Below are 72089 nucleotides of genomic sequence, written 5' to 3'. Positions count from 1 at the left end.
CAGTCCGCCATCCTCCCTGACCTTTGACCTAGCACGTTTTTGCTACCTGTGGCAGCCGTCCGCGGAGCAGGTATCCAGGAAAACTAGTCGATAATAAACGATCAGCCAATAGGCGCAAAAGTCAAGCCCACTTGTTGTGTGCCCACCTTATTACTAAATTAGGCAGAGCACTCTGAATTGAATCAGGACATAAAGCACGGTCTTTATGTTGCTTTATTGAACACTGTCCATCTTACAACTAGCCACTTAACGGGGCTTCCTTCGGACAACCACATCCGGTTCAAAGGTCATCACATTAAGACATAGCCATATCAATACATGACACCCCCCTTTTCCTTAGATTCAAACTTTAGTTGTAATAACTTTGATGTCTTTTTTTCCCCCAACATTGAACATTCTTCTTGTCTTACTTTCTAACAATTATATAATCTAAATGTCTCACCACACATGTACCTTTCTTTTTTCAATATATACATGTCGAAATACACATATGAACTTGAAACTTGCCAAATGTAAGTTACCTCTTCACCTTAACATATTATAGTTCATTTCACCACAAAATCACGAAACCTCTCGGGTATCTTTTTAGCCCTCTGTGATCTACTTGGTCTCTCTGGCCCCTGGGAGCCCTCTTGTGGTGTTGGAGTGAAGGTGTCAGTCTTTGTGGGTGTTTCACCTTCCTCCCTTTCAGGTATTGTGTCATAGTGTCCTTCTCTGGTCTCATTTGTCTCGTATTTCTTCACATGTGTGGTATTCCGGTGATAGCGAGCTCCTGTTGGTGATTCAATAATGACTTGGTTTCCAGTTCTGCTTACAACTTTGTGTGGTGTTGCGTTGAATGGTGTTGTAAACTTGTCCACTTTGTCTTGTTGAACCAGCACTGTGTCTTCCTATTTTTATTTATTTTTTATTTTTATTTTATTTATTTTTATTTTTATTTTATTTTTCTGAAATTACACACGTTACTAACGTGTGTAATTTCAGAAAAATAGCTCTACCATTGACCAATCTCACCTGTCCTAAGGTTATTTTTCTCACCTCCTATCACTTCCTGTTCCAACACATGGTTGTGTTTTTGTGTAGCTTATCTGGATAGCCGAAATAACTAAAAACTTATAGATAACTTCTTATTTCATAGTTTAATCTTCACTTGCTTCATCCGAAGCACACTCTCTTGTATTCACTCCCTGTATTTTTAGGAATTTGCTACCTTAGCTTAGCTAAGCCAAATAACACAGACCAATTAGTTAAACTACATGAATGTCTCAAAGCCATAAAGACCTGGATGACCTCTAATTTCTGCTTTTAAATTCAGATAAAACTGAGGTTATTGTACTCGGCCCTTAAAATCTTAGAAATATGGCATCTAACCAGATTCTTACTCTGGATGGCGTTACCTTGGCCTCCAGTAACACTGTGAGGAACCTTGGAGTGATTTTTGACGAGGACATGTCCTTCAATGCACATATTAAACAACTATGTAAGACTGCTTTCCTCGATTTGAGCAACATCTCTAAAATTAGAAATATCCTGTCTCAGAGTGAAGCTGCAGTTATTACTTCCAGGTTGGACTACTGTAATTCATTATTATCAGGATGTCCTAAAAACTCCCTGAAAAGCCTTGTAGTACCATATCACCCTATTAGAGCACTTCACTCTCACACTGCAGGCTTACTTGTTGTTCCTAGAGTATTTAGAAGTAGAATACGAGGGACAGCCTTCAATTTTCAGGCCCCTCTTCTGTGGAACCAGCTTCCTGTTTGGACAGACACTATCTCTACTTTTAAGATTAGGCTTAAAACTTTCCAAAATATATAATTAGGGCTGGACCAGGTGACCCTGAATCCTTCCTTAGTTATGCTGCAATGCGGTGGGCTGCTGGGGGATTCCCATGATGCACTGAGTATTTCTTCTTCAGTCACCTTTCTCACTCACTATGTGTTAACAGACCTCTCTGCACTGAATCATACTTGTTATTAATCTGTCTCTCTTCCACAGCATGTCTTTATCCTGTCTTCCTTCTCTCACCCCAACCGGTCCCAGCAGATGGCCCCGCCCCTCCCTGAGCCTGGTTCTGCTGGAGGTTTCTTCCTGTTAAAAGGGAGTTTTTCCTTCCCACTGTCGCCAAAGTGTTTGCTCAACAGAAAGGCAGTTGTTAGAGGGTGAATGGCAGGAACACTGTGTCTGCTGCCTCTTCTCTTGCCTCTGTGTATCAGTGAGTATTCAACAACAGTTTCTATATTTAACTGCAGGTTCTTACTGCATAATTCTGTCTGTATAATATGAAAATGATTCAATGCATCGAGTTATGCCAAACCTCACAGAAACTGTGCACGCTGGGTATTCTGAATTGCTGCTCGGCACATATATGCAGACCACAGTCAGAGCCTTACCCTCTGCAGCTTGAAGTCACACAGAGGTAACCCACTCGCTCTCTGTCAGCACGCAGTCGCAGACTCGTGAGCGAGGTTTTTTTTTTCTTTTGTTTTGCTCTTCTACTCTTAAGAGCTCCATTAGCCACACAGAGGGCACAATATGTTCTGTATTGCTTCTCAAAGTTAGCATTGGTTAGTGATCATGGCCTGTTTTAGGTTTATAAATCATTGGTTTACACCACATTCCTCTGAATTAATGTCACAAATTGACAAACTGACAGTGAGATACAGTGAAGTGTGTAGAACATGTAATTCAAATCAGAGCACGAGCAGAACAAGAGCATGAAGCTGAGATCAAACTTCATTTGCTTCCATCTATAAGGTGCAGGTCACTGAGGTCTTCTGACAGAAACCTGCTGGTGGTTCCTCGTTCTAGGCTGAAAACCAAAAGAGACTAAGTGTGTCTTCAAGGCTGTTGGCTGATAATCTATGGAATGCACTAATATTACATTTGATCTCTGCGGTCTGAACATTTGAAAGAGCAGCTCTACTTATTTGTACAGGCTTAATTTTAGGTAGTGGATATTATTATTGTCTTTTAATGTTTGTATTTATTTTTATTGATTATTATTGTGAAGCACTTTCTCTATAGAAATATTTTACCTTCATTTCCCTTCTGTAACTTTATGAAAGCCAAAAGCAAAAAGAGACGATAAGTAACTTTGCATAAATGTGTGGAGCTTTGCAGCTTTGCAGTTCATAAAGCTTCATAATGACACTATGTGACTATGCAGTGTCCAATATTCAAACTGAAATGCAGTCATTAGAGAGTGAATGGCAGCAACACTATGTGTGGTGCCCTTTTCTCTTTTCTCTGTATCAGCGAGTGCTCAGCTACAGTATCTATATTTAATGGCTCTGGTCCTCACTGTGTGTTTCTGCCTTACTTCTGAGAGCAGATATTTTACAGGTACAAAGAAAAACTGGCAGTGACCTGGTGGGCGGGGGATTCCTCTTTCAGGTGTGACGGCGAACACAGAGGTCGCTCTGCAAAAGAGAGTCATTGGAGGTGATGAATGTGAGCGACAGTATCATGTACAGCTCAGAGCAGTTTATCCACATGGACCTTCCAGCTTGTGTGGAGGCTCTTTGATCAGCGACCGCTGGATTCTGCAGCTCACCGTCTGAAGCCAGGAGGGTGAGGAGATCAGAGCAGCAACTAAAACTTGTTAACCCAAGGAATGTCTAGTAGCCATGTTTTTGCTATTCAGTAAAAAGTAAAATACATTCAGACAAGATGAGAAATAAAATATGGTGACCATCAGTAATCATGTTTTATGTTTGCTGTGCACATGCAGGACCATGTTTGCAAATCTAAGTGTGCATCAAGGGGGTCCGGAACAAGAAGTGCAGATAACAGCAGAAGCTGAGATCTATACAGACAAAGACACCAGCACAGGCAGAGTTCATGACATCATGCTGCTGCAGCTACTAGCAGCTCTGATGTCCATCCTATAAAACTACCTGACTGTGAGTTGTGGATGTTTCTGCTTCAGGTTCATGTGTTCTGACAGATACTGACACGTCGTGCTAACTTCAGTTTTAGATTCAAATGATACTTTGATGTTCCTGTGGCTCAAAGTTTCTTGCTTTGAAGTTTTTTTTCTTAAAGTTTCTTCTTGACCTGAGCTCTGTGCTGTGAAGTGAGTTCAGCATATGTAGAATATATTTCCTTTATCTTATCCCAACAGTGGGAATCAGGATAAGTACTCACAGGAAGCTGCTTATCAATTGAAAGCCCTGGTTATCAAGTTAACTAATGGATGTGGATAAACTATACTGGCAATGCAGGTTTTAAAAAGGAAGATAAAACTGTAATATTAGAAAAATATGAAGGGTTTAAATGCATAATACAGACTGAAAGTAACAGCTGCTGCAGAAAAACCAGTGTTGTGTGTGTGTGTGTGTGTGTGTGTGTGTGTGTGTGTGTGTGTGTGTGTGAGTGGAAAATTGCTTAGTAGTAAAAGCACTATATGAATGTGCAAGAACTTCAGATGCTTTGTTCAATAAGACTATCAGGAGGGACTATGCGCTTACCTGCTGCTCCTTGGCAGGTAGCTCCATGCCCTCCTGGGTTTTAATTGCACCTTAGAACACACATGCATCAACACTACAATGAGCGGGTGGAGGGAGGTTTGGAGTCTTCTCCCACCCCCGTTCTCTGCGGCCTGCTGGAGCGGGAGGGCTAGGAGAAGTTGGCCGTCCGACTGCGGTCTGGGGTGTGGGGCCTCCCTGCTGCTACGGAGTCGGGGAGGTCTGCCTCTCCCCACCGCAGGGAAAAGGGTAACACCACCTGGGTCTGGGTGCAATTCCCCCCTCCAGGGGCAAGGGTACCTAGACCCGGTTTGTAGAGTACGCTTGGGGAGTGTGATCGTGTGTAGAGCGTCTCTTTATGTCTGTCTCCACGTTGGTTGAGTGTGGAGTAAGTGCACATGAGAGCATGAGGGTGGGAATGGATGTTTGTGTCTGTGTGTGCCTGTATGTCTGTGTCTATATGTCAGGTTGGGTATCAGACGCCACCTCTCTGGGGACACCTCAGGTCCTCCAAGATTTGGAGGCCTATCTCCACCCACCACCACTTCCCCTGCCGGTGGCGGACTCCCTCAGGTGTCGGTGCGTTGGTGGTTCTTTGTGTCTGGGGGTGGGCGTCCGGGTACACACCGGCTCACTCCTTGGCGGCCGCTTATCGGGGCCTGGAGCCTGGGGCTCGCTCGGGCCCCTTCGGAGGTGGGGTGCCCCCGGCCTCTCGGCCTGGGGCTCGGTCACTCAGGCGCAGCTGGGGGCCGGCGGAGCTCATGGGCGCGTCACTGCAACTCCCCCTGGCTTCTGCTCCGCGGCTGCTGAGTGAACCCTCATCTGGGACTCTCCTCAGCTCTTACTGGGACAGTGGCGCGGCTGCCCCTCTGTTGGTCTGCCATGGTCTCTTGTGTTCTGGGGGCCTCTGGATGTCTGGAGTTTTGACCTCCTCCATACCCGCTTCACACCCTGGAGGACGGGGCTGTGGCCCCCCCACACTCCCTAGCAGATCGTTACATGGAGAAACCTTTGGAATACAAGCGCGCTGATCCACACAGGTATGTACACGGGTGTTCACTGCTCGTAGACCCAAATTACACCTTTCTTGGCCGCTACTTCGAAGCACATCTGTCCTGCGTGCTGCACAACAACATTGAATATTTAGTATTTACTGCTGTTTACACTTAGCTAGATTAATGCGATGGTGTTGTGTTTAGTATGTTGCTTTGTTTTTTTTTTGTTTTTTTGCTTGTTTTCTATTCTTCTCTCAACAGGTGATCCAGGAGATTTTTACTTTTTTTTCTCCCCCCCTTTCTCACTGTCCCTCTCCCCTTCTGTTTCTCCTTTCCTTCCTCTTTCTTTCTTCCTTTCCTATCCCTCACTCATGTCTGTCCCGTCTGTAAAATCTGAAAATAAAATATAATAAATAATAAAAACAAAGATCGACCAAATGGACCAATACGGCAATGCCACGATGATCCATTTGGCAAAGTAAATCCATTGGGTATCCTTGTTGGTCTTCAGACAACAATTCTGATGGTTAAAGAACCAAATGGGACAGGCAAAAAAAAAAAAAAAAAAAAGACAGCAAAAATCCTGACTGACATCACGACCTATCATTACACAGGAGAATCTGATGGATGGATAATTAAGTATTTCATTTAATTAATGTTTGAAAGACAGTTTCAGCTTTTATTCTGTCAGCTGCAAACTTTCTGCTGTTTATTAGTTTAAGAGAAAATAAAACTTAATATAACAACAGAATTTAAACATAGGCTGCAAACTGAAAAATGTCTACGAAAAAATGCTATTGAAGAATTTTAGCCCCTCCCACTGTCCATGTAGTACAGTAGGAGGGTCTAAAGTTGAAAGTTTCAAGGGATCTTCCAGGAATGGTGATGCTGCTTTTCTGGACAAATGATCTCTAAGCTTGAACTTAACCAGAGGGATATAGTACAAAGAAAATTCAACAAGGCTTGGCTTACTTTGCGTTAGCTGGCTTGAGAAAACGTAAAACACCAGTCAGTGTCACGCTGCCGGGTATATCAACTTCTCTTTTAAGCTGTGCTTTCTGCTTCACGCTCCGTGCCCACGCATGTAACAAGGGCTGCTACAAGGCCCTTTAAAACAGGAAGTAGCATGTGCTGCAGTGAGCTTGAATGGTGTCCCAATGCGCTGAGCAAGCACAGTGCAAGCATGCTAGCCAGGTGTGGTGCGTGATGATAAAGTGGTGACTAAAACTCTATAAAGGACATAACTAATATAACAGCAGGTCAGGGTTACTCTTACAATTTTCTCTGGTAAGAAGTCAAAATCCTTCATATAGAACTCTGAAGTTACCTGGAGAGATGAGATCCTGCTTCATAGTACAGGCCTCAGGGCAACATTTCAAAGTTAACGTGCAAAACAATCAATATATGTATTTGTATGTAACTGACAAAAAAAGGAGAGAAAAGCGTCCAAACACTTCTTGTGTCATTCCAGAGTTGAGGTCGCAGGTTATGGTGCCACCACTGGATTAGCTAATGAGAAAAGAAGTAAGATGATTTTTAACAAATTTGTTGTATTAAGAAAAAAGAAAACAAACCATCCAAACTGTTACTTTATTAGTAAAGAGATGTTGCAGATATTTGTACTGAAATTGTATTTTTCTTCATTTCTAATGTGTTCAAAGCAAAAACAAGCTTTTCCTGTGAGCTCAGACCATTTTATTTCTTTCTGCTGCATTTCTGCATAAAATACAAATCTGCATCATTTTCTAAAAAAGTGCTTTAAGCTGAACTAATTGTCCCTTTATTTCTAGAACCTGGTGAATCACCCTCTCTTCACTGTGCAGAGACTGAGGTTGTCAGCTGTACAGAGCTCAATGATATTTTACAGAAATAATTCCCCGAGGTCCACCGAGTCAGGAGCTATCAGCACTGGTTCTGTGGACAAAGTCCTGGGAAAGATATATGTCGAGTGAGTTTGCATGATCCCTCAGCTCACAGCTGCATTTATTAAACATTCAAAATACAGAAAGATTTTATAAAACTGGGAAACTGTATTTCTGTCTTGCAGGGAGACTCTGGTGGAGGAGTGGTTCATAATGGCAGGATTTATGGGGTCTCTTCTTTTGTGGGAGATCCAGACTTTGTATGCAGAGCACCGGCTGCCTTCATGGACCTCTGTGATCCTGAGTATGCAGATTGGATCAGGAAAACTATCAACCCATAAAAAGCTGTGAGGTGTGGATAACTGTAAACAAGCTGAAATAAATAATCTTTTAGAGTTTAGCTTTGGTTTCTTTTATTCTCTTTGATATAAGCAGTAGAGGATTTCAGAATTTCTGTGTTATTTGCCAAAAGACGTTTTTTCAGCTGCACCCACACACAGTTTCTTTAGATAACTTCAACTGCAGAAAGTAAAAACTCCGCATTAAGTTTCAAATGCAGTTTTAAAGATAATGATAATATGGTGGCCCTGAAGAAAACACCCGTCAATAGAAAAAGCTGCAAAATCCTGCAAAATGTAACAGAAGTTGAATAAAACACAACGGAAATAGAAAAAAATGCAACAGGGCTGAAAAACTGAACAAACAAACAAAAAACAAACACAAATTACAACAGAAATAATAACAACGATATAAAAAAAAAAAAAGTAGAACAAAAACTCAGTTGTGCTCCTAACTGATCTCCTGAGTTTGGCTGTATTCCTGGACTTTGCCCTTTAGTTACTCTTCAGTCTCTTTGACACACAGGCTGCCAAATTTGAAATAACATTTTTAGTTTTGGAAAAAGAAGAGCGTGTCTAGCAAATTCTTGCACATCCTTGTTCTTAAATAGCACTTTTCTACTCAAGCACTCAAAGTACTTTATACACCTCATTCACCCATTCATACAAGCACTTTTCTGTACCTAAGTTCTTTCTATCTAACATTCATACTCTGATGGACACATGAAAGAGCAGTTTGGGATTCAGTATCGTGTCCAAGGATACTTTGAGATACAGATCAGATCAGGCTGCGATCGAACCTCCAACCTTCTGATCGGTACTAATTGGACGTTTGCTGCTGCACATGTAGCATCACAGCTTAGAAGATGGTGGTGTGGAAATGTGTTTCCCATTAACAATTGACTAAGAAACTCTTAGTCAAGGGTTAACGTCACTAATGTCAGTATTTTCACTGATCTTCATTAGATTAGATCAACATTGTTCCTTAATCCTGAGCTGTACAGGAAAATAGATTTCTGATACACATGTACATAAACAAATAAAGAGAGATGTTTCCCACCTGCTGAGAAGACAACAAATGCATAACCTGATTACCACCATCTCACATCCTCTGATTTCTGGCACCTATAAGTGAGATTGATTTCACTGTCCTGCTGTCTTGGCCTTTAGGAGAACACAGTGAGACAGATGAAGCTTGCACCAGATGGTGGAAACACATTGATCGTGGTCTTAGACACAGCATCCACACTCTGTACATGATAGTGTGTGTATGGTGCTGTTTGCAGGAACTTGATGAGGCTTTGCTTAAGTGGAAATCCACTGATGTTCAAGCCCCAGGGAAGTGGGCGGGGGGATAGGACCTCTGGGGCCCTCTTCCTGATGGAGCCCTACCTGACTCCTTTCACTGCTAAAGCAAGAATGGTGCCACAACTCATTGAAACAATACTTCATTTCATCAGAATCTTCAAATGATTCTGTTAAAAACAACCGCCCAGTGTACTTGCATGGCAAACATCGTGATTAGATATTCAAGAAGAGCCTCTTAAAGATGAAGGTCTGTGTCTCTTGACCTAAACACATAATCCAGTTAAATCTGATTTATGTTCATTAATGCCCCTCACACTGTAACTTAAAGTAATAAATCGGTCACTGATTAATTACAGAAGTACGTCTGTGAGCATAAAGATGTAAGCCTTGGACCATCAGGATAAAATGTGGTTGGGAAACTTAACAAGCTTTGATAAAACTTCATCAGTAGCTCAAGCAAGACCTCAAAACCTTCGATCACCACGGGTGGTTAGCAGACTGTGGTTGTACCATGCAGCCTAACAACATGCAGTAAATTGCAGGTTAAAGCAGTCTGCTTACACATTGTTAAACGAGGGAAGGGAACTAATGTGGCTGTCACATTACCCTTTTGTCCCATTTCATCCCAGGACTTGATTCAATTGCTGCTCACTTTCTACAATACTTAAAACTGATCAGTAGGACCTGAAACTGCAAACATTCAAACATTCAGGCCAACAATCAGTTGGTGAACATATTAATCTACTACAATTAGCAAAAATGAATAAATAAACAGAAGAAAGTTAGAGTGATATCAGAGTCATGCAAGTTTTTGACCAGCAGGTTAAACTCATGCAAATTAGCTTCATCCAGGCTCATGAAAACACTGTCCTGCTTATAAACAGCAGATCATTTGTGTCAGTGTCAGGATGGTTTATATTTGAGCTTTTAGTTCACACAGAACAATTTTTATTAATTGTTTTTAGCGATTACGAAAGTCTGTGAATCCCCAAATTGTTCAGTTGTTCTCTTTGCTCCCCATGAGGTCACTTTCACCATGTGACAAAAACAACACCCCACTCTACACACTCGGGCCACCAGCAACTTTCTAAATCCTCAATAAAAAGCTGACAGGTTGCAATGATGTTCCAAAGAACTTATTAAGAAAACAACTAAATACACAGAAAATTTTATGAAAATTGGTTTATTTTATATCTCATAGTTTTAAATGATGCAATAAAAATATGTACAAAACATCACAAACTGTAATATTTTACAAATGCTTACGTCCTGCTGATGCAATGGAGACATCTTCCAGTGACAGTCTTCATCAGTGTGAGTGTGAGGAGGATCCTAAACCCACCAACACAGAAGTGCATGTTCACAACTCCCTCTGTGCAGGCGGGGTCAGGACCCTCCTCACCCTGGGTGAGGAGGGTTGGTGCTGTGGCCAGTCAGGTATGAAGTGCTGAGAGTGGATCTTTGGTCCTCTGTGCAGCTCTGTCCACTCTCAGCTGCCCTGCAAAGCAATAACACAAGAAAGACGTCATTTTAACACAAAACAGCATTTTCATTGTTGGTAGCTGCAGTATGTTGTTAAAAAGCAATTTTAAACCCAACGTATACACATGAAAAATATAAATAAAGCTAAACCTACAGTGCTTCTGACATAGGATGATGATTTATACCAACTATTGGAAGAATTTTGTCTTCAATACAGTTTGTTGTCAATGTGAGGTGATAACTTACATAGTTGGAACACAGCACCACTCTCCCGTTTTTCACTTGGTCATCCATCCTTCTCATCGGGTTGGTTGGGGTAAGGCTGTCTTCTGGGTGGGGTGTTTGCTCCATCTTGGACGTAACTGGAAGTAATAACAACTAAAAAACTACCTTTAATTCACAATGTAATATTAATATTAATGTCACATATCAACAAAAAAAGCAATACATTTCACATGTGCGAGTCACATGTTCATATATCTGTAAAAACAAAGTTTAAAAACACATTCTAACATAAACTAATCAGAGTCACTGTCATCCATGGAAAGGCTAAAAGGCCTCTCCCAGAAACGTCTGACTCCAAAACTACCTGAGGATGTTGAAGGGGCATCAAACTGGTCACTCACCTTGCACCTCTTTGCACTTACCTCTTCGGTGCAGATGTCTTCTCTGCTTCTCTTTTCTGAGGAAGGAGCAGCAGAGAGATCAGCTGAGGAAGAAGCAGCAGAGGGAGCAGCTGAGGGAGGAGCAGCTGAGGAAGAAGCAGCAGAGGGAGCAGCTGAGGAAGAAGCAGCAGAGGGAGCAGCTGAAGAAGGAGCAGCAGAGGGAGCAGCTGAGGAAGGAGCAGCAGAGGGAGCAGCTGAAGAAGGAGCAGCAGAGGGAGCAGCTGAGGAAGGAGCAGCAGAGGGAGCAGCAGAGAGAGCAACTGAGGAAGGAGCAGCTGAGGAAGAAGCAGCAGAGGGAGCAGCTGAGGAAGGAGCAGCAGAGGGAGCAGCTGAGGGAGGAGCAGCAGAGGGAGCAGCAGAGGGAGCAGCAGAGGGAGCAGCTGAGGGAGCAGCTGAGGGAGGAGCAGCTGGCGGATCACCAACTGGGGCAACAACTCGAGGGAAGAGTGGGGCATTGGCCTGGCCGAAAGGCGGCATGGGGATGGGGGCAGCACCTGGAGCAATAGGACGTTGCCAATCGTGCCAAAACGGCTCTGGAGGGTGCTCCCGGATGAGAGGGGAATCATCTCTCTCATCCATGGTGTCATACCCAGAGTCATCGCTAAGCCAATCCCCCCACTCTTCTGAGTCGTTCCAGTCAGATGAATTGTCAGTCTGTTCACTAAACTCTTCATCGTCTACAGGTAGGTAGGGGGGGTACTCACCATACTCACCTTGCTGTTCACCGACATCAGCATCTGGTGCTTCATCAGAAGAGGGTGAGGGTGAGAGAGGGATAAAATACTCACCATACTCACCTTGCTGTTCACCGACATCAGCATCTGCTGCTTCATCAGAAGAGGGTGAGGGTGAGAGAGGGATAAAATACTCACCATACTCACCTTCGCTGATACGCTGGGTATCAGTGTCCTGAGCTTCACCAGAAGAGGTGGTGCTCTGGAGACTGTCATCCAGGATCCTGATGACTTCAGGAAGGCCTTCTTCTGCAGGGCGTTCAACCACATAGTCAAGACGCCCTGTGAGGAAACAATTTTTAAAATAACATTAGGAATGTAATAGACACCCAGTGTTAAAGCAACAGACCTACATCTGTTAGTTTGAGCAGAGGATGAGAGAAAAGCATTTTATGTCAGACTGAATGACACTTCTACTTGTTCAATCTTTAAGTGAAGTTTTTTAATAGAAGACCACCAAACCTCCACCAAGGCAGCTCACTCTGTGTACTTTTAAGGTGACACTATATTGACACTATATATGACACTGTATTTTGTGTACATTCAATTTGTTTTATTTGTTCCTTGTAAGCCTTTATGCAAACACTATGTTGGAGTAGGTAATGGATAATAGGTATTGATTTGTAAATAGCCGGACATGAGTAACTTATTATATAAATATACTACAGTACATTTATAACTAACCATGCAGCTCATTCTCCTGTTTTATTTACAATTCACGATGTCACACATTTTGAAAAAAGCTCATAGGTTAAATATGTGGATGCAAACCATAATGTAACATTTAGACCACATGTACCAATTGCATGTCCTATATATATATATATATATATATATATATATATATATATATATATATATATATATACATATATATATATACATATATATATATATATACATATATATATATACATATATATATATATATATATATATATATATATATACATATATATATATACATATATATATATATATATATATATATATATATATATATATATATATATATATATATATATATATATATATTTTTTTTTTTTTTTTAAATAAAAACAACCTTCTTGGCAAGAGTTGGCAAGAATTGCACACACAAAGCTCTGCAGGTATGTCTGAAAATGATGGTCAAGTGAAAAACAAACAAACAAACAAGCAAACAAACAAACAAACAAACAGAAACTCTTAACCCAGAATCCACATTTTTAGAAATGTGCACAAGGACTGTATCTGCCATAAGGACAGATACATCTAATCTGTGGTAAACATGCTATCCCTGTGTAAATATCCCTGTGTACAATATCTCTCTCTGCTATCTAATAAGGTTAAAAGCATTACCGTAACAGAAGATAGGTCTTAATGCCATTATTACTACTGTTTTCATATTCTTTTGATATTATTTTATTTGTATTTTTTTATCTTTGTGTTTTGCAGCAGAGAAAAAATATAGTTTATGTCAATAAAGCCTTTGATCCGGAGAAGAAAAGGATGTCAGGAGGGGACCTGGATCTGTGTGTTTACGCCTGCGTGTTCTGAGGCCATGACATCTTGAAGATGCCGTTACCACAGAAACTGATTTTTGGGCATTTTACAAATTTTAGTCCATTAAGCTATTTTTAACCATTTCATTTTAAAGAAAAGTGTCAAATTTGAAGCCTTCAAATCAAAGTAACACCTTTTTTCATATTCATACACCAGTCGTTAATAATTTCTACACCTCTCCCGGAAAATTTAAAACATACAAACAATTTACGGGAAACAATCTTGAATACACATATTTGATCACGTTAAAACTTGATATTCACACTGGAACTTGTTAAATTATTACAGTAATTTACATTTAAAGAAATTTTCAAACGTACCTGCAGCGAAGTCCAGGTGACAGTCGGGGAGTCCGGGTCCACGGCGAGCCATCTTCAAACTTGAAAAACAAAAACAAGTACAAACGATCCACAGATGAAGTACTTGTTATGCGTTCAAGTTATATCCGCTTTTAGTAAAATGGTTTGCAAAACTTAGCTTTCCACAGGCTGAGGTTGGAGCAGGTCGAAACAAGTCCACGAGCAAGTGTAAACGGACGTTTGGAACCTTGTGAAGCATTTATATACCCTCGGCGGCCATGGTTACGGTTGTCAACGTGTACAGGTGCACGTGATAGAAGTATAGGAATGGAGCTCACCACAGTGTAATTACAGTTAATTTATGGTCATTTACTGTCAGGGTGGAAGTAATGAATTACAAATACTCACGTTACTGTAATTAAGTAGATTTTTTTGGGTACTTGTACTTTTATGAGTAATTTTTCAAGTGTGTAATTTTACTCATACTTGAGTACAACTTACACCATGTAATCTACTGAGTACTACTGAGTACGCCCACAATTTGAATTAATATTCAAACCTTTCGTCTGCATTTTTTGCAGCCAATAAGGCCGTGCAATCCCGACCGGCCAATTTAAGACATAAGCAAAGATAAACTCTGCTGCAGCAGCAGGCACAGGTGTCTGGAGGTGCTACATGGTGGAGTACAAACTACTTTATAGACGGAAGATTTGGAGACAAAGAAGCCAAAATGGAGACAGAGGACAACACTGTCAACCATGAAAACGACGTAGAAAAGACGGAGGACGCGTGCCCGTGGCCATACCTGGAGGAATTTTTCATGTGCAGAGGGAGAAAAGGAGACAGCGTCCAGATGCAGTGCAAACTTTGTTTGACCTCTACAGTCATTTCAGCTTACAAGACTTCAGCGTCTAATCTTAAAAAAACACATTGAGGTAAGAGGTTTTACAACTATACGTGTACAATATTGCCTTCTTATTTTTCATGTGTGTTAAGGTTATTAGTTTGGCTAAGATATTGTCACCGCCATTGGTTAGCCTGATATTAAAATAAGACGGAGCTAGCTAATGTGCGTGTGTGTGCATAATTGAGCTAAATTCGTAGGAATGTTTTAGCTTATTATTTGGATAACCACCGTCATTACAATAAATTAAATTTGTAGTCATTTAAAACTCACAGGCCTACAATCAGCTGGCCTATATAAAAAACAAAAACAAAATTTGAACACAGTGCTGAGCTGCATCTCAAATTAATCTTCCAGCTCTCAGCTGACATGTATCAGAGCCCGATGGATCAGTTGATCAGGATCATTGGCCTGATATAGGTCTATCATAGTGACGTGGCTCTTAATCAGTAGGGTTATATGTTTCCCAATATGATTTTTTTTTTTAAAGAACATAATGTGGATTGTTTTTATTTGTTAGCTGTATGGGCAGCATTTTTGTGTATGTGATCCCTTTTCTTAAATTACATTTGCTATATACACATATTTTGCTCTCTTAGTATTTTTAGAACCTGACTAATACTGAAAACTTTAGGGTGATACTGATAAAAAAGGAGTTAAAAATTTAGATACTGATACATTGGTCGATACTCTTTTTACAGATAGTATACAGATTACAGAACTTAGAATGTATACAGAAATTCATGTTTTTTGCAATGATCGTTCAAAATTGGTTTACATTTGTAAATAAATACAGCAATATATCTGCAAGATTTGACCAAATTCACCACTCTTTTATACTATGCTAAACAATCAAAGATTAGCTCATGTCTAGTTGAATGATGTTTTAAAAATGTGTTTTCCTGTAGTGTTAATCACAGTGATGTTATGAAGTAATGTATGAACCTGACGTATGATAATATTTATCTCTACAGAGGAAACATCCATCGAAGATTGAGCAGTACAATATCACTGTGGCATCAACATCTCGTCAGCGAAAGACCACAGCCACACCAAACAAGCTCTCAGCAAATACACAAGCCAAGTTACCAGACCTGATGTTGAGAGCTGCAAACAAACATGTTCCACAAGCAACTGTTGACATGCTTGTCATCAATTTCACATGTGAGGGTCTACAGCCATTTGCAGTGCTAGAACAGCCATCTTTCAAAGAATTGGTTACCACATTACAACCTCAAGCCAAAGTCATCTCCAGACCCACTGTCCGTGCCAGAATCTGTGAAGCTGCTGATCACATGAAGATGACTTTGGTTGCAGCATTGGATAAAGTCAAATTGGTTGCTACCACTACTGATTGTTGGTCAGCTCATCAGAAAAATTACCTTGGAGTCACATGCCATTGGAGGAAGAGTCCCTGGAAAGAAGATCTGCAGCACCAGCATGCAAAAGATTGAGAGGGTCTCACACATTTGACATGCTTGCTGGTGCGCTTGATGATATCCATTGCCAATACAAGATTAGAGGCAAAGTTGTAAGAACCACAACTGATAGTGGATCCAACTTTGTCAAGGCCTTCCACATGTTTGGGGCACAAAATGATGCAGATGAAGCTGAAGATGAAGCAGACCCAGAAACTATTGACCTGACTGACCATATTGACTACCATGAGGCAAGTGCAATTCTTGATGAAGACTCTGGTTTGGAGTATCAACTCCCGCCTCATCAGCGATGTGCATGTCACCTGCTAAACCTTGTGGCAACATCTGATGCTGCCCTAGCAGAGAGCATGAATGAAACCTACAAGAGGCTCTCCCGTGCAAGCTTTGCAAAATGCCAGGCCATTTGGAACAAAACTCATTTGGCTAATGAAGTGGTAGAGGACAAGTGTGAACTACAGATCATTCGTCCCAATGCAACACAATGGAATTCAACCTACCTTGCCATTGAAAGGATAATACGCATCATTGATGAGAAGGGGGAAAATGCCATCAGGAGCATTTGTGAGGAGTTCAAGGTGAAAATGTGAGTAAAATTGGACACCTACCAATATGGTTGCAAATTTTGTGAATTTTCCTTAATGGATGGTTAAAAACGTGAGCAGACTCTTAATATTAAATCAGAAGATCCCTATTATAGTCATGGTGGGTTTTGTTGTTGTGTCTTACAGGTTGAGTCCTGCAGAAGTTGCATTCCTTAGGGAGTACTGTACCACCATGAAGCCACTGGTGAAAGCTTCAAACATTCTTCAGTCTGAGTCCACTTCCTTTATGGGATGGCTCCTGCCAGTAATCCAACAACTACTGTCCAAACTTAGCAGGCTGGAGACATCAAGCAAGACATGTGTGCCACTCATCAGGGTGATCCGAAGGGCCAGCTCTGTTCTAGGATGCCCTCTGGACCCAGTGGAGGTGGTGAGTGACAGGAGAATGGCGGCTAAGCTGTCATCCCTGTTGGACAACGTCTCCCACCCCATGCAGCAGACTGTGACAGCACTGAGCAGCTCCTTCAGTGGGAGACTGCGGCACCCACGGTGTGGGACGGAGAGATTTCGCAGGTCTTTCCTCCCCACTGCTGTCAGACTCCACAACAAAGACTTTAACTGAACAAACACACACATCCACACATGTGCAATAACACTAAGTGCAATAATCTTTTCTGGCATCGTTGTATTTTACTCAGTTGTATATAGCATTCGTATTCTATTTTTATCTTATTGTATATTTTTATTCTATTTTATTCTACTGTATATAGTATATTATTTTATTCTATTCTGTACAGCTGTGTACTGTATTTATTCTTATTGTATTCTAATTTTTGCGTCATAACTTTTGCACTGTCCACTTCCTGCTGTGACAAAACAAATTTCCCACATGTGGGACTAATAAAGGTTGTGGGAAAAACGTTTCGTCACTCATCCAATTGACTTCTTCAGTCTCAGCTGACTGCAGGTTTCCCCAATCTTATAAACAGTGCATGTATATGGTTACCTGCACCCTTGCAAAACTTTGCTAGACCCGTCCCTGCACAGTTACCAGCTGTCAGTAGAAAAGGATCCTGATGTTATTTGTCTCTTAGAAACAGTTCATAACTTCCCTTCAACTCATCCATGTCACCTAAAAGGTAAACCTGTTTCTCCATCACCTGTTCAGCTCTGATGATTCAGTAAGGACATCTCCTGGTTTCATCTTCACGTTTCCCTCTCACCACATATCCAAACCGATATCATGACCAGCAGCTGTTACAGCTGTGGCTCCAGCCAACATCAGATCAACTAAACCTGGGACTCTGGAAACACATTTCTAGGGATAGAAAAGTTAATGTAGATCGTTTCAGGAGATAAATACGAAATAATCGATTTGGTGATTATACTAATATAGTAAGAAAATAATGCATGAAAAAAAGATTTTTTATCTATACACTTAAGCAACGACCAGAGTCTTAGAATTGCGCTTTCACCAGGTTTTACTTGACTGAACAACAGAACTTCTCTGTCTCCTTTATAAGGGGTCACATCCTGAGTTACACAATGAGTCTTTCAAATGTGTGCGATAACCCACTGCATGTGTAGTCGTGCTGAGACCGCGTGGTCTTACTTTTATTACCCCTTGATTCAGCTGTGACCTGCTTATCAAGTCTTTTTACAAGTACATCATAATTATCTGCTCTGTGCAGACATAAGTTGAGCAATGGTTTAACAAACTTTCCCTTAAACTGAATTGTCTTAGAACTTAGTGCATTATTATTTGCATTTCTACAATATGATATTTGTTTAATAATTGATTAATTTAGTGCATAAAATAGTTGATAAATAAAATGTCAAATATCTAATCTAAGGGAGTGTCTTTGACACATGCTGACTGCATTCTTCTTATAACCAGAACAGGAAGTGAGATCAGAGGAGAACAAGAGTGAGCAGTTTGGTGAAAGGAACAGGAAGGATGAAGAAGAGGTGAACATCCACACAGTTTAAAAGGAGACATCATGGCACAATAAGAGCACAAGCTCTAAGATGAAGACTGGTAATGATTAAAAACTGCACTAAATAGTATCATTCTGTGACTTCACACTTTAGGTAGTGCATAACATTTACCACTTTATATTAATTTTACTATATGTTTAAATAAATAAAAACAAATAACTTTAAAAGGTGCTGTTATTGAGTGAAAACTCAAAAGACTTCAGGGCTGGGGAGGAAAAGGGAGAAAGATGGAGGAACACAGCACACATAAGAAACAGGTAAGAGTGGACATGAAGTCAAAGTCAGCGACATGTCCGATAATAAAGACCTTCCACCTGGCTACATACAGTGGGGCAAAAAAGTATTTAGTCAGCCACCGATTGTGCAAGTTCCCCCACCTAAAATGATGACAGAGGTCAGTAATTTGCACCAGAGGTACACTTCAACTGTGAGAGACAGAATGTGAAAAAAAAATCCATGAATTCACATGGTAGGATTTGTAAAGAATTTATTCGTAAATCAGGGTGGAAAATAAGTATTTGGTCACCTCAAACATGGAAAATCTCTGGCTCTCACAGACCTGTAACGTCTTCTGTAAGACGCGTTTCTGTCCCCCAGTGAAACTGGTTCACCCGAAAGATAAAACGCCAAAACACAGACTTAACAATGTGGTGTATGCTGTACAGTGCAGCGAGGAATGCCCAGACCTCTACATTGGAGAGACCAAACAGCCACTTCACAAGTGCATGGCACAACACAGAAGAGCCACCTCCACAGGACAAGACTCAGCAGTCCATCTGCATCTTAAGGATAAAGGACACTCTTTCGAGGATGCCAATGTTCACATTTTGGACAGAGAGGACAGATGGTTTGAAAGAGGAGTGAAAGAAGCCATCTATGTCCACTGTGAGCGACAATCTTTGAACAGAGGCGGGGGTTACGACACCAACTCTCTGCCATCTATAATCCAGTTTCGAGTTCCCTCCCCAGACGCCTTAACGCCCACTCACATCCTGGGCCATCTGATCTCAGGAATTCGCATGATAAGGTGGGGCCAGGTTTCACAATGAACTCACCCGAAACTCTGGCTGATTGGGACCCACACCCAGTTTCACACCTTGGCTCAGGCGATTAGAGGATCATCAGGGGGTCCTTTTGTCCCTCTGTGGGGGGGATACTCCCACTAGGTCTATATCTGGGACTCTCCACCATTTGACCTTAGAACTGAAGAAGCTTCTCGGATGAGAGGTGAAACGTCTTCAAGTAACTTACAGTTTTTTACAGACGCTAGGACACATTTCTCAATACTTAGGTCACATTTGCAAAACTCCTCACACAGTGAGCACAACAGAAGTCTATGTGGGCTAAACTGAGGACCAGTTATCATTGTTTTGGCACAAAATGCATTCAATGACTACATCTCTCAAATTTCATGAATTATCTTCTCACTCAGACACAACAACTGCCAAAAACCTTTGTACGTGCAGGACATTTTGCATGTGCTTACATACTGTTTTCAAAACTGTTAAACTTATGGCCAAAACAAGTTCAAGACTTCCTGGACTGACAGAGCAGATGTAACAGAGGCTGGTAAGGATTCATGTGATCCCATTTTTGTGTATTTTTACATTTGAACACATGCTTAAGTGAGTATTTCACCTAATACATTGTAAGTTATTGATGGTCTGTCCTGAATACTAAACAATCCTTTTTGAGAATTTGCCGTTTTTAAATTTGTGTTCAGGAATAATCACTGAAATTTAAATAACAAAATTGTGTTATCTACTTGCAATTACAGCCTTGACATACATCAAACAACATCTTGAAACGACAGAGCATGAGAGTGAGGATCAGCAAAGAGAGTCATCTGATGAAGATGAATTCTTCTCCAGACCAATCTCCAGAAGGCTGCAAAGTGCAGTTGAGCTTGATGGTTACCTTGCTTGTGCCACAGACACCATGGAGCTGCTGCACTCCTTCTCAGGTATCAAAAACCTCTCTCTTAAACTGAACACAGCTCTGCCTGCTTCTGCTGCGTGTGAACGACTTTTTAGCTGTGCTGGTCTACTCTTCACAGCCAAACCAAGTTGGATTGCCTCTGTTAATTTAGAAAACCAGCTCTTGCTGAAACTGAACAAAAGGTTCAAGTGTGACAGAAATGCTAAGAGTTTAAGACACTCACCTGCCTGTTGTTCAGTGTATGGGGAAAAGTTTAAATGGTTCTACGCATGTTCAGAAACATATTTGTCATTGTTTTAACAAACAAAATTCCTTCTTTTATATCTACATTTATTTACAAAACAAGTTACCTTTCTATACCTTGTTCATCTGAGAAATGTGCTTTGAACATAAATATTTATACTGGTGAATCGAGTTGAATGCCTGCTATTGACGACAGAATAAAACATCAGTCTGTTAAAAAGTAATTAATACTCTGAGTAGTTTTTGAGAAGAGTACTTTGTACTTTTACTCAAGTATTTTTTAACACCAGTACCTTTTACTTGTAATTGAGTACAATTTAAGCAGTGTAACAGTACTTGTACTTGAGTACAAATTTTGAGTACAGCAGGTGGATGAGGGAAAGGGGAGGAAGGAGGAGGAGAGACCCGTGGTGGCCGCTGGACCGGCCGCGCTTCGTATTGAAAAGGAACCCGATTTGTCCCGGACTTCAGCTTGAATGAAAAACAAATACACAAAGCTGGAGTTCTTCTGTGTCTTTACGTGGCCAGCTGCCTCTTCTTCTCCCATTCTCTCTCCCTCTCTCTCCTGTTGCTACTTAAATCATGAAACTGATCAATGATCAGCTGATCGCTTTTCTCTTGGAGATACTATCTAGCTCATGCTTACGGAGCCCCTCTGATGACATCCTCCAAAAAATAAATAGATTGTGGCGACAAAATACTACTTCCTGCCCTCTAAATAGTATAAGTGCCCACGAAATACTTATTTGTGGCCACAAAATACTATTTCGAGGGCACGAAATAACGTGCGCACGAAATGCTAATTTGTGGGCACGAATTGGGTATAACGTGGCAACGAATTACGCATTTGTGGCAACAAATAGATGACGTGCGCACATCATATTGATACATTGGACAGCTGTGTAGAGACATAAGCATAAGAGTAGGCTAAACCTGTACAACATGGCCAGAGACAGTATGATTGAGTTTTATTTTTGTCATGGTCTGCGTGGCAGACCTTGGGTGTGTGGGGAAGGAGGACCCAAAATGCGTTTATTTACAGTGGAGTAAACAATACACAATAATAGGTCTAGGTCCCTCAGACCCAGATCCCTGACAATTTTAGGCTGGGAATGAGCTACACATGCATTTTGAAAAGCCTGGCACTGAAAGGAACCATTATTATGGAGAGACAGTTAAACAGGATATTAAGAGCCCAGTTGCATTGCAGACGTAAGTACGACCCGGACGTTGGGATAGATTCTATTGTCAACCAACTGCAAGGGCCTGGGAAGGATCACGGTTATTGGTCAAGTGTTTCGTGCTCACAAATAAGCATTTCGTGCGCACGTTATACCCATTTCGTGGCCACGAAGTAGTATTTTGTGGCCACAATTTATTTATTTTTTGGACCATGTCATCAGAGGGGCTCCGTACATGCTAATATCACATCTTCACATTTTTTTTTAGAGGTAACAATAACTTTGCATTCTCGCTACTCACCATGCTCTAAAACAGGTATATGTTAGTAATGACAACATTTAACAAATGTTTTTAAAATTCTAGCCGTGCTAATTAGCCTTAGGATTGGTTGAGGTCTGTGAAAGCCTTTGGAACAAAATCAGTCTTGTAAAGCTCACTATTTTCCAGCTGAGCCTATAGCACATTTGTTAAAGTCAGTCCGGATTGTACAGCTTCTAATCAGAAACAATTAAAGTTTGTTTCTTTTTTTCTGCTCATCAATCTTTTTCTGTAACCAGGATACCTGGAAAGTCTTAAATAACTCATGTTAAAATGTTGCAGTGCTGTAGAGTGGGGTCATGTTAACAATCCATTCAAACTTGTGGTCTTCAAGGTCAACTTTATGATTTATTGGTTGAAAATTGACAAAAAGCTTTAGAACTTAGAAACTATCATTCCTACAACTGTGCTGTGTATATGTCACAACATATAGCAGGAACCTATAAAGGTAACTGACCTTTGACCTCTCCTCTAAGAAGGTACATGTAATGTCCACAGTGATTAGACATACTTAATAAAACAGTGTGGGGCACAGAGTATTGTTGTGCATCAGTGTGGAACATGTCAGTAACACTGAGGGTTACACACACTTTGCCAGGTACACCTGTTCACCTGCTCGTTAAACACAAATGTCTAGTGAACCAATCAGACGTCAGCAAATTAAAGTATTTAAGCATACAGACATGTTCATGATGACCTGCTGAAGGTCAAAGCAAGTATCAGAATGGGGGAAAGAGATTGCGTGGTTGTTGGTGCCAGATGGGCTGGTCTGAGTATTTCAGAAACTGCTCATCCAATGAGCTCACAAAATTACCTCCACAGTTTACAGACTGTAGTGGCAATCCAACCAGCAAAAGGCCACCTGAGGGAATTTGAAGTATTTCCAACTCATCCTGGTGATGAGGTCAAACACAACCAGTACTTTTAACATTTTATCAATTATTTACCAATTTAAAAAACAACTTGTGGTAACTTATTTTTTAATTTTGCTGCAGACAAGTTGAATGAATGCTTACTGGATCTAGAACACCATTTAGATCATAACAGCTCCTGATCAGGATGAATTTCATTTTCAAATCAAATTTCATGTCGCAGTTTCACAATTTTGTAACATATTATTTCAAAGCTTGCTTATGGGCTTGTTTTGGAGCAGACCAACAGTCAGGCTCGTCTTCACCCTTACTGTCAGACTCTGAATTGATGGTTCTGCTATATCTCACCTGGCTGAGTGGGGACACATGTACTAAACGTTAGAGTTCCCACTGCAGGAGCTTGGGTTTGAGTCTGCCCTCGACCGTTTCCTGTGTGCCATACCGCCTCACTCTCTCCCCACCTTCCTGCCTCATGTTCTGAAATCTCTTCCTCTCCATCATCTTTGAGTTTCTTTGAGTGGAGCTTCTTTTGCAGCTGTGACAAAATATAGAACGGTTTCTGCAACCAGGGGAGTAAAATGTGCTGCAGTGTGAGGGCGCACAGGTGTAGGTGTGGAATTTTACATATAAATATTATAGTTTACTTCATGCACAAGAAATGTAAACATTTAATCTAACCCACTTTTCATCAACTACATAACCTTTATTGGAGAGTACATTCATAAATTGTGTGTATCACACACACAAACACACATCCACTAAACTCTCTCGTTTTATATCTCTCCCTCTCTCTGGTGAATGATGGAAGTTTGGTGGACTGTGTGGTTTGTCTGGCTGAAAGTTGTGTTTTTTTTATGTGTGGCGTGTTGTGAGGCTGATGATGAGTTAGTGTAATTGTGTATGGTGTTGTTAGTGTAGTTTATGTGGCGTTAGTGGTTTTTCCTGGATGCAGAGCAGGTCAGTATGCCGTGGACTTTTACACCACCATGTTAGGGATGGAGTAAAGTAACAAAGCTTGCGTGGAGAAGCTGCTGCAGGGGCTTCCTCAGCTGAGCTCTGAGGACAGAGCTGTATGAGAACCTTCAGCAAAGGTGAGCTGGTGAAAAAATATGGTGTAACAGGTTTGTTGGTGGTCATATAGAGACTTTTTTTTTTTAGGAAAAGAAGAGTCTCGGAGGTTGCCATGGAGACGGTCTGTGTCAGACTGTCTAAACCAAAAATGGATGCTGTACATACACTGATAAATGTCATTTCTGGAGTGGCCAGATTGAAATCCAGAGAAAACCATGCTAGAGGTGAAAGGTCAAACATTGGTCATCATGTTGAGATTTTTTTAATACCACAGACTGACAAAGAAAAGTGAAATTTGTGAATTTTAAAGGTGCAAGATGTGCTGTGTTCAGTCGCAGGGCCTTGCCTTTTATTTCATTTGTCTTTGGTTTTTATTTGTGCTCTTGTAATTATTTTGTGATAAAACTTTTTCTATTTTGAGATCAAGATTCAAGTGGAAATCTTTGTGTGTCTGTCTCTCTCCCTTGGTTTCTGTAGAGGTACAGTGTGGGGGCGCCTGGATAAATGTTAAACAGAAGCTAGATGTAGTGTTCCTCCACTGTCCATTAAGGATATGAGGAAAAGAAATGGTCAAGAACAAAGTGTATGGTGTATTTATAAAAGAAAATGGCTTTTAAATTGTATACCAAAACCACCACCAGAAAGTCAACTACAACTTGTTACATAATCATCATGACTGTTGTATCAGTTTAACAGTTTATGGGTTGACTTCTTTCAGTTCATTCACTGTTTACATCATGAAGGAAAAAGAAGGCAACAGGCTGAGAAATGAAGCTGTTGTGTGTCTTTGTGGCCACACGGGGGCAGTGCTGCATAAATAGTAGAATCTCTTCCTGGACACTTTTTCTAGACCTTTTTAAATGACTAATAAAGACAACAACAAAATGAATTACATCAGGATCTGATATGGTTTTGTTTTTTTGTTGAGCTTTATATATTTCAGAATGCCTAGAGTTTGTTTGTTTCCCATGTTTTGTGATACAGAACATCTCCTCTCAGACGGCTGTTGTCTCATAATGGGTCATTACCTGGTCTGATGGGGTGTTTGTTCCATTTATAAATCAAGCGATTGATTTGTAAAATGAGAGATGGCCTCTGACCTGCTGACTGGTGTCTGATCTTCTCTGCTCCCCTCAAATTTGACAACTACTCAGCTAATGTGATGGTGGACAGGAAGTCACTAAACCTGGGACTCTGGAAACACATTTCTAGGGATAGAAAAGTTAATGTAGATCGTTTCAGGAGATAAATACGAAATGATCGATTTGGTGATTATACTAATATAGTAAGAAAATAATGCATGAAAAAAAGATTTTTTATCTATACACTTAAGCAACGACCAGAGTCTTAGAATTGCGCTTTCACCAGGTTTTACTTGACTGAACAACAGAACTTCTCTGTCTCCTTTATAAGGGGTCACATCCTGAGTTACACAATGAGCCTTTCAAATGTGTGCGATAACCCACTGCATGTGTAGTCGTGCTGAGACCGCGTGGTCTTATTTTTATTACCCCTTGATTCAGCTGTGACCTGCTTATCAAGTCTTTTTACAAGTACATCATAATTATCTGCTCTGTGCAGACATAAGTTGAGCAATGGTTTAACAAACTTTCCCATCAAAAACATGAAGGTTTAGCTTTAAGCTTATTTGTCCAAACAACAAAGGATAAACTGCCAGCACCTGGACTGAAACAGAACATAGTAGTGTTGGATGTAAGTAAAGGAAATACAAGTATAACTGTGACTATGGAACAAATCTCCTTCAATGTTAAACCTTAATGTTAACCTGATTGTGTTTATTAGAAAAATCAGCCATTACAGTGTCTGTGATTGCTTCACATAGTTAACTCTGGTTGTCTGTGGGTTTGTGTCAAACTTGGAGTGAACAAAAGCATGAAAACTGTGGAAGATGCAGACTGTGAAAGTCTAGTTTATTTCATGAATACAATTATTTTTTACAGTCGCTAGAACAAAGTAGCGTACATTCATAATAAAGTAAATACCACAACACAACATGGACAGTAAGAAGTAAACTGAATTGTCTTAGAACTTATTATATTCTTTAAGCTTAAAAGCAACACCCAGGATTAGACTGTTTGTGTTTTAAGCCTTTTATTCAAAGCTAGTATGTGTCAACACTTCTTTCTGCCAGCAGCATTATTGAAGTGACACTTTAACGACACTTTACCTGCTGATGCTTCACATCACAATCTTTATGACGAAAAAGCTCAGATGTCTGTGCTGTCACTTGTTATGAAAATGGACAGAACCTGGGCTCAGGCTTCCTCTTCTTCTTTCCTTCCTCTTTAATAATAACCATAGATCAGTAAAACAGCCATATTTTTAAACAAATGATTGTGATGAAGAGATTTTTTTTTCCAGTGTGCATGAACTCAAAATCTTTTAAGTTTAAATCTTTTTTGTTTACCAACAACTGGGCAAATCCAAACTTGATGTACCAGGTCAACTCAGCTCCTGCCTTGACCTCCCCTCTGCTGAGCGTACACACACACACACACACACACACACACACACACACACACACACACACACACACACACACACACACACACACACACACACACAGAGAGTATCATCATAAATGCCATGATATCTTTCTTGTTCAAATAGTTTATTCACTTAACAAAGAGGTAGCTCGGAAACTCAGTAAGAAGGAGGAAAAATAGTTTAAGGACACTTTCTCAAATAAAGAGGATTTCATCATCTTTCTGTACATAATGGGGCGATCGTGGCTCAAGAGTTGGGAGTTTGCCTTGTAACTGGAAGGTTGCTGGTTCGAGCCCCGGCTTGTACAGTCTCGGTCGTTGTGTCCTTGGGCAAGATACTTCCCCCGTTGCCTACTGGTGGCGCCAGTGTCCGGCAGCCTCGCCTCTGTCAGTGCGCCCCTGGGTGGCTGTGGCTACAATGTACATGTACATGATAATTATTAGTTTGGTTAAATTCATCATTCAGATCACAGACTAAACAACAAGTACAGTAGGTCTTCCACTCCGCAATTAAAAATAGCAACACTCATGTAAGGCTTTATTCTCCATAGAGTCAACATTAAGCAACATTAAATAACGGATCTTTCATCTGAAAAAATTACAGTTTGTATAAATTTACACTGAAGACCAAAATACACACACATACATAAAACCCATAAATCACTTAAACCTATTAAAACACATGGAAAATTACCTCATTTGTTGTGCTATTCAAAGATGTGTATGTGTGTGTATTCAGGCCAAGTCATAAAGAAAACAATAGAGGTCAATATACTTTATGTTCTACAGTCGCTGCAGATTAATGAAATATAGTGGAAACCTGAAGATCCTAGGTATAGTAGTTTGTGGGAAATAAATACAGTGAAGTGACCATTTAGCTCTTGTGGCATGAAACTGCTTAGTGCATTATTATTTGCTTTTCTACAATATGATATTTGTTTAATAATTGATTAATTTAGTGCATAAAATAGTTGATAAATAAAATGTTAAATATCTAATCATCATATCAAAAATCATATATTTGGAGGGAGTGTCTTTGACACATGCTGACTGCATTCTTCTTATAACCAGAACAGGAAGTGAGATCAGAGGAGAACAAGAGTGAGCAGTTTGGTGAAAGGAACAGGAAGGATGAAGAAGAGGTGAACATCCACACAGTTTAAAAGGAGACATCATGGCACAATAAGAGCACAAGCTCTAAGATGAAGACTGGTAATGATTAAAAACTGCACTAAATAGTATCATTCTGTGACTTCACACTTTAGGTAGTGCATAACATTTACCACTTTATATTAATTTTACTATATGTTTAAATGAATAAAAACAAATAACTTTAAAAGGTGCTGTTATTGAGTGAAAACTCAAAAGACTTCAGGGCTGTTGTAAGCCCTGTATGCTTCAAGATCCTAGCAACACCCTCGCCAGCAGCAGCAAACTGATATTACATATGCCCACATTCATCTATGGTGATCGCTCATAACTAAGCAGGGTGCTATGCTCTTATCAAACGATGCTCTTAAAATAATTATTACAAGAATATATTTTTCGTTATTGTTTTAGTTGAATATAAAATGTTTGTGTGTGATTGTCAGTACAAAGAGGAAGCGCGGACAGAGAGACTGGAACTAACAGAGATCAGGTGGATTTTTCACACAATCTACATGCATTAAATGGATGCGTTGTGTGCTTTTCAGTAGCACTCTGCTATTAATGTGAATAATAGCATTTAGCAGCATTCACATCACTGTAAACTTGAACAGGATGAATGCTACTATACTGATGTGACAGACTACAAATCTGTTCTCCACTCTCTGAATTGGTGTACACGAGTCTCTGTGCTGAGTCTGCTCAACAAAGTGTTTGGGTTTGCATGAATTCAAAAGCTGTCATTTAAAACCAGCTCTATTACCAGTTTGCTTCTTGTGCAGGTGGAGTCGCAGGGGGATTTTGAACTGTCTGTATTGTATAATGGTACTTTAAATACTTGATGATTTGGTGGACTGGCCTCTATGTGGTTAAGAGACTGAAACAATGCCGTGCAGGTTTCTCCTCTGATCTGCTTTTTCTTAAACTGTTTTTGAAATTTACTGGTCAACATGACTGTGCCATTGCATCGGGTTTTAAAGTAAAGTGACCACCGTAAAGCTGATGTATTATATTAAAATCTGTTATTCTTAGACACTGCTGTAGGTCATCCAAAAATTACATTTCTTTTGAAGGCAACACTAAAAGCATGACATTAAGACTGAGCTGAGCCCTCCTAAAGGTTTGATGCTGGAGTCGCCCCTGATTGAGTGCTTCTCACACATTTATGATTTTGAACAATTTACAGAAAATAATATCAACAGTAAGTACTTTTAAAGATTGAACATATAATAATAGTTGCTAAATTCATGCAAGTCAAATAACTGATTGATCAACTACAGAAACAAAATTGTACTTCATGTGTTTCACGAGCACAAATCTTCATCTGTAAAAAAACAACTAAAGATGTCAGATAATTGTAGTAAGATAAGATAACCTTTATTAGTCCCACACGTGGGAAGTTAAATGTACCAATTTCCACTTAGAAGCAGCGGAGAAGAAGCCACAAATGTGATGGAAAGACCGATGTAATGCCTCTATCACCCCTGTCCTTGCCGACCTGCATTGGCTTCCCGTTAAGTATCGCATTCAATTCAAAATCCTGCTGCTCACCTTCCGAATTATTAACGATATAGCTCCAAGCTACCTCATTGAGCTCCTTAGACATACACCCCTACGGTGTAATTTTACATGTAGTTGTTTTTTTACTGTGTAATAATATTCAGCATTGCTATCAATACATTATTCAAATAATGCTTCTCTGTGCAAAATGGGATTAAAAACATAAACTGTGGGATACTGTTATTCTGTGATGTGAACCGGGGGAACAAATCGTGGCAGGATCAGCCTGATATTTTTTGTATCGCACTCTAACTTTACTGTATAAAGAGCTAACATCTCCAAAATGTCAGGAGTAGTTAGTCATTACAACAAGTGTTTGTGAACTAAAAATCAAGAATGTGGGACACTGTTTGTCCGTGATTTGAACAGCCCAGCGCTGCTCCCGACGAAGGGAAAACCAATTCTGCAGGGGAGACCTACCTCAGCACTTGTGCAGGTGAAGCCAAAGGGAAGATATGCTTCACCATATTTTCTCATCTTTGGCTTAGAATAAAGTTGGTTTGGAAACATATTCAGCGATGCTTCATCTCCTGCTTTGCGTTTGTGTAGAATAACCGCTGTTTTATTTCAATGAAGATGATTTACAGAGAATGTGCTGTTTTGACTCTTCATCCTGACTTGCAGATCGAACAAACAGATTTCACATGAAGAAAAAGAAGAACAAAAAACAAAGAGTCACTCTCACAGAAGAAGTTGGCATTGAGAAAATGTTTGTTCTCATTGCAGAAGGTTTTGCTGAGTCATCACCCAAATGTACTCAAATATTATACATGCCAACAAATAATGAGAAATGCAATAAAGGTTGTAAATAAGTTCACAATTTGTTTTGATGACTTCCACTGCTGTTTTATAACTAAGCCAGAGTGGACACTAGTATGGATCACCAGGTTCAGCATGTGATCCATATGCTTTCAAAATGTGTTACTTGCATTATTTTATGTTAGCATTAATTAGAATGTATTTATGGTATGTTATGGCTTCACCTTGCCGAGCAATATTTGTAGGATTAGATGATAATTTAGAATTCCACATTATACATCAGAATATCATCAGAATGGTAGTGTGCAAATAAACAGCTGAGTTACAATTGTTCTGTAATGTTGGATAAGGATGAATAATTAAAGGTCACAGTGCTGTAAGATCCATCATATGTATTTTCACAAAACCAAACAAGTTGCACAATAAAGGTGTATTCATACACACACAACTTGTGATCTTCTTTGCTAGAAGACAGTAAATAAATTTTCTGTATTTACCTTTAAGATGAAAAGAAAAATAATAGGAAACTATTGTTTTCCAATAATAATATTAATTTAGAACTCTCTGATGTGAGAGATCTATCATCAGCTAATTGGAGATCCACTAGTCTTACTTGCCCAGTGGAATCCAGATCAGTCTGTGTCACAGCCACAATGCTGACTAAACACTTTACTTTACTTTGCACCTTCCTTATTTGATAAGCAACAACAATTGAGTCACTGAAGGTTAAAGGGTGGTTTTGTCTGCTGCTACCTTCCTGTTACAGTCCATGCCCGTCTAGTCTTTTAGGTGAGGGATTTCAACAAGAGCTGAAAAAATCTAAATGTTTGCTGTGTGAAATGTTTATGACTCTGAGTGATTTGATGAAGATGAAGAAACAAGGTTGTTGATATTCTTATCATGTAATGATCACTTATATCAGTGGTTCCCAAACTTTACAAGAAAATCTTTGCCCCCACAGCACAAAAACATTCTCCAACAATTTCACACCTCAAACCTTTTGTAAACAGTAAAACAAGTAATGTAAACTGCAATAACAGGTTGCAATAAAATAAACTACTACCTCTTTTAAATAACAGAAAAATAAACCATCTTCATGGTGTAATTATTAGAGATGGCACGATACCACTTTTTTATGTCCGATACCGATACCGATATCATAAATTTGGATATCTGCCGATACCGATATGAATCCGATATAGTGTTTTTTAATCAACAAAACTGTTTTTTAAATATCTTGCTGCATTTTGTATAAGTTCATACTCAAGTTTAAAACAACAACTACACTAAAGCTATTCTGTTATACCTGTATGCAAAAAAAAATATTTCATAGTTCAGCAATACTGATCAATCTAATAAACTTAAACCTACACCATCCTCCCTATTCTGGTATTTTAAAGAGTACTTAGCATAAATATTAAGCAACCTAACTAATAGGGTTCCAACTCCCAGCAACAACAAAAATAAAAAAATAAAAAATAGGGAACCACCCCTCATGCTCCACCTCATGATGCTTAATCGACGTAATCAACCTTAATTTGATGCAGTGTGAAAAAAAATGCACAGAAATCAATTATTTTTCAAGAAATATTAAATAGATTCAACATCTTTCTTCAACAAAATTGCAGACTGCACAGATGGTACCTTCCCAAAGGAAAAAGTACTATAGCTTACTAGGGTATATATATTAGACTTAATAGTCACTATATACAGTAATTGACTTCTATTCATTTTACATCAAATTAAAACTTTGGGTGTCAGATAATTATTTATTAAAAGCTAGACATTTTAAATGAGAATAAGAAAGAAAAGTATGTCTTTGTGCCCCCTTTTCCCTGTTAATGCCCTATCAGCCCCCCTGGCTAAACTTTGCTAGATCCGCCCCTGCACAGTTACCAGCGTCAGCTACGTAGAAAAAGATCCTGGTGTAGAAAGTAATATTAAATACATTCTAACAACAGCTGATCAAGCTTAAACGTGCTGCTGTTGTTCAGCCGCTGGTTTCCTCTTTCTGGTGCAAAGTGGGCCAAAAACAAACTAGAGAGACGGACTCGCGACAGAAAAGCCGATCAGCTGATCGTTAAGCAGTTTCATGATTGAAGTAGCAGCAGGAGAGGCAGTCGCTCCATATATCGCTTGTTAAGCTTAACGCAGGAATGCTTTACATTCAGAGATGGACTTACACACTTGCTTTACTTCTCTCGGGATAACTTTGTCGGAGATGAAATGCTGGGTTGCTAGCGAAGCTCCAAATGCTATCCAGACCACCGACAGGTCCCGCATGCCACAGCCGCTCTATCACGTGATGCATACTGCTCCGACGTGCTAACGTTCTGAGGTGAGTTACGGCGTGTTGCAAGTTTTGTGAGGTGCTTTCGTGATATTTAATGGATCGGATTACATTTTTTATTTTTCTCCGATATCCGATCCAGTAATTTAGGTCAGTATCGGACCGATACCGATACGTAATATCGGATCGGTCCATCTCTAGAAGCTACTAAGGACACAGGGAAAACGAGGTAAGTCAACTTGAAGATAAAAAACTAAGGCGACCTATTCTAGCATGGGTTAGAATAGTTGTGAATGCTGCTCTTAAATACTACTTGCTGATTATCCCAGATCATGGACAGGTGAGTTGCCAGGTGGACTGATGAGGGCTCCGCCCACAGGTGGAACCACAGCCAAAACATGGAGAAACACAGCCACTCACCGGCCTATGACAGATAATGTTATATGGCAGGCGTGTCGAACTCCAGGCCTCGAGGGCCGGTGTCCAGCAAGTTTTAGATAACACCCTGGGTCAACACACCTGAATCAAATGATGATTTACCAGGCTTCTGGAGAACTGCAAGACACGTTAAGGAGGTAATTTAGCCGTTTAAATCAGCTGTGTTGGATCAAGGATACATCTAAAACCTGCAGGACACCGGACCTTGAGGCCTGGAGTTTGACACCTGTGTTATATGGAGATTCTAAATATCACATTATAGTTAGGTATAGTTTGCATTCAAAAATCATGACACATTAGATGTCTGCTGTAACTTTGTTCTCCTCTGGATATCAGACATCAGCTCCTCTTTACTCTGTTCTGACATTCTTTTAGTGGTAAACTAGACATCTGTCCATTCTTATGTGAATGATCTCTGAATAATTACAGAATATTTCCTCTTTCTAAAAACATCTTCTCACTTCTGTGTAATGTGTCTGTACTTTAGTTCTTGGTATTCTTTCTCCCCTGATATCACCTTCTTCAATCTGTAAGATAAACAGCAGATGTTCTCAAGCTCGCTGTAAACAAGAGGAACTAAAATACAACATTAACACAGAAATCCAAATCACCATGTATGTATATATACTACACTGACAAAACTATTCACCCACCCATCCAAATCATTGAATTGAGTTACAGTCTCTTGCATGTACACACGTGTATAACATCAAGCACTTAAGCATTCACACTGCTTCTACAAACATCTGTGACAGAATGGGTCGCTCTCAGGAGCTCAGTGAAATCCAGCATGATACTGAGATGCCATTATATTGACTCACTACTAAATATTCCACAGTCAACTGTTAGTGGTATTATAACAAAGTGGAAGTGACTTAGAATGAACGCAACTCAACCGCGAAGTGGTTGAACACATGAAATCACAGAGTGGGGTCAGAGGATGCTGCTGGTGTGCATAGTGTGCAAAGGTCAACAACTTTCAATAGAGACAATCACTACAGACCTCCAAACTTCATGTGGCCTTCAGATTAGCTCAAGAACAGTTGCAGAGAGCTTCATTGAATGTGGGCTTCCATGGCTGAGCAGCTGCATTCACGACTCACATCACCAAGTGAAATACAAAATGTTGGATGCGGTGGTGTTAAGCACACTGACGCTGGACTCTAAAGAAGTGCAGATGTATTGTCTGGAGCAATGAGTCACGCTTCTCCGTTTGACAACCGATGGATAAGTCTGAGTTTCGTGGATGCCAGAGGAATGGTACTTTTCTAAATGAATTATCCCAAATGTCCCAAGAGTTTGAATTTCTTTGTTTTATAATATTTGTTTGACACAAATCATTTTGACTTTTTTCCAGTTTCTTTGGATTAATTCTTTTTTATATATATCTTTTGGGGCCTTTGTCAGTTGAAAGTGGAAAGACAGCCAGGACAGAGAGCAGGAAGAAGAAACACAGCAAAGGGCCCAGGGCAGATTCAGTACCAAGCTTCTGCAATAGCAATAGCTTTACAGCATATGTATCACATACTGAACCTGGTGATCTATACTAGTGTCCACTCTGGCTTAGTTATAACATGGCAGCAGAAGTTATCAAAACAATTTGTGAACTTATTTACAGCCTTTATTGCATTTCTCATTATTTGTTGGCATGTGTAAATATTTTTGTACATTTGGGTGATGACTAAGCAAAACTTATGATGTGGACAAACATTTGCTCAATGCCAACTTCTTCTGTGAGAGTGACTCCTTGTTCTTTGTTCTTCTTTTTCTTCATCTGAAATCTGTTTGTTCAATCTGCAAGTCAGGATGAAAAGTCAAAACAGCACATTCTCTGTAAGTCATCTTCACTAAAGTGCTAGCTAACTAGCTATCCAGCTTAATTATCCTGATCAGTGTGTGTAAAATTTGATCTGCTTGGGATCAAGAACTGGATCAGCACATTTCTCCAACCCCCCCCCCAAAAAAATAAAACAATAAAAAAACATATATATATATATAAAATATCACTTCCTCAACAGTCTCTACTGTGTGTGGGATTTGTTCACAATTTCTTTTCTTGACTTTACTCACTGAAAACACTTTTATGGAGGCACACGTGTGTGAGGTCAAGGCAACACAACACGACAGAACACTGCTTTCAATAGTGTCTACAACAGTGTACAACAACAGCTAAAATTTAATATGTAGATCTATCTATCTAGCTGTCCCTGTATGTTAAGCTAAATGATTTTACTCCCTTTGCCTTTCCCTGTCTGATGCTTGGGGATAAATAAAGTTTCTGTCACCTGCAGGTGTGGGTCCTTTGGGACGTCTTAGTCAAACTGCAACTTTAAAGTTTTAAAACTGGCAAAAAGAAAGAGAACTGGCTTTTCAAATTTGGTCTGTGTCACAGCCACACTGCAGACTTTTATTACAAAACTTCTCTCACAATCAAAACTCAGTGAGAAAATTTCCAAGTCTGTAGAATAAGACATGCAAAATAATAAGCTCACAGAACAGTTTGGAATGTAATCTGCTTTCCCCAAATCACAGATCACAGATATGTGATTGCACATATGCGATCGCACAATGGGGTGCTTATGTGTACATGTTGAATGAATGATGAATGACACCATATATGGTGTATTATTTATAGGGTATTTATTATTATTATTATTATTATTATTATTATTATTATTATTATTATTATTATAGTGTCGTTATCAGGATAATTTAACAAACTTTTGCAGTTATTGAACTTATGATGTTTCTTTAACAAATATAGATAGATAAATAGAATAGATCTCGCAAGTCAACATCCACAGCATGCATTTTTACAAAGACATTATAACATTAATGCCGACAGCGAGAGGTCACAACCTTGCAGGAGGACAAAGTATTCATTTTGTGTATCAACTTTTTATCAAGCTGATAAATACCTGACGGTTACAAATGGACCAAAAATTAGTTAACGTTCCAGGGAATCTGCTTCCTATAATTCAAGGATTTGGATCCAGCTAGCATCCAGGCCACATCGCTGTCTTCACCCACATTTCCTATTATAAAACTGACAGGAGGTAAATGTGGTCATAGAATGTCTTTTCCAAGCCACACATATGCATAGATTCAGATAAACATGCAGTACAATGGGGTGCTCGTGTGCATGACTCATGTAGCACCAAGAAACCGATTAGATGTAACAACAGGAGAATGTGCAGCACCCACTGTACAAAAGTGCACATATAGAGTGTCCTTTTAGAAAAGTACACATGACTTTTGAATGAATTTATGCTGACATACATGCCACAGTCTGACACAAAGAATATTAGCAACAATTTCCTTCTCTTCCTACAAAGTGTGCAGCATTAAAGTTCAAAATGAATAAATAAGTAAATTAATGAATAAAATATCCCAAAATAGTCCCGCAAACAGAAGTGAATAAAAATCTTTAAAAGCTAACAAACAACTCTAATAATTTTTGTTTTCACAGGCAGTGAAAGAATCAGAGAGAGAGAAGTGTCATGAGAAATAGACGGTTTGTTACCAGGTGTTCAACCTGTTCACTCCCTGTTCACTCCCTCATCACCTCGTTTTTGTCTCTCTGTCGTCGACTACTGTTTATGAACGTTATTACAATGAGGTAAATTTAATCAACTTTAGCGAGGAAGGTGACAAACTGTCTCTGCTTGCCTCTGTTTGATAAGCCAACAGCAGTAGAGGCTATTTTACTAATGAAATGCAGAAAGTTTTACAGTAAAGTAGCTCCTGCAAGTAAAACACAGCAGAGCCAACAAGCACAATTTTCATCATAAAAATACACTTAACACCATCTTTCTGTTTATTGAAGGGGCACAGTATCCTTACATGTTATTTAGTGGTTCTAGTTACACTTGTAAAGAAACATTGTGCACAGACATACTTGCCTTTCTATCCTCAACATAACACACATCCTGTCCTGTAACCCTAACCCAAGGAACCCAAGTGGAAAGACAATATGTTAGTCTGATATGTTTATACTATAGGTAAAACTGCACTGATCTTAGGAACCTGTACTAGTTTCTAAGAGCATGTTAGCAATATAACACCATGTTAAAAAAATGATGAACAGTTGCATCATCCTTTGGCCTTTCAGCAGCCCTTATCACTCCTAAAAGTGGTAGAGCAAGACAGAGAGCAATTAACAAGCTACGCAAGCTTTTTATGTGTTTTGCTCTTGGAAACTATGGTGAGTTACTAAAATTGATAAGCTAGCAGGAAAACCTATGCTAACTTTACACGTGGTAACTACTGCAACAGTGTGAACCCTGTAATGTCTAAAAAAAAAAAAGCGAAAACCAGTTGGAGTACTTGACCTGTGTGTGAAATGGAGTGTTATGTTTTATTTTATTGTCTATTTGATTAAGCACCTTCACAAATGCACCAAAATAATGCAAGATGCACTTTTCTTTTAGTTGTTATTCAGTGCCTTTTCGGGACATTGTCATTTCAGTTATAAGTTATTTCATATGAATAAGTTGTTTAAAACTAATTAAGTTACAAAAATTTCATGATTTGATTACACATGCCTTAAAAAGGGATCTATAAATATATTTGATTGTAATGCTGCAAAGCAATACGAATTCATAGAAACTGAAAAGATGTTAAAACAACAGTGTACTTGATTTTGAAAACTTTATGAGATTTCATTTTATTTAGAAACAACTGTAAGAACTATTTTGTTCATTGCTCTGTACTGTATGGGTAGACTGGATTTTTGTGATCCTGGATCTGATCTTATTTACATTGGTTTATCACACCATTGTAAAGTTGTAATAAACCTGTTCAGTTCTCTCAAATTTATTTTACTCCTATTGAATCTAGTCTCTCTATATATAGACTATAATAATATAATATAATATAATATAATATAATATAATATAATATAATATAATATAATATAATATAATATAAATCTGACTGATGTCTGCACTCATGTCCATTTGAAATCTAGCTTGTAGAGCACGATTCATGGTTTAATGTTTGTAACATGTAAAAAAAAATTCACAATTAAAATCTGAACATTTCTAATGTTTATAATATTTATGGGGAACAAATTTCACATGACATAACAAAACTACAGTAAATTTTCAATGGATCTCTCTGTGGAGCCCAAACCGGTCATGCTGAACGATGTTAGAGGCAGCATATTCTCCAGACTCTTTCATGTCTGTCACATGTGCTCAGGATGAACCTGCTCTATCTGTGAAAAAGCAGAGGATGCCAGTACTGGACCTGTCAACTCTCCTATTCTATGACAAATGCTAATCAGGCTCCACGGTGCCAGACAGTGAGCACAGGGCACATCAGAAGACTGGGCCCTCAGGCCACCCTCATGAAGTCTGTTTCTGATTGTTTGGTCAGAGAACTTCACACCAGTGACCAGCTGGAGTTCATTTTGTAAGATTCTGTTGGGACTCCTGTTCTTCCTTGTACAAAGGAGGAAACTGTACTGGTCCTGATGGGTTAAGGACCTTTTATGACCCTGTCCATAGAAGGCATCAACACGTGTCTTCTGGCAGTGGCACGTGTTGATGTTCCATCCTGGAGGAGTCCTACATGCTGTATATTTACATTACACAGTGTTCTTCAGGATCTGCAGCCCGGGAAAATACACTGAACTGTAACAGTGAAACTCTGCTGCTAGCATGACATGGGGCAGGATAGGCAATCAGATGTAAGTCTAGACACAGCAATGCTCAGTAGCTAGTGGATCTGAGAGCAGACCACAGCAACCTCCTTAAGCACGGTCCAATAACCATTACAGTGGCAAGAAAGGGTCTCCAGTATGAAGAGTTGGATAGCACCAGGCCCCGATATAGTTCATGCCTACTGGCTGAAGAAGCTGACTGCACTCCATGAGTGTCTGGCAGCAGCACAAATGAACCAGCTGCTAGTCAATGAGAGACACCTGGAATGGCTAACTGAAGGCCGGACAGTCCTGATCCTCAAGGAACCCCAGAAGGGACCGGCCCCATTCAACTACCGACCAATAACCTGCCTCAGCACCACATTGAAGCTCCTGTTAGGAATCATAGCGGCTAAGATGAACAGGCACATGGGTCAATGCCTGAGTGGGGCACAGAAATAGATTACTTTACTCCTAAATTTCCTAACAGTGATTCCACTGGTGCATCCAAGTTTAATGAGAATGTTTGTTTGGCAGCATGGTGGCACGGTGGTCAGCACCGTTGCCAGCAAGAAAGCCCTGAGTTTGAATCTGTGTGTGCATGCTCTCCCCGTGTTTGCGTGGGTTCTCTTCACGTACTCAGCATCTAAAGAATGCAGGCAGTGGGGTTAGCTTAATTGATGATTCTCACTTGCCCATACGTGTGAATGGTTGTTTCTTTGTGTTAGGCCTTTGATAGACTATCCATGGTCTAACCCGCCTCTCGCCCTATGATAGCTGGGATAGGCTCCAGACCCGCCCCCCTCAACTCTGATAAAGTGGAAGAGAATGGAAGCAATGCTCATTTATCTTTTGCTTTTTAAAAACTTTACCAGACATTTTGGCGTTCAACATCCATCATATTTATTTTAACAAAACAAAATTTTAATAATTCTTTTAGCGAAACTAACAAGTTGCACATTAAAGATGTATTCACATATTTGGATACATATGTTGAAAAAATATATATTAATATATATATATATTAAAAAAAGAAACTTATCTTATTTATGTCTGGAGTGTTTGAGAGAAAAATACTAATTAATGACATGCAACACGTAAAAAAAAGATAAAGTCATATTTAAAATTTGCATGAAGAATGTCCCAACCAATGGGGTTTTGTGATAAAATTATGCTCTGTGATTGGTGGCTTCATGGCCACCAGCACAGTGAGAACAGGCTTAAAAGGTCCCAGCACAGCATTCACTGCAAGCTGAATGACAGCAATGGCTCATCTGAAGCTTCTTCTTCTTCTGTGTGTTGGTGAGTGAAATATTGCACTTATTTCTCAGGTTGCGACAAATTCTGTGTTACTAAAGGATTATTTAGGTTTTCACTAAACCACCAGATACTGTTTTTGTTCTTCTTTGTCTCTGCTTTGATATCAGTTATTATACATTTGTCAGAATGTTACAGTATCAGGAACACTGTCTCTACAGTATGATTGTACTTTTTCTTCTTTTCATCAATTTGCAGACACATTTCTGCAAGTATAATAGCTAGAAAGAATATGTTGTTCTTCAGATGGAAGAAACAACCAGTTGTGAGTAAATTATTTTCTTTTTCAGGCATCACAGTCAGCACAGGAGTAGATTTGCACAAAAGGATCTATGGAGGCCACAAGTGTCCAGACACTGAGTGTCAGTATCACGTGAAACTAAAGGCAACCAATGCAACACATGAAAGTCTCTGTGGTGGCTCACTGATCCATGAACGGTGGATTCTGACTGCAGCCCACTGCTGGATAGATGAACCTGGATGGTGAATAAATAACAGTTTGACTTAAAATTGTGTTTTATAAGAATTTAAAAATAAAGATAGCATTTCTTATGCTCATGTTCACTAATTACAGTCACTAACACCCATTTCTCCTTGTGCAGGGATATGTATGCAATTTTAGGAATTCATCCAAGTCCATGGTGGACAAAGTTATTACCATTTTTAAAAAAACAAAAAAACGTGAAAGTCACAAGTGGACCAGTGTTTGTGGGCACAAATACGATTGATGACATCATGCTACTGGAAATTCCTCCACAACCAGGCAGGAAAACCGTTGCCTTACCGGACTGTGCAAATCCTCCCAACATGTAAGTTGTGCGCTTACCTAATAAGTCTGAATCCTTTCTGACTTTTCCACTTTTTTATTTTTATTTATTTGTATTATGATATTTCTTTATTCACAATGTTGAATATAAATGAAACTTGTATGTTTTGGATACTTACTAAAACAATATATGAAAGTGGCCACTTTCATGAGTAAACCATATCAGCCTTATATGATTCACTATATGAAGTAGGCCAAATCTGCTAGTCTTTTATAAGTTTTCTCTATTGCTTTTCCATATGGGACAGCTCAATCAACACAATATCACAGTAAAAACTTACATTACACTAAAGAAGGAGTTTAAACATAAACAACAGCAATGACAAACTCCCTCAGCAAGCATAATGTTTTTGTGGGATTGCACCACTATTCAATAACAAGTACAATCCTTCCAACTTTTCTTTATGTCAGGGCTCTGTGGCAGGCCTGAGGTGCCTCAGGCAGGGATGAGGACCCAAAATACAGGACTCATAGAGAATGAATGGCAAACTCAAAGAACCTCAGCTTTATTGCTGGCATGAAACAAAACATAAACCAAACTGAGAATGGTATGACAAGAACACATAGGCAATTCTGAGGATACAACACAACAGCGAGCAAAGGAAAACACAGGGCTTATATACACAGAGGCGTAATCAGGGAATGGGAAACAGGAGGGAGACGCAGCTGGGAGAAATCAGGGGTAACGAGTAGGGATGGGTATTGATAAGATTTTCACGATTCTGATTCCATTTTCGATTCTGTTTAACGATTCGATTCTTTATCAATTCTTTTTAAAAAAGGAGAACACTAAAGTCGAATAGCTTAGAACTTTGTTTTATATCTTCTCTTTGAACAAGATAGAAATTTAGGAGTAACATGGCCTTACAAACCCAACAGTGAGATCTTAAGAGATCCACAGCCTACGGCTCTTCAGTGGGGTGTCACAGGGTCCCCAGGAAAAAACATTGTAAATGTAAAATAATAAAACAAATATTCTTCTGTAGCAATAACAAAGTATAACATAAATTATTCTGTAGCAATTACACAAGAATATCCAGTAATGTCCCTGCCTACAATTAAACACACTCACTTACCAAAAATCGGGGGCATCTGCTGGCAAATGGGTGCAAGCCTTTGACCACAAACTTAGTCACTGCTCGGTGACATTCGTCTATCCTGGCCTGAAAGGAGACGCTACCGGTAGACTGCAGCGAGAACTGCCAGCATCTGAGCCAGACTCTGTCTGTCTCTCTCATCATGGTCACCTAAATGCACAGTAATGGCAGGTTTTGTAATAAGGCAGATCGCGCTAACATAATATGCGCTGTTAGTTGATTATTTACCTGCCGCATTAACGGGAGAGGACGTGCAAACGTTACCGCTGCTGCTGGGCTGAGATTCACGAGTCTGGAGCGGAATTAAAGAAGCGACATTCATTTAAGGTTATCGTGTGTCTTGTGAGCAAATGCTTTTGCATATTCGTAGTGTTTCCTCCCTTAAATGAAATATCTACTTTGCAAGTTGCCCCGTTGTCATCCGTTCTCGTAAAGTATAACCAAACTTTTGAGCGTTTGAGCCACCATGTTTCCTGCCAGGTAAATGATGCTCCGCAACGTGGTGATGTCATTCGGGGCGACTGGAATCGATAAGGGAATTGTTTGCAAAAATGGCAAACAAGTCCAAGGAATTGAAACAGTGGGAACCGGTTCTCAACAAGAACCAGTTTTCGATACCCATCCCTAGTAACGAGACAGGGGGAAGCAAAACTGAATACACTGACATAAGACATGGACCTCCAAAGTAAAACAGGAAACAATCCACAAAGGCGCAGATTTGACACTGAACTAAACCTACACAAAGTACGAGGGCACAAGACATAAAACCTAAGAACAAAACCCTAAACCAGAATAAACTGAAACATGGAATTAAAACAAGACAATCAGAAGACATAAAAACCATAATACATAAAAATATAACAAACTGCAAATGCTGGGTCAAAATGACCCAGAACCGTGACACGTTATACTGTACACATTAACATCATTAACAACATTAAAAATAGTATTTCTGTGTCTTTTAGACAGTGAATTTCATTCAACAAGTGGAATATGAAACATGAATGAATATAAAATAGGACCATTTAAGAAAAATAATATAATATAGTAATAATAAACATACTAATACCAGTTTAAAATAAATGATTATCATTTTCATTCATTCCCTCTAAAGAGAAAATCTCCGTCCCAATCACACAACTTCAATAACATTTCTGTATTTTTAGCATATTATTATGATGTACTGGGTTGGCAGCCTTTTCAGAATTTAGTCTCCCTCTTCTGGGCGACTGGCTTCAGAGTGGTGGACAGTGAAGCAAGGTTAATCTGTTAGTGATGCACGCTGAGCCTAATTTCTAAGTTTTCAGTGTTTCAGGTGGCTCTCTTGTTACCTGGTAAGATCACCATGGAAATATGCTCCTGTTGAGATTATGTTCAGAGTTTTTGTGTAAAATGAGCAGGAAGCATCAAATTTTCATTAGTTATTTAATTTATAGTATGCTTTAAACATGACATAGATTGTCTGCTGAACTAATAAGTTTTATATAAGCAACTTGTTAAGACATACATTACTAACACCATCAGTTTAGGAGCAAACAGGTTTGGTTTGAATCTGCTCTGCTTCACACTGCTGGAAATACAGCTAATAGAACACAGATTAGAAAATGTATCAGTTACATTTGTAAACTATTTATCAGCTGTTCAATCTATAAAATTTCAATTTGATCTGGAGCCAAAATAAAGTGACTTCCTGGCCTTCTTTATTAAGCTATGGGCATTGAAAACAGTGAGTGACCTGTTTTAAATGTACGCCGTTTAAAGTTTCAGATCTCCAATTTGTGGCTGTCATGTTAGATTAAAAACAGCAGCACCAATAGCACAGTGATGATCAAATCATAATGTTTCTGCAACTTTTCTTTGATTTGCAACACCAGCGTTGTATTTTGCTGTTATATATTTTTATATTATTTATAGCACACACACACACACACAACCATCTCTAGGGTATACAGAAAGTGGCATGAAAAAGTAAAATATCCAGTGAGTCGCAGTTTTCTGGATGAAAATGCTTCGTCAGTGCCAGATATCAGAATGGCCAGCCTGCTTTGAGTTGATGGGAAGGCAACATCTCGAACACTTAAAATAAAATCGCAGGAAGGTTAAGAGCCTCTGTAACCACATGTATCTTTGTTTTGTTTTTTTAAACACCATCTAATATGCTTAACACAACTTAACACATTAGACATAAAGACATAACTCAAAGCAACACTGTAGCAAGATCTGCAACATCTCTTCAACTTTTATTTTGAGTGTATTTTTACATTTTGAGTAGATGTTTGCTGGGTTTCTGCTGACGTCAACCCATTTTTGCGATCATACTAATTTGCCCTGTCTGACTAATGCTGACAGTCTATGGCTGAGAGGATTGCGCCTAATTCATGGATTCTGCATTGCTTGAGAACTGTTTGCTCATCAAGATGACCAAATCCCAAGACTGTAAAAAAACAGCTCTCAATTTGTTCATTCTTGTGTTATAAGCAGACCTTGACTAAAAAAAATTGTATCTTGTGTAAATCTTTTTTACACACACAAAAATTCTCATCTATAGATGCACAAACATAAAATTTTCAGATATTTTGGTTTATAAGGTTACAACACTCAGTTCACAACTACACATTTGCTTTACAAGTACAAAGTATTTATGACCACAGTTTGAGCCCATACAAAAGGAGCCAAGCCATGAGGCAGTAGCAGGTAAATGACAGTGTGTTGTTAATGCAGCAGAAAGTGTCAGAATTTTCCTTGTGAATCAAACATGTTTATAAGCTTCTTAGTAAAGCTGTGTGGAAGCGACTTGATGACCAGAAAAAAAACATAGTATAGATCATTTTGAGAATAAAGTTGAAATTTTGAGATTTATTAATTTATTTGATGTTTAAAACACATGGATGGACCTGAAATTAATTGATTATTATTTATTGGTCTGTTTCTAGAGGAGACGTCGTTCAGGTTGCAGGACTTGGTGGGTATAGGGTAAATGCGACAGGCCACACACGTAAGAAAGTTTTTTGATGAATTATTTCACAGTTTATGCTAGACTTTATTTTGGTTTCTGTGTCTGTTTTACAGTTACATTCACGTTTTATTTGACTACTGTAATATAAACAAAGATTTTAAATTTTATAGTAGATATACTGTATGCCAGGTTCCTTGTTTAAAAATCATTTGGAAACATCCAGAAAAAAGACAAAACATCAATTTCCTCAAGATTTTAGTTTTTGAAAGGTTATGAATGACTTTTGTTCTTTGGCTTTTTTCTCTAGTCGATGACCAACCACCTCATCTCCAGTGTGCAGACATGCATGTTGTTGACTGTGAGCCTACCAGAAACGATCCATGTGATTCAGATGTGCCGTATGACAACAGGCTGTGTCTGGAAGAACCTAATGTAGATATACGTGAGGTAAGTTGACTGCTAACATCACTGTATATCATCTCTGTATGTTTTAGATCTTTTGGAAGAAACTTGAACACAAACTATATTTTTCTCTCTCAGGGTGATTCTGGTGGTGGAGTGATTTACAACAACATGATTTATGGTGTAATCAGTTCTGGTTATGAACGTGCCTGTACTGGACCAGCTGTTACTGTGAATGTCTGTCCTTACATGAAATGGATAAACCAGATAATTTATCCAAAAAGTAATGGAAAATAACTGAATGAAAATAACATCCAGAATAAACAATCATCTCTACATGAAACTTGTGTGCTGTGTGTTGTTTCTGCTCTAGAATATCTTCATGTTAACTGCAAATTGTGAACCTTTTTGTTTGGTCTAAATTATTGTGTTAGATTTGCAGGTTGTGTGTGTTTGAATGTGGTGTCAGGTGTGTAGCAGCTCATCCTGTTGTTGAGAAACTCTCAGACTCACACTGTGAAGATGCAGAAAGGCTTTCTGATCAGACAATCCACCAATCAGCTGCAGGGCCTGAACATGATAAACTTCATAAATCTGAGTTGATTGTTGAGGCTGAAAATGTTTACGTGGAGGCTGTTGGCTCATTGGTGGCAGATAAACTTTTCTTTTAATCACTTCACTATACAGGGCATTAAAATAAATACAGTAACTATCAAAATAAGTTTTGTTGATAAAATGCATTTTTTGAAACTGTCCATTGTTTTGTCCGAACTCTAATCACACAACCCCCACCCCCAAAACAGAACATAAATAAAATAAAATTATAGTACATATGAACATATGTATTTTATATCTCATAATACATTGTTTCCATCTTATCTTCAGTCCTGCATTTTTATACTTCTAAGACCAAAGTGAAAACTAATCTTTTAATATTCACAAAGCTCATGGACACTATTACTCAAACCAGATGTCGCTGTTACACAAAACTATTTCACTCTAATGCTTCTCACGTAAACACTGTCATAACTATTCTCATAACCAATAAACTGAGAATGTGTTTCACCTCATCAAAGCTCTATAACATATAGTTTTTAAAAAAATATATATTTATATTGCCTACTATCACTGGAGGTTTTTATTTTTAGACCTGTAGAACATTAAAAGAAAATTAATATGAGAATAGATTTCAGGATTTCATCATGATTCATTTTCCATATTAGGCAGCACGTTCAAATTTCCTGGGAAGTAGTGAAAACATTTCAAAGTAGATATCATTAAATGCTAATTAAAACGTCTTTTAAATTGCATCAATATTTTCCTACTGAGCAGTAAAAGCACACAGAGCTCTTTTAACGTGAAGCAGCAAAGTGATGTTTAAATATTGTTTATTATTACAATAAGAGACTAAATTAACTCGTTTTGAACTCTTCCGTTTTCTCTTTCAATGCTGCTGTTTGTTTCCTCCTCCACTTGTAACGTCAGGGAATGTGCATAGCGCCCTCTGCTGTGTGTTTGAGAGCACTGCACGGCATGGTCATTAAATTAAACTGTGCGGAGGTATAACATGAGCAAAGGAAGCTCATGAAGTGAAGACGTTTCTTGGATAAGAAGTTAAACATCATCCAGAACCTTAAAGAAGTAAAGTCGCTTTCTTTCCAGGCTCCTTAGACAACCATGACCTGGATGACTGAGAACCTACAAACACACATGAGCAGCAGTTTATTTAATGTGGACCTGAGCAGTGCCCAAACCAACAACCAAACAATTTTTATTGAACCCCACTTCAGCCAATCAGCAGTCTTTATCTGTTTCAGCATCAAACACAAACCACACCTTGAAGAGAGGTGACAAATCCACAAACACCTTCAAATGTAAACACACATCACACATGATGAACATGGATCCTAACATAGTTGATACTTTTTTTTGTAAAGCCTGATACTAAATGTGTGCAGGCCACCTGAACTGCTTTGTCTCGAGTGCCGCCCACTGGGTTGGTCACTAGAACTGTGTGTTGCCATCACTGGAGCCGTGGTTGGTCTTTTAGATTATTTAGACTGGGACTGTTTTTTGTTGATTAGGCGGCATGGTGTCCTGACGGCTGCCTCTGTTGTTTTTTTCCCAGGAGGAGGAGAGTGGAGCACAGGTGGACAGCAGCCGAAGCAGCAAAGAGCACGGAGTTTTGGGTGAAGACATGACACAGGAGTCGAGGGAGCTCACTGGATTGTTGTGTTGTCTTATTTACTCCACTGTAAATAAAGAGCACTCTCCATCGCACGAGTCCTGCTTTTGGGTCCTCCTTCCCCACTTCACAAAGACTGAAACTAATTATACAGGTAATAATAAAGGAACCAAAAGTTCACATCTATAGCTTTAAATTTGGACAAATCTGTCAACACAACCATCAAGAATAGAATAAAATACAAACAAACACTAAAACTAATGAAAAATTACACATGATATATGAACTGTGGAAACTAACTGAACAATAAAACTCAGAATAAACAAATTCAAACATTATATGAAAGGTATAAACTGATTTGCATCTTATTGATTTGCAGGCTCACTTTGCTCCAGGACTTGACGACTGGCCCAACCCGTACAGTCTTTGTCTCTTAATACTGAATGTTGAAAACTGATACTCATGGACACCTTATTTCAGCCTCTTTACTTTGCATAAGAGACCCAAAGCTTTACATCAACATGATGTTGTCTAGTGGACCAGCACGTCCATTACATGTTTTGCCGTTATTGCTGTTTGTTACGAGTTCAAATATTGAGGGTGAGCACAAAACAATAATGGTCCAGAAGAGCTTCGGTCAAACAATGATTTTAATGAACACGTGCGTGGGGAGATGAACACTGCCCACAGACAGCATCGATCTCCGCCCAATGATACACAAGCAGTTGTTTTATACCATCAGGGTTTACTTTTATGACGCCCCCTCATGCGTCAAGCAGATACAACACAGGCATAAGTTTCAAAACCACAAATGTTCTGTTGACGACTTTGGACACATTTAAAAGGACATCTTCTCCGTCTGGAGGCCAGGTGCTTCCTATTAATCTTCTAACTCTCGCTTATCTCCTGGAACAAACTGTCCCTTAGGCAGACACAATTTTGCAGTCACAAGCTTTTGCAAACTATTATTTGAACTCTTACACCAACAACGCCGTTAAACTCGCCCTCCCAGAAGCCATTGTCCTCGTGGGTCTCTCTGCTCAGGATGGGGATGATGGCGCCTTCTGGGAACGACAGCTCATCTTCCGTTTGTCCCGCGTAGTCGTACAAAGCCTTTGCGAATGAAACTGCAACACAAACAGTGGCAACGAGGGTATTAAACAAAGCAGGAAATCAAAACTCCGATATTATCTGGTGGAGGCGGATCTCACTCCTCGAGTCTCCGTTGACGGAGCCGGTTGGGAGTTCGGTTTCAGGTTCGGTGGAGTTGCTGGAGGACTGGGATCGGGCGTCCAGCGCGGCCAGCGACTGCAGCATGCTCAGCAGGCTGTTGGAGGAGGGCAGCTGCAGGTATTTCTCCGGGACGTAGCCCACCTGTCCGCTACGGTTTCTGGCCTGGAAACACAGACAATGCACACAGACGATGACAACAGCCAAAAATGTTTCAACAGGAAAACTCCTAATGAGAAAAAATAAAGTCAGATGTAAAGAGTAGGGCTGTAACAATATCACTGCATCGTCGCCAGAATTTAATAACAGCCACAAAGAGAATAATAGGAGAGCTTTTGTTCTCTCTTCCTGAATTAACGAGAAATCTAAAATCCTAAACAAGCCTCTGCTGAATTCATGAAGCTTGATTTCATGAACACCGGTGGCCTCCCCTGCCGCTGCTTACTTATTTTCATTCAGATTGAAAACACTCAGAGGTATTGGGATCTCTGTTGGGGCATGCTGTGGGGAATCACAGCACTAAAACAGATCTATATAAATGATATTGCTCACATTTTTATGTATGATTATATTCATTAAAATAAATACCCCATTAAAACACTATATCTGTATATGAAAAGATAATCACCTAAGTAAATACACATAAAATATTGGCTCAACACGTGGAACATTTGCACAATGGCTCACAGGAAAGCCAGACTTACACAATAAACAAAAGTAAAACAGCAACAATGCACAATGTTCCTTCAGGGAAATGATCTGAAAACAACCACACACAAAGTACACAATGACTACACACCAGCAGCTCTGCAGAGGCGTTTATAAAAGAATGACTTCACACAATGATGGGAGCATCCACAGCTGACATTTCTACATTTAAGTAGACACCACTGACCACCCGAAAAATGTCCTCAAAGACTTCTCAAATTTTCTCCCAAAGGTCCAGGAGCAACTTTGTAACAGTCTGTGACAAACAAAGTGAAAATGATAACTAAGTAGCTGGGAGATCATCAAATTAACATTTTATATCCATGACCAGGTCACTCCGCAGATCTCAAACTGATCAAGAGTCCACGAACCGCTGTTAAAAAGCAGAAGCTGACAAACTGTGATCAAACCGGAGCGCTGCTGAGGCAGGATTGGATCACCATCAATCAGGATTTGGTCCAGATTTTCAGTAGCTGCACTTAAGGTATGAATTTAAAAACTGCCTCATTCATGAATTATTGCATTCACAAACTTGGGTGCCATGCCCGCCCACCTGCCTGCCCGGCTGGGTGACGAGAATCTCCCATCAGCCCTTTACGGCTGCAGGGCCAAAAAAGAAGCAGAGAACTGTGTATTTGTACATTTTTTGATTTGTCTGTATGTTCAGCAGAGCTTCTACCACCCAGGCCAACCTGACCTGCCTCAATGCACCGCAGGCATTTTAGTTGAATTATTCTAATTCCTGAAGCCACATCAGTTCAACTGATCCCAGAGAAACACTAAAACGTCCAGTAGATAGTCTGTACCGGTGCGAGGTCTTATAAAAACTGAAACTAAATGTTTGTCAAACAGTCTAAGAGCCAGAGAGTGAACTAATACACAAAACAACCAAGCCTCAAACATGAGAGTGCATCTGCTACATAACTGTGTTTGTGTTATTTTTGTACCTTGACCCAGTCCTCCATGTCGCCATCATCGATGACCTCCAAGATTTCCTGCTCCTCGATGGTCAGCTCGTCTGGCTGAGAAGCCTGCAGACAGACAAACACGTTCATTCAAATTAAAGCTGCGATGTAACAGTTTAACCATCTTCATTTCACCCGTGATGTATATTTTTCAAATACCGCCACACTGGTGAACGGACAAAAATGCTCACTGTGGCTTCAATAACATCAGCCAGAACACTGAAGAAAACACTGAGACCATGCCTGCATTTATACCACACTTTACTCAGGACTCAGGTAATATAAAACAACTAATACTCCAAAGCAGCACAAAACTCAGACTTAAACTAGAATTTCTGTACAAATTCAAAGAGCAGGTGTTTTAAACCTGGACACAGAATCATTAGTGCCACAAAGTTTGGGAAAGTAAATCTAAATGGGGGTTAAACACGACTGGAACTGATTAAAAACAGCCAAAACAAAAAGTGGCTTCACTTCAAAGTCAGAATTATAACTGGTATCCCAGTATTCGCTGCCTGTCTGTTGTCAGACGCATTTGTGTGACCATAAATACCACTTAAGTGGGAAAAGGAACTTCTGGTCATCTCTGCTTGGACTGCTGACTCAAGTGTCAAAAAATGATTTGATAGAGGAACTTGTATTGGAAAAAAGAGGAGCAGGGTATTGATCCCTGTTGATTTACCCGTCAGTCTACAGTCATACCTTTACCTATGACTAAAATCTGACACAAATGAGCATCTTCTGAAGGATGTCACCAGTCCTTCACCTGGTGACATGTTAAAGATCCACGTCCAATCCAAATATTTAATTAAAAGTGGAGGTTGTGCATTTATTTAGGAAGATAAACAGTCTGATAAAGTCGGAACAAACACGAGCTGGAAATAGTCCCACGGTGAGGAAATGAGACGACACATCTGTAAATAAAAACTAAAAATGGGAAATAATCTAAGTTCCTGTGCAGGGCAAGGAGTACAGTACAAAGTTCACTGTTCTGCCTTCAGGCTCATAGTTCAGACTAACAAAGATAAAGACCAATCACGCAGGACTTATTATGTTTCCTGCTTTGACTTCTTACCCAGACTGTTCCATAATGTGTGTGCAGCACTTTTGTGATTAAAATCTATTTAAATTAGTTGTTTATTTCAGTGCAGACAGATTATTGACACTCAAACAATGGAGCTACTTTGTCTGTTACTTACAATTTTTTAGAAAATTAGAACATTTTTTCCTGCTTGTGTATCAATTTAGAGGAAAGGTCATCACCCAGCTTCTCAAGCTTCATACTCCAGTGATCATGAATGTCTAAAAAAAAAAAAAATCTTTTCTGCATCTGGTATTGTTGAGATGTTTAACTCTGGACCAAAAAGGTGGATCTGCTCTGCCTAAAGCCGCTTTGAGCATCAAGGTCCTGAGCCGAGTCCAGTCCGGGCTTTTGTGGCCACGGCCAGCTCAGCTTTCAGGATGCCCGTGAGCTGCTTGTTCCACTCGTCTGATTTTGTATTGATTGTTGTCTAAACAAATTAATCTGTCATCTGTTGAGCTTTGTTCCACTTCTCAACAATCTCCTCTGATCTGCGTTCATTACAGCATTTTACCTGATATTTTATGCATTTAATAATGAATAAAAAGAGAAAAACATCAGTATTTACCGTACTGCTTGCTGGAACGCCATGTTCTTCTGCACAAACAGCTGCTGGTGAAACTCCTGCAGAACCTGCATGCGTTTCAAGGGAACAGACAAAAATATACATATATACTTATTTAAGGTTTATCACAAGCTTACAAATCAGCCCATGTCTAAACCTGCATAATTAACACTTAGTAAAGCCTTTAGGGTTCAGGCTTGCTCCCTATTTAGTTTTAATTTCTTGCCCACATTTATTTCTATTTAAAATTAACTTTGAAAAAAAAAAAAGACCTCCAGCTGAATGAATTGTGGCCAGTGATCCGTGTAGCTTTGGGCCACATTTATAATTTTTTATTTTCCATTACTCTGTCAGTTTATTTCTGTTGTATTAAGTTATGTGATTTGCTTATAAAATGAACCCAAATCAGCTTTTTATTATTTTAAACAAGTCAAATAAAAGAAAACGCCAATAACAATTAAGAGAATGACCATAAAGCCGTTTCTGGTTACTATCAGCTGATCTGAATGCTGATGACCACTCTGGTGTTTGTGGTCACAGCCTGACATTAAAAACGTATCACAGGCTCGAGTTCACCGCCTGCCTATTTTCACAGACTATTTTTAACTCTCCAGCTGCTGAAAGCTTAAAGAGACAGTTAACAAATTACATAACATATCACTGTAAGTAACACAGGTGAAGGTACAAACAGTTTTAATTCTAATTTCAGGTTTTTTCTAAAGCCAGCTAAAGCAGCCGGGGACTGGACCACAACCTGGACCACAAAGCTCTCTGCCCACCCGAGGGAGGACGAAGTACCTGTGTGGATATTTTAAGCTGAACTCATGGGGCACAGCTATTAGCTGTTCTGGAAAACAAAGAAACCTCCCCAGTACTGGTCCCAGGCTAGTAACTTTGGTCTTTTGAATTGTACTTAAGTTTGGCCCCTCATCAAGAACCAGTTGCCTTGGGGAGACCATACCAGGGGACAGCATAGCTTCTCCTCCTCAACTGCGATCATTCACAGAAAGGAAAGGAGCCAGTGTAGGTGGTTTGACTGGCATCTGAAATAGGAGGCCTCCAGAATGTCTCCTAGACGAGCTGGTAAGGGCAGACCAAACACACACTGGACACATTATGTATCTCGGCCGGCTCGCCGTGGTATCCCAGTATTCGCTGCCTGTCTGTTGTCAGACGCATTTGTGTGACCATAAATACCACTTAAGTGGGAAAAGGAACTTCTGGACATCTCTGCTTGGACTGCTGACTCAAGTGTCAAAAAATGATTTGATAGAGGAACTTGTATTGGAAAAAAGAGGAGCAGGGTATTGATCCCTGTTGATTTACCCGTCAGTCTACAGTCATACCTTTACCTATGACTAAAATCTGACACAAATGAGCATCTTCTGAAGGATGTCTGACCTCTGCCTTAGAAACACGATGAAGAGCTGAGTTATTTGGAAAGCTACTCGTTTACACCGAAAGGCACCAGAGTGGCGGCTCACTGTTCTCCAGGAAGAGCAGGAGTAGGTGGCTGGGGAGGGGGACGTCTGGGCATCATGACCGGACTCAGATAAGCAGCAGAAAATAGATGGAAGGAAATCAGGTTTAGTAATATCAGTTTTATATTCTTTAATCTTGTACACCGTATAAATGCCTCACATTTTAATCAGGCTTCCTGTAGAAACAAGATGCTGCTGCGTCTCTGCTCACATGGAGAGGCAGAGGTTGAGGTTGTGTGTGAGAAATATATTACTATGAATTACTAGGCTAACAATTACACCAAACTGCCAGGCTTGACACCATCTGAAAAGTAAAATGAGCATAAAATGAGCAGCTTACCCAACCCAAGTTAAATAGTATCCCACAAGTAGCTCATTTTACTTTTGCTCCCCCAACTTATTTAATCAACCAGCCACAGTGTGGAGCTGACATTCCAATCAAGCTTAATCAAACAATTAAGCTCTCTCTTTCATAGATATAAATAACTGCTGCTAGCTATGACGTTTAAGGAGTGAATAGTGAACTTCTTTTAATGGTGTGTTTAATTAATTTTATTTAATAACTTGTGACCTTTGAGTCCCTTCCTTGCAAGAATTATGGCCAATGACGGAAATGTATGTATTACATTTAAATCAAATCAAATCACTTTTTATTGTCACATCACATGTGCAGGCACACTGGCACAGCACATGCGAGTGAAATTCTTGTGTGCGAGCCCCACAAGCAACAGAGATGTGCAAACACAACAACACAAACGAGCAAAATACAAGAATGGCCAACCTGAAACTAATAAATATATGCACAATATATAATAGTGTATGCATTTCTGGATGTGTATACTAAATATTTTCCTACGTGTGTGTGTGTGTGTGTGTGTGTGTGTGTGTGTGTGTGTATACACATTTTTACAAATTAAATAGTAAAAAAATAAAATAAAATAATAATAATAATAATAATAATAAAATATATAAAATATACAGAGTTGAATATGTGCAAAACAAGTGGCATTTATATACAGTGTGGAGTGCATAATGTTGAAGTTCCAGTAGTGAAGCTGAGGTGTCTATGACGTGTTCAGCAGTCTGATGGCCTGATGGAAAAAGCTGTCTCTCAGTCTGCTGGTTTGGGACCGGATGCTGCAGAACCTCCTTCCTGATGGAAGCAGTCTGAACAGTTTATGGCTGGGGTGACTGGAGTCCTTGATGATCCTCCCCGCTTTCCTCAGGCACCGCTTCCTGTAGATGTCTTGGAGGGAGGGAAGCTCACCTCCAATTATCCGTTCAGAGCACCGCACTACTCGCTGGAGAGCTTTGCAGTTGTAGGCGGTGCTGTTGCCATACCAGGTGGTGATGCATCCAGTGAGGATGCTCTCAATGGCACAGCGATAGAAGGTCCTGAGGATGCGGGGGCTCATGCCGAATCTTTTCAGTCTCCTGAGAAAGAAGAGGCGCTGCTGCGCCTTCTTCACTGTTTTGTTTGTGTGTACTGACCACGTAAGATCCTCAGCCAGGTGTACGCCAAGGAACCGGAAGCTGCTCACTCTCTCCACAGCAGCGCCGTTGATGGTGATGGGGGTGTGTACTTCTCTGCACCTCCGGAAGTCCACTATCAACTCCTTTGTCTTTGCGACGTTGAGGGTGAGATGGTTGTCTTGACACCAGTGGGTCAGGGCGCTGACCTCCTCCCTGTAAGCCGTCTCATCACCGTTGGTGATAAGACCCACCACTGTAGTGTCGTCCGCAAACTTCACAATGATGTTGGAGCTGTTAGTGGCTGTGCAGTCGTAGGTGTAGAGTGAGTACAGGAGAGGGCTCAGTACACACCCCTGTGGAGCACCAGTGTTCAGTGTGATGGGGGATGAGGTGATGCTGCCCAGTCTGACCACCTGGCGTCTGTCAGACAGGAAGCTAAGGATCCAGCTGCAGAGGGAGCTGCTCAGTCCTAGATCCTGCAGTTTCCTGTCCAGCTTCGAGGGAACGATGGTATTGAATGCTGAGCTGTAATCTACAAACAGCATCCTCACATACGTGTCTCTCTTCTCCAGGTGTGACAGGGCAGTGTGTAGTGTCAGGGCTATGGCATCATCAGTGGACCTGTTGTGGCGGTATGCAAACTGTAGAGGGTCCAGTGAGTCGGGTAGTGCAGAGCAGATGAAGTCCCTGACCAGCTTCTCGAAGCATTTGCTTACGATGGGGGTCAGCGCTACAGGTCGCCAGTCGTTCAATGAGGAGATGGTGGAGGATTTGGGTACAGGGACGATGGTGGCCATTTTGAAGCAGGCTGGGACTACAGACAGAGAGAGGGAAAGGTTGAAGATGTGTGTGAACACTCCAGCCAGCTGAGCCGCGCATGACCTGAGGACGCGGCCGGGAATCCCGTCCGGACCAGTAGCTTTGCGTGCGTTCACCTTCCTGAAGCACTTCCGCACATCCTCCTCAGACACAGTGTGCGCACTGACGTCATCCGCGGTGCGCACACTGTCCGGTCTCATGGTGTTCGCTGTGTCGAATCTAGCGTAGAATACGTTTAGATCCTCACACAGAGAGGCCGTGGTCTGCGGTGTGCTGGTTTTCCCTCTAAAGTCTGTGATCGTGTTTAGTCCCTGCCACATACTCCGAGGGTTGTCAAACTGTTGTTCCACCCTGTCCCTGTACTCACGTTTGGCTGCTTTGATCGTCTTCCGGAGTTGGTAATGTGCGTGTTTGTAGTCCGATGTGTTCGCGGAGGCAAAGGCGGTGTTCCGTGCCGCCAGTGCCGCGCGAACATCTCCGTTAATCCAGGGTTTTTGATTTGGGAAGGATTTGACTGTTCTGGATGGGACGACATCTTCCACGCATTTCCTGATAAATCCACAGACTGAGTCTGTGTATTCATCAATGTCTCTGGCGGCCACGTGAAACATTTCCCAGTCCGCGTGATCAAAACAGTCCCGCAGCGCAGACTCCGATTGGTCCGTCCAACAGTGCACCGCCCTCCGGGTTGGAGCTTCCTGTTTCTGTTTAAGATTGGAAAACAATGTTAATGCCACAAACGTGAGTTGTCATATACATCTGTGAGTTAATCTGCACAACCGTGTGCACATGTGCTCTGTGCATGTACACACACAAAGAATTGACCTTCGTTCCTTAAATTTGTAGCATTGCCTCTGTGCTGACTGATGGTGCTCAGTGGCTTTTGCTTCTTGCTTTTAAATCAGATGTCACTCTCAACATAAACACAAGCTACAGCAGCCAAGCAGTCTTAGCTGAGGAAACAAAGATACATTTCCTCATTTAATGTAAAATATTGTGGTGATGTTATGTTATATTAGGCAGGCAGCTGCCCAAATAACACTGTGACAATCAAAAGTATATCTATTTTGAACGCCTCAGCTGGAAAAATTCAAAATGGTTTGTAAAGTTGGCCACAGGTCTGTATGTAAATGGGAGTTAAAACATTGCTTCATATTTGGATATGTATGATGTTAGTGTTTCTAAAATACTAAAAAATGTGTTTATTAACAAAGTAAACTAAAAATAGACATTATTAAACTTTATACTTTTAACTACAGAATTGAACATAATATGAGATAATGTGTTTCCACTGTGGGAATGATGGATCCAATGACAAATAACTTTCAGATTAGTAAAGCTATATTTTTAATCTTTCTAGTTTTCCATTTCTATTTAGATGGTTTATATTTATATTTAAAAGGAACAGGATCATAACAAAATAACACCACTGCAAGTGTAACAAAAATATGTTGAAATCAAATGGTATGTTATTTGAAATCAATATGAAACAATGACACATGCATTTTATCCAATTTTTTTTATTTATTTAATTTTTCCCAATTGTCCAAATTAGTCTGTGATTTGCCTTATTGTCCAACAAATCATATTTATATACAAATATATGTGACTCTCAAATATGATTTAAATGGATCATTCCTCACTTGATGACGAATTATCCATTTAAATATTTGCAGAGTCCTAAACTTGATGCCAGTGAACTTATCAGCGGTTGGTTTTAAGAAAAAAAGCCCAAAAAATCCCCTATGAGCAAGCACTTGGCGACGGTGGGGAGGAAAAACTCCCTTTTAACGGGGAGAAACCTCCGACAGAACCAGGCTCAGGAAGGGGTGGCCATCTGTCGCTGCCGAGTGGGCTTAAAATGTTCACTGTCCATCCTCCTTCTGACAGGAACTTCCTACAGACCAGGTATGAAGGATGCCTGAGTGGATATACAAAACTCACAAGTTCCTGGCTCTCACGGCTCCTCTGCAGAGGGTTAGTCGAAGAAGGAGGGGCATCGCGAGGGGCGTCGGGGGACGGGGGACTGTGCCTCACTGCCCTCCCCTTCTCCAAGAAACCCGTCTTCAACCGGGCCGAGAGAGCCGGGAACTTGTGAGGTGTGCATGTCCTGGTGAGCCTCCACCGTTTTATGGGTGGGTGCAGCCTTGACTGTACAGAGACAGACCAGACCAGCTGCACCACACAGACACTTCAAACCTCATCTGTGGACAATAAACAGACACACACAGACAGACAGACACACATATACACACATATACACACATATACACACACACACACACACACACACACACATACACACATACACACACACACACACACACACACACACATATATACACACACACACACACACATATATACACACACACACACACACACACACAGACAGACACACATATATACACACACACACACACACACACACACACACACACACACATACATACATACATACATCTTACTATTAAAAAAATAAATAAAGTTAGGGTTCCTAACAATTAGCAATACAAGACATAAATACACACATAAACATTACAAGACATAAAAACAAGTCAAAGATATTTGCAACAAACAGACCTCAGTGCAAGAAAGTTACTTACCAGCAATGCAACACATAAGTACAAATATAAACATTATAAGACATAAAAACAGGTCAAAGATATTTGCAACAAACAAACCTCAGTGCAAGAAAGTTACTTAAGAGCAATTGAAGACATACATACACACATAAACAATATAAGACATAAAAACAAGTCAAAGATATTTGCAACAAACAGACCTCAGTGCAAGAAAGTTACTTACCAGCAATACAAGACATACTATGCTGCCCTCACGACACGTGACCCTGTGAGGTTAGACAGCTAGCGAACAAATAGAAGAGGTCTTCCACACAAGGCTTGACTTTCTTGTTTTTATGTAACTAGAACATGAGAAAAAATGAAAATGAATCGCTGGTTAACACACATCTTAATAACAACTTGCCGATTAGCCTAGCTTAACATGTACATTACATCAGCATACAGTTCGCTCCATGTAAACACACATAACGACTGTCTCTACACATGTCAATACTCACAAAGACGAACGTTTTCCGAGGTGCGAACGTGTAGAGCACTCTTAGCGTGAACATGAACTAGTCCCTATTTAATAACTGCCGGAGCACTTTTTCACGACATCATAAGGGAAAGGGTACATCAAAGATAGGTTAGTGAACAGGACGCTCCCTCGCTCCATTTCCGCACATAGGATACAAAGATCTCTTGTGGAAATGATGTCTCACTCTGAGCTTATTTATCACTCTGCTTATGTGGCTCAATCAGCACACACACCAACCGCTGACTTTTGACTCAAGGGCATAACACTCCCCGCTTGATATACACACATTATATCACAATAAACATCAATACAACATATTCAAACATCATCTAGCATTGAAGAATATTCATTCAGTCTCTGCAAGCAAAACAACAATCTCTGAAACTGGTCTGAGAAACATTTTAACAGTCCCATCTTTTACAGTCCGCACTTCCACTTTTCGGACCTTCTTGTCGCTGCTGGGGAATGTTTTTACTATTAGTCCCATGGGCCATTCGTTCCTGCTGGCTTGGGGGTCCTTTAGCAGGACCACATCTCCTATTTTGACATTAGGTCTAGTCTCTGTCCATTTTGCACGACCTTGTAAGGTGGATAAATACTCTCCCTTCCACCTTTTCCAAAAAGTGTCAGCGAGGAGTTGAACATGTTTCCATTGTTTCCCAAACAGCTGCCCTGATGAGAAGTTCCCAAGTGGGGCGGACACAGCACTCATCTTCTGCGTTAGTAGCACTGCTGGAGTGAGTACTGCAGGACTGTCAGGGTCGGTGGATATAGGAACAAGAGGCCTTGCATTAATAATTGCCATCACCTCGGCCATGAAGGTGCACAACACTTCATGAGTAAGACGTGTTTGTTCAGTTCGTAACAACATTGCATCCAGAATGCGCCTGGCAACGCCTATAAGGCGCTCCCACGAGCCTCCCATATGAGACGCATGAGGGGGATTGAAAGTCCAAACACACCCTCTCTCTTGCAGGTACTTTCCTACTGCTTTGTTTCCTGAGTTTAGGTCTAATTCCTTACAAGCGCCCACAAAATTCGTGCCTCTGTCCGAGCGCAGAAACTTGGCCGGGCCCCGAATAGAGAAGAGCCTTCTTAATGCATTGATAAAACTATCAGCAGACATAGTCTCTATCAGTTCGATATGCACAGCCCTAGTTGACATGCATGTGAATAACACAGCCCAACGTTTGTTCTGGGAACAACCACCTCTTGTACGACGCGTCACAATAGTCCATGGCCCAAATACATCTAGGCCTACAGTGGTAAAGGGTGGTTCAGGGGTGACTCGGTCTGCAGGCAAGTCTGCCATTTTCTGGATCTGCATTTTGCCTCGCAACTTGCGACATGTGACACACCGATGAATGACAGATGACACAAGCCGCTTCCCTCCAATTATCCAGTACCCAGCACCACGGATAGCTCCTTCAGTTATGTGTCTTCCTTGATGAGCCACTCGTTCATGATAGTGAGTTACAATTAGCATGGCGATGTGGCTGGTAGATGGGATAATCAGAGGGTGCTTTTCATTCTCTGTGAGATCGGCAGCGGAAAGACGTCCACCGACTCGTAAGAGACTGTCTTTGTCCACTACAGGATTGAGCTTTTTGAGTGCATCAAATATGCCACTGACCTTCCTTCCTTTTTTAATGTTTTCAAGCGTCCCTTTGTAAGCTTCTTGTTGGACGGCTCGAATAATGACTGCTTGGGCTCGGGTGAGTTCTTGGACGCTCGGTGTCTCACTGAAACCTTTCCATCCCCTTTGTCCACTTGTCTTTTGTGCAAAGGATGTAACTACATGAATGAGTCTGGCTATGACTCTGCAAAGAGTGATCCAGTTTGAGTACTTTTTGAAACGGTCAGAACCTAACTGTGGCGCTGCTACAGTAGTTTTCATTACTTTTATTTCCGGATGTATCTCTCTGTCTTTTTCAGGTTCGATGAGCGTGAAAGGACCAGTGTGTGGTTCTGTGTGTGGGTCAGGGTACAGAAAGGGTGGACCTGAGAACCAGGTACTGTTCTGCAGGTCTGCTGCTGGAATGAACCGAGTGGCCTGGTCAGCTGGATTTAACTCACTTGGTACATAATGCCATTGACTCGGATGGGTGGATGCTCTAATGCGCGTAACCCTGTTGGCAACATACATGTAGAATCGTCTGGAGGTGTTGTGTATGTACCCCAACACAATCCTACTGTCTGTGTAAAAAGTCACATTGTCTACTTTAATGTCTAACTCGTCTCTGATGAGCTCAAACATTTCCACCGCGAGCACAGCAGCACATAGTTCCAGGCGTGGTACAGTGTGTGCGGGGCGGGGTGCGAGTTTAGACTTCCCCATCACAAACCCAGTATGACACTGTCCTTCACTGTCAACTGTACGCAGATAGACTACTGCACCTATAGCGACAGTGGAGGCGTCACAGAAAATGCAAAGTTCTTTCACTTTCGTTGTGCTTAACGTACCTGGGCTGTAGCACCTTGGTATTTGGAGGTTCTCAAGGGCTTGCAAAGAGTCTTTCCATAAGTCCCACCTCTCCTGTTTCTCAGGGGGTAAGAGTGTGTCCCAGTCTTTTCCATCAGATGACAGTTCCCTGAGTAATGCTTTGCCCTGCATTATTATGGGAGCAGCAAATCCCAAAGGGTCATAGAGGCTATTAACTGTCGACAATACTCCCCTCCGTGTGAATGGTTTGCTCTCATTTGACACCTGGTAAGTGAAGCTGTCAGATTGTAGGTTCCAACAGAGTCCCAAGCTTCTCTGAACTGGAAGAGGGTCTACTCCTAGGTCTAAATCTTTCAGGTCCTTTGCACGATCCTCAACAGGGAAAGCTTCCATGACTTGACTGCAGTTTGATGCCACCTTGTGGAGGCGCAAGTTAGACTCTGCCAACATGTTTTGCGTTCTTGTGAGCAGGTTGATTGCTTCCTCTGGCGTGGCGACTGATGTCAGACCATCGTCAACATAAAACTGACGCTCAACAAACTGTCTTGCATCAGATCCGTGTTCTCGTTCTCCCTGCTGTGCTGCCTGTCTCATGCAGTAGATGGTGACAGCTGGTGACGGGCTGTTTCCAAACACGTGGACCTTCATTCTAAACTCGACTATGCTCTTTGTAATGTCATTGTCCTCATACCACAGATAACGGAGATAATCTCTGTGGTCTTCGCGCACAACGAAGCAGTAAAACATTTGCTGCACGTCGGCTGTCAGGGCTATGGGCTCTTTGCGGAAGCGCAACAGCACTCCCAACAGGGAGTTGTTCAAATCAGGTCCACCAAGAAGCACTTGATTGAGCGAAATTCCACCACATTCTGCACTTGAATCAAACACGACTCGTATTTGTTGTGGCTTCTGTGGGTGGTATACCCCAAACGTGGGCAGATACCAATGTTCTTTACTTAGTGGCAGAGGAGGGGCAGGCTCGGCTTGGTCGTTATCCAACATTTTCTGCATGAATTGGATGTAGTGATCTTTCATTTCTGGTCTCTTTTCCAAAGTCTTTCGGAGAGAGCAGAGGCGTTTTAGGGCTTGTTCTCTGTTGTCAGGGAGCCTCCTTCTCTGTGAGCGAAAGGGTAAAGGTGCAACCCAGCTGTTCTCTTGGTTTTGATAAACTTCACTGTCCATTATTGTCAGGAATGCTCTGTCGTCGATAGACATGGCTTGTTTGTTATCACCCTCAGATCTAACAAACACAGAGTGTCCCAAATCGTCTGTGATGCAGGTTGCATTCATAGTGACCCCATAATTCTCTTTAACGTGAATTGTGTTTGGGCAAGGCTCAAAATAGGATGCACGTCCATTATCTAAGGTGTGTGTTTTATAGACATTGACCTCTGACTGACTGTGCACTTTTCCTAGACACACCTCCCCCACAATAACCCAACCCAGGTCTAGCCTTTGGGCGTATGGTGCATCATTGGGTCCGTTGATTTGCTCACGTACCTTATGGACCCTGATGACGTCCCTTCCAAGGAGTAAAAGGATTGGGGCGTGGTGGTCGACAGGTGGGATGTTATCTGTCACTGGAAGAAGATGTGGGTGATGCTGGGCAATCTCTGGAGAGGGTATTTCAGATCTATTGTCCGGCACAGAGTCACATTCAATTAAAGGGGGTAGCTGGATGTTGACTTCTCCATCCAAAGACTCGAGGAAGAAGTTTACAGCTCTCCTACCTGAGGTTTGTTCTCTGCCAGAGCAAGTCTTTAAGGTGTATGGAGTGGGTTTGGCATTGATTTTGAAAAGGCTGAAAAACTCTGACTTAACCAGTGACCTGTTGGACTGATCATCTATTACCGCATACATTTTTATAGCTCTCTCTTTTTGGCCTGCGGGATACACTTTGACCAAACTGATCTTAGAACATGAACGTGGGCTATCACCTTGGCCACATACCTCTGTGCACTTCGACTCGACTGAAGGTGAGCTCTCGATTTGCTCTTCATTGTCGTTGTTTCCTGGTGTAGTACTCTTAGGGGCAAGAGTAGGACCAGGATGCATTGCAGATAAGTGTTTGAGGCTGTCACATTCAATACACTTAACCACTGCTTTACAGTTTTTTGCAATGTGTTGGACAGACCCACAGCATCTGTAGCATATGTGGTGCTCTTTGAGATAGGCTTGTCTTTCTTCAATAGTTTTGTCTCTAAAGAGCTTACACTTTTTGAGTGGATGTGGTTTTTTGTGGATTGGGCACTGGCGATCCGGTTCCTCCATTTTCTTTGGACTGAGATTATTCTGGTCCGGCTCTGCCGTAATGTCCATTTTGTGTGCTGACACAGTAGGTTTGCGACTATATGACCTCAGTTTTTCTGTGGGAGAAGGGACATGGGTGTTGGCCTTGGACATAGCAAAGCTTGGGTCATTCCTCATTTTCGCTTGCCGCTGGACAAATTGTGTGAAAACTGAGAAAGGAGGAAATGACACACTATGAGTCTCCTTGTACTGTGTTCCTACAGTTGTCCACTTTTCCTGTAGGTTGAAGGGAAGTTTTTCCACTATTTGCCTGACTCCTCTAGCTGTGTCCAGGTAAGCAAGTCCTGGGAGCGCGCCATCTTGTTTAGCACACTGAAGCTCCAATAAGATGTCACTAAGTTCCTGCAGCTTAACATTGTCTTTGTTTGTGAGTTTGGGAAAGTCCTCTACCTTTTTTAAGAGTGCGTCCTCAATAGCCTCAGGTGAGCCGTAGCACTCTTCAAGGCGTTGCCAGACCATCTTCGCACCTGCAGCAGGATTGAGGGTGTGTACAGCACGAATGCGCTTAGCCTGTTCAGATGATGTTGGACCCAACCATTTTGTTAACAAGTCTAATTCCTCTCTTGGAGACAAATTTAGGTCTTTGGTTGCACTGATGAATGAGGTTTTCCATGCCCAATAGTTTTCAGGTTTGTCATCAAATTGCAAAAGACCTGTGCTGACTAGTTCTTTGCGAATTAGGTATTTTGCAAACTGTTGCATTTCACTTGATTCAGGTACACAGTTGTTAAGGTTGGGGGTGTGCTTTGTGGAGTTGGACCAGTACGTGTCGACTACACCAGTGTTCACTGTTTGCTCCTGTTTCCTTTCTCTATTTACAGGTGGTGTTTTCGTCTGAGTGTTGGTTATAAAAGGATTAGTTATTTGTGTACTGTCTTGTGCATCTACTTCATTGCAATTTCCTTTAGGAGGCTGTGCTGAGTCGTGCTGAGTGTCTGGGTAGAGTAACTCACATTGTTGTTGAACATATTCGTTAGTGCGGTGCACTGTACTGATGGGCTCAGCTTCCTCACAAAGTTCTCCGTAGAGCTCCCCGCTCTGAATCTCTGCTTCTTCATAGGCTGAGGCCTCTGCTTCAGCTGCGGCTATTGCTTTTTGGCACTGGAGGACATGTAGATGAGCATCCAGTTCAGCTCTCTGTTTCATTGCATTAGCTTCCTTTTCAGCGAAGGCCAGTTGAGCTCGTGCTGCTTGAGCTTTGGCGTAGGCCCTTGCAGCTGCAGAAGCTGTTGATGAGGATGTCCGTTGAGAACGCCTTGTCGAGGTTCTGGATTGCTGCGACTTGGTGTCGAATGGTTGAGACCGTTGCTGCGTTGTAGCTGGTTGAGTGGCAACGTCTGGTTGCTGTTCACCACCGGCTGCTTCGTCTAGCTCTTCAGCAGCGTAGTCTTTTAGGTAATTTCTTCCTGAGCGTAGACTCATGTTGCTTAAAGTAGCTCTGTATGTTTGAACCCGCTGAGTAGGCGTCTTTTCCATCGTCTTTTTACTATGCTGCCCTCACGACACGTGACCCTGTGAGGTTAGACAGCTAGCGAACAAATAGAAGAGGTCTTCCACACAAGGCTTGACTTTCTTGTTTTTATGTAACTAGAACATGAGAAAAAATGAAAATGAATCGCTGGTTAACACACATCTTAATAACAACTTGCCGATTAGCCTAGCTTAACATGTACATTACATCAGCATACAGTTCGCTCCATGTAAACACACATAACGACTGTCTCTACACATGTCAATACTCACAAAGACGAACGTTTTCCGAGGTGCGAACGTGTAGAGCACTCTTAGCGTGAACATGAACTAGTCCCTATTTAATAACTGCCGGAGCACTTTTTCACGACATCATAAGGGAAAGGGTACATCAAAGATAGGTTAGTGAACAGGACGCTCCCTCGCTCCATTTCCGCACATAGGATACAAAGATCTCTTGTGGAAATGATGTCTCACTCTGAGCTTATTTATCACTCTGCTTATGTGGCTCAATCAGCACACACACCAACCGCTGACTTTTGACTCAAGGGCATAACACATACATACACACATAAACAATATAAGACATAAAAACAAGTCAAAGATATTTGCAACAAACAGACCTCAGTGCAAGAAAGTTACTTACCAGCAATACAAGACATACATACACACATAAACAATATAAGACATAAAAACAAGTCAAAGATATTTGCAACAAACAGACCTCAGTGCAAGAAAGTTACTTACCAGCAATACAAGACATACATACACACATAAACAATATAAGACATAAAAACAAGTCAAAGATATTTGCAACAAACAGACCTCAGTGCAAGAAAGTTACTTACCAGCAATACAAGACATACGTACAAATATAAACATTATAAGACATAAAAACAGGTCAAAGATATTTGCAACAAACAGACCTCAGTGCAAGAAAGTTACTTACCAGCAATACAAGACATAAATACACACATAAACATTATAAGACATAAAAACAGGTCAAAGATATTTGCAACAAACAGACCTCAGTGCAAGAAAGTTACTTAAGAGCAATTGAAGACATACATACAGACATAAACATTATAAGACATAAAAACAAGTCAAAGATATTTGCAACAAACAGACCTCAGTGCAAGAAAGTTACTTACCAGCAATGCAACACATAAGTACAAATATAAACATTATAAGACATAAAAACAAGTCAAAGATATTTGCAATAAACAGACCTCAGTGCAAGAAAGTTACTTACCAGCAATACAAGACATAAATACACACATAAACATTATAAGACATAAAAACAGGTCAAAGATATTTGCAACAAACAGACCTCAGTGCAAGAAAGTTACTTACCAGCAATACAAGACATAAGTACAAATATAAACATTATAAGACATAAAAACAGGTCAAAGATATTTCCAATAAACAGACCTCAGTGCAAGAAAGTTACTTACCAGCAATACAAGACATAAGTACAAATATAAACATTATAAGACATAAAAACAGGTCAAAGATATTTCCAATAAACAGACCTCAGTGCAAGAAAGTTACTTACCAGCAATACAAGACATAAGTACAAATATAAACATTAAAAGACATAAAAACAAGTCAAAGATATTTGCAACAAACAGACCTCAGTGCAAGAAAGTTACTTACCAGCAATACAAGACATAAATACACACATAAACATTATAAGACATAAAAACAGGTCAAAGATATTTGCAACAAACAGACCTCAGTGCAAGAAAGTTACTTACCAGCAATTGAAGACATACACACAGACATAAACATTATAAGACATAAAAACAGGTCAAAGATATTTGCAACAAACAGACCTCAGTGCAAGAAAGTTACTTACCAGCAATACAAGACATAAATACACAAATAAACATTATAAGACATAAAAACAGGTCAAAGATATTTGCAACAAACAGACCTCAGTGCAAGAAAGTTACTTACCAGCAATACAAGACATAAGTACAAATATAAACATTATAAGACATAAAAACAGGTCAAAGATATTTGCAATAAACAGACCTCAGTGCAAGAAAGTTACTTAACAGCAATTGAAGACATACATACAGACATAAACATTATAAGACATAAAAACAGGTCAAAGATATTTGCAACAAACAGACCTCAGTGCAAGAAAGTTACTTACCAGCAATACAAGACATAAATACACACATAAACATTATAAGACATAAAAACAGGTCAAAGATATTTGCAACAAACAGACCTCAGCGCAAGAAAGTTACTTACCAGCAATACAAGACATAAGTACAAATATAAACATTATAAGACATAAAAACAGGTCAAAGATATTTCCAATAAACAGACCTAAGTGCAAGAAAGTTACTTACCAGCAATACAAGACATAAGTACAAATATAAACATTATAAGACATGAAAACAGGTCAAAGATATTTCCAATAAACAGACCTAAGTGCAAGAAAGTTACTTACCAGCAATACAAGACATAAGTACAAATATAAACATTATAAGACATAAAAACAGGTCAAAGATATTTGCAACAAACAGACCTCAGTGCAAGAAAGTTACTTAACAGCAATTGAAGACATACATACAGACATAAACATTATAAGACATAAAAACAGGTCAAAGATATTTGCAACAAACAGACCTCAGTGGAAGAAAGTTACTTACCAGCAATTGAAGACATACACACAGACATAAACATTATAAGACATAAAAACAGGTCAAAGATATTTGCAATAAACAGACCTCAGTGCAAAAAAGTTACTTAACAGCAATTGAAGACATACATACAGACATAAACATTATAAGACATAAAAACAGGTCAAAGATATTTGCAACAAACAGACCTCAGTGCAAGAACGTTACTTACCAGCAATACAAGACATAAATACACACATAAACATTATAAGACATAAAAACAGGTCAAAGATATTTGCAACAAACAGACCTCAGTGCAAGAAAGTTACTTACCAGCAATACAAGACATAAGTACAAATATAAACATTATAAGACATAAAAACAGGTCAAAGATATTTCCAATAAACAGACCTAAGTGCAAGAAAGTTACTTACCAGCAATACAAGACATAAGTACAAATATAAACATTATAAGACATAAAAACAGGTCAAAGATATTTGCAACAAACAGACCTCAGTGCAAGAAAGGTACTTAACAGCAATTGAAGACATACATACAGACATAAACATTATAAGACATAAAAACAGGTCAAAGATATTTGCAACAAACAGACCTCAGTGGAAGAAAGTTACTTACCAGCAATGCAACACATAAGTACAAATATAAACATTATAAGACATAAAAACAAGTCAAAGATATTTGCAATAAACAGACCTCAGTGCAAGAAAGTTACTTAACAGCAATTGAAGACATACATACAGACATAAACATTATAAGACATAAAAACAGGTCAAAGATATTTGCAATAAACAGACCTCAGTGCAAGAAAGTTACTTAACAGCAATTGAAGACATACATACAGACATAAACATTATAAGACATAAAAACAGGTCAAAGATATTTGCAACAAACAGACCTCAGTGCAAGAAAGTTACTTACCAGCAATACAAGACATAAATACACACATAAACATTATAAGACATAAAAACAGGTCAAAGATATTTGCAACAAACAGACCTCAGTGCAAGAAAGTTACTTACCAGCAATACAAGACATAAGTACAAATATAAACATTATAAGACATAAAAACAGGTCAAAGATATTTCCAATAAACAGACCTAAGTGCAAGAAAGTTACTTACCAGCAATACAAGACATAAGTACAAATATAAACATTATAAGACATAAAAACAGGTCAAAGATATTTCCAATAAACAGACCTAAGTGCAAGAAAGTTACTTACCAGCAATACAAGACATAAGTACAAATATAAACATTATAAGACATGAAAACCGGTCAAAGATATTTCCAATAAACAGACCTAAGTGCAAGAAAGTTACTTACCAGCAATACAAGACATAAGTACAAATATAAACATTATAAGACATAAAAACAGGTCAAAGATATTTGCAACAAACAGACCTCAGTGCAAGAAAGTTACTTAACAGCAATTGAAGACATACATACAGACATAAACATTATAAGACATAAAAACAGGTCAAAGATATTTGCAACAAACAGACCTCAGTGCAAGAAAGTTACTTAAGAGCAATTGAAGACATACATACAGACATAAACATTATAAGACATAAAAACAGGTCAAAGATATTTGCAACAAACAGACCTCAGTGGAAGAAAGTTACTTACCAGCAATGCAACACATAAGTACAAATATAAACATTATAAGACATAAAAACAGGTCAAAGATATTTGCAACAAACAGACCTCAGTGCAAAAAAGTTACTTAACAGCAATTGAAGACATACATACAGACATAAACATTATAAGACATAAAAACAGGTCAAAGATATTTGCAACAAACAGACCTCAGTGCAAGAACGTTACTTACCAGCAATACAAGACATAAATACACACATAAACATTATAAGACATAAAAACAGGTCAAAGATATTTGCAACAAACAGACCTCAGTGCAAGAAAGTTACTTACCAGCAATACAAGACATAAGTACAAATATAAACATTATAAGACATAAAAACAGGTCAAAGATATTTCCAATAAACAGACCTAAGTGCAAGAAAGTTACTTACCAGCAATACAAGACATAAGTACAAATATAAACATTATAAGACATAAAAACAGGTCAAAGATATTTGCAACAAACAGACCTCAGTGCAAGAAAGGTACTTAACAGCAATTGAAGACATACATACAGACATAAACATTATAAGACATAAAAACAGGTCAAAGATATTTGCAACAAACAGACCTCAGTGCAAGAAAGTTACTTAAGAGCAATTGAAGACATACATACAGACATAAACATTATAAGACATAAAAACAGGTCAAAGATATTTGCAACAAACAGACCTCAGTGGAAGAAAGTTACTTACCAGCAATGCAACACATAAGTACAAATATAAACATTATAAGACATAAAAACAAGTCAAAGATATTTGCAATAAACAGACCTCAGTGCAAGAAAGTTACTTAACAGCAATTGAAGACATACATACAGACATAAACATTATAAGACATAAAAACAGGTCAAAGATATTTGCAATAAACAGACCTCAGTGCAAGAAAGTTACTTAACAGCAATTGAAGACATACATACAGACATAAACATTATAAGACATAAAAACAGGTCAAAGATATTTGCAACAAACAGACCTCAGTGCAAGAAAGTTACTTACCAGCAATACAAGACATAAATACACACATAAACATTATAAGACATAAAAACAGGTCAAAGATATTTGCAACAAACAGACCTCAGTGCAAGAAAGTTACTTACCAGCAATACAAGACATAAGTACAAATATAAACATTATAAGACATAAAAACAGGTCAAAGATATTTCCAATAAACAGACCTAAGTGCAAGAAAGTTACTTACCAGCAATACAAGACATAAGTACAAATATAAACATTATAAGACATAAAAAAAGGTCAAAGATATTTCCAATAAACAGACCTAAGTGCAAGAAAGTTACTTACCAGCAATACAAGACATAAGTACAAATATAAACATTATAAGACATGAAAACAGGTCAAAGATATTTCCAATAAACAGACCTAAGTGCAAGAAAGTTACTTACCAGCAATACAAGACATAAGTACAAATATAAACATTATAAGACATAAAAACAGGTCAAAGATATTTGCAACAAACAGACCTCAGTGCAAGAAAGTTACTTAACAGCAATTGAAGACATACATACAGACATAAACATTATAAGACATAAAAACAGGTCAAAGATATTTGCAACAAACAGACCTCAGTGCAAGAAAGTTACTTAAGAGCAATTGAAGACATACATACAGACATAAACATTATAAGACATAAAAACAGGTCAAAGATATTTGCAACAAACAGACCTCAGTGGAAGAAAGTTACTTACCAGCAATGCAACACATAAGTACAAATATAAACATTATAAGACATAAAAACAAGTCAAAGATATTTGCAATAAACAGACCTCAGTGCAAGAAAGTTACTTAACAGCAATTGAAGACATACATACAGACATAAACATTATAAGACATAAAAACAGGTCAAAGATATTTGCAACAAACAGACCTCAGTGCAAGAAAGTTACTTACCAGCAATACAAGACATAAATACACACATAAACATTATAAGACATAAAAACAGGTCAAAGATATTTGCAACAAACAGACCTCAGTGCAAGAAAGTTACTTACCAGCAATACAAGACATAAGTACAAATATAAACATTATAAGACATAAAAACAGGTCAAAGATATTTCCAATAAACAGACCTAACTGCAAGAAAGTTACTTACCAGCAATACAAGACATAAGTACAAATATAAACATTATAAGACATAAAAACAAGTCAAAGATATTTGCAACAAACAGACCTCAGTGCAAGAAAGTTACTTACCAGCAATACAAGACATAAGTACAAATATAAACATTATAAGACATAAAAACAGGTCAAAGATATTTGCAATAAACAGACCTAAGTGCAAGAAAGTTACTTGACAGCAATACAAGACATAAGTACAAATATAAACATTATAAGACATAAAAACAGGTCAAAGATATTTCCAATAAACAGACCTAAGTGCAAGAAAGTTACTTGACAGCAATACAAGACATAAGTACAAATATAAACATTATAAGACATAAAAACAGGTCAAAGATATTTGCAACAAACAGACCTCAGTGCAAGAAAGTTACTTACCAGCAATACAAGACATAAATACAAATATAAACATTATAAAACATAAAAACAGGTCAAAGATATTTGCAACAAACAGACCTCAGTGCAAGAAAGTTACTTAACAGCAATTGAAGACATACATACAGACATAAACATTATAAGACATAAAAACAAGTCAAAGATATTTGCAACAAACAGACCTCAGTGCAAGAAAGTTACTTAACAGCAATTGAAGACATACATACAGACATAAACATTATAAGACATAAAAACAAGTCAAAGATATTTGCAACAAACAGACCTCAGTGCAAAAAAGTTACTTACCAGC

The 72089-nt window shown here is 39.7% G+C and overlaps 3 protein-coding genes across 8 annotated transcripts; 1 reads left to right on the top strand and 2 right to left on the bottom strand.

Annotated features, from left to right (window-relative positions):
- Positions 1-10972: 10972 nt before the first annotated feature.
- On the bottom strand, positions 10973-13867 carry LOC147327258 (uncharacterized). Its single transcript, XM_086297498.1, has 3 exons — positions 13716-13867; positions 12001-12135; positions 10973-11916 (listed from the first exon to the last, which is right to left on the bottom strand). Exons 1-3 carry the CDS (start codon positions 13765-13767, stop codon positions 10973-10975), a joined length of 1131 nt encoding a protein of 376 aa, XP_086153624.1. The 5' UTR covers positions 13768-13867.
- A 25890-nt stretch (positions 13868-39757) lies between these two features.
- Positions 39758-45453, top strand: LOC147327257 (anionic trypsin-2-like). 2 transcript variants are annotated; one of them, XM_086294894.1, is made up of 6 exons: positions 39758-39847; positions 40153-40345; positions 40465-40671; positions 44719-44780; positions 45049-45188; positions 45282-45453. In XM_086294894.1, exons 1-6 carry the CDS (start codon positions 39802-39804, stop codon positions 45438-45440), a joined length of 807 nt encoding a protein of 268 aa, XP_086151020.1. In that variant the 5' UTR covers positions 39758-39801; the 3' UTR covers positions 45441-45453. The 2 variants fall into 2 exon arrangements, with proteins under 2 accessions (XP_086151020.1, XP_086151019.1); XM_086294893.1 differs by lacking the exon at positions 39758-39847 and having other exon boundaries at positions 40040-40345.
- A 4759-nt stretch (positions 45454-50212) lies between these two features.
- Positions 50213-66103, bottom strand: LOC147327256 (uncharacterized). Of its 5 annotated transcripts, none has more exons than XM_086294882.1 (4): positions 58733-66103; positions 58459-58576; positions 51881-51945; positions 50213-50297 (listed from the first exon to the last, which is right to left on the bottom strand). In XM_086294882.1, exon 1 carries the CDS (start codon positions 64979-64981, stop codon positions 59099-59101), a length of 5883 nt encoding a protein of 1960 aa, XP_086151008.1. In that variant the 5' UTR covers positions 64982-66103; the 3' UTR covers positions 50213-50297; positions 51881-51945; positions 58459-58576; positions 58733-59098. The 5 variants fall into 5 exon arrangements, with proteins under 5 accessions (XP_086151008.1, XP_086151011.1, XP_086151009.1 ...); XM_086294885.1 differs by having other exon boundaries at positions 58459-63031; positions 63146-66103; XM_086294883.1 differs by having other exon boundaries at positions 58459-65092; positions 65249-66103.
- Between the last annotated feature and the right edge of the window lie 5986 nt (positions 66104-72089).

Source organism: Aulonocara sp. 'chitande type north' Nkhata Bay, linkage group LG6 (assembly GCF_057382095.1).
Source record: "Aulonocara sp. 'chitande type north' Nkhata Bay isolate Kocher_YH1m ecotype deep benthic linkage group LG6, A_spYH_male_GT1.1, whole genome shotgun sequence".
In the NCBI taxonomy this organism is placed as follows: Eukaryota; Metazoa; Chordata; class Actinopteri; order Cichliformes; family Cichlidae; genus Aulonocara; species Aulonocara sp. 'chitande type north' Nkhata Bay.
The sequence above is the reverse complement of the archived record's forward strand: the minus strand, read 5'-3'. Positions and strand labels throughout refer to the sequence as shown.

Coding starts and splice junctions, on each gene's coding strand:
- LOC147327258 (XM_086297498.1), bottom strand. CDS start 13,767: ATGGCTCGCCGTGGACCCGGACTCCCCGACTGTCACCTGGACTTCGCT. Junction 12,136..13,715: donor TCACCTGGACTTCGCTGCAG/GTACGTTTGAAA, acceptor GTTTCCTCACAG/GGCGTCTTGACTATGTGGTT. Junction 11,917..12,000: donor TACCCAGCGTATCAGCGAAG/GTGAGTATGGTG, acceptor GTGAACAGCAAG/GTGAGTATGGTGAGTATTTT.
- LOC147327257 (XM_086294893.1), top strand. CDS start 40,095: ATGTTGTTCTTCAGATGGAAGAAACAACCAGTTGTGAGTAAATTATTT. Junction 44,781..45,048: donor AAATGCGACAGGCCACACAC/GTAAGAAAGTTT, acceptor TTTTTTCTCTAG/TCGATGACCAACCACCTCAT. Junction 45,189..45,281: donor CTAATGTAGATATACGTGAG/GTAAGTTGACTG, acceptor TTTCTCTCTCAG/GGTGATTCTGGTGGTGGAGT.
- LOC147327256 (XM_086294882.1), bottom strand. CDS start 64,981: ATGGAAAAGACGCCTACTCAGCGGGTTCAAACATACAGAGCTACTTTA.